At 34.5% G+C, this 72,089-nt stretch overlaps 2 protein-coding genes and 4 non-coding genes across 6 annotated transcripts; 2 read left to right on the top strand and 4 right to left on the bottom strand.

Moving 5' to 3' along the window:
- Positions 1–2,418: 2,418 nt before the first annotated feature.
- On the bottom strand, positions 2,419–8,157 carry LOC141389502 (serine protease 7-like). The gene is made up of 5 exons (XM_073961089.1): positions 7,861–8,157; positions 7,280–7,795; positions 3,386–3,494; positions 3,040–3,332; positions 2,419–2,981 (listed from the first exon to the last, which is right to left on the bottom strand). Exons 1-5 carry the CDS (start codon positions 7,943–7,945, stop codon positions 2,701–2,703), a joined length of 1,284 nt encoding a protein of 427 aa, XP_073817190.1. The 5' UTR covers positions 7,946–8,157; the 3' UTR covers positions 2,419–2,700.
- Positions 8,158–20,507: 12,350 nt separating this feature from the next.
- LOC141389500 (phenoloxidase-activating factor 1-like) lies at positions 20,508–28,517 on the bottom strand. The gene is made up of 5 exons (XM_073961087.1): positions 28,226–28,517; positions 27,679–28,164; positions 21,341–21,446; positions 20,973–21,268; positions 20,508–20,917 (listed from the first exon to the last, which is right to left on the bottom strand). Exons 1-5 carry the CDS (start codon positions 28,302–28,304, stop codon positions 20,637–20,639), a joined length of 1,248 nt encoding a protein of 415 aa, XP_073817188.1. The 5' UTR covers positions 28,305–28,517; the 3' UTR covers positions 20,508–20,636.
- Positions 28,518–45,778: 17,261 nt separating this feature from the next.
- TRNAL-UAG (transfer RNA leucine (anticodon UAG)) lies at positions 45,779–45,858 on the top strand. The gene has a single exon. It is a non-coding gene; the product is annotated as a tRNA-Leu (tRNA).
- A 2,207-nt stretch (positions 45,859–48,065) lies between these two features.
- TRNAL-UAG (transfer RNA leucine (anticodon UAG)) lies at positions 48,066–48,145 on the top strand. The gene has a single exon. It is a non-coding gene; the product is annotated as a tRNA-Leu (tRNA).
- Positions 48,146–58,205: 10,060 nt separating this feature from the next.
- Positions 58,206–58,285, bottom strand: TRNAL-UAG (transfer RNA leucine (anticodon UAG)). The gene has a single exon. It is a non-coding gene; the product is annotated as a tRNA-Leu (tRNA).
- Positions 58,286–66,196: 7,911 nt separating this feature from the next.
- On the bottom strand, positions 66,197–66,276 carry TRNAL-UAG (transfer RNA leucine (anticodon UAG)). The gene has a single exon. It is a non-coding gene; the product is annotated as a tRNA-Leu (tRNA).
- Between the last annotated feature and the right edge of the window lie 5,813 nt (positions 66,277–72,089).

Genomic DNA, 72,089 nt, shown 5'->3' with positions numbered 1-72,089 from the left:
AAAGTAGAAAATATCACTTTTCTAACGATGTAAAGGCTGTTGTAGGGGGTCAAACAACGAAGATATCACAGTCGCAAAGAAACCCCAACTTTTCGTTTTTACGATTTTAATTATAATGAGGAATATCCCAGCTTTGGTTGGGGACCTTCCAAGCAAAGTCTGACTATGAAAGTAGAAAATCCCATATTTACAATGATGCAAAGTAGGTTGGCGTAGGTGGCCAAATAACAGAAATATCGCAATAGTCGGTAATACATCCCATTTTTTATTTATTTTTTTTTTTTTAAGTAGAAGACCGTTTTCTGAAGTAAAACTACATTTGGACAAAATATTAGGAGATCCAATGTTTGGACGATTGCTCCGTTAAGCAGATATAGCACGTACTATTTTAGAGAATTTTTTTTAACTTTTGGGGGTGGGGGGAGGTACCGGAAGGTGCGCATCGACAGTGCCAATCTTCAAACATAAACTTATTTTGGGCTAAATATTGCGAAGCCCAAATTAAACACTTTCGATACATGTTTTGGTTCGATATCTTCCTGGAATGTCCATCTAAGTGGCATCTCTTCTTCAGCATAAGGCAACATCACCCCTTTTAATACGTTACTATACTTGAAATGATCCATAACTCCATTAATTTGTTAAATTGGTCCAATCCCTTGCCCCGAAAAAAATCCCAGACCATTGTGTTCTGCCTCCATGTTATACAGTGCCCTTACAATATTTAGAATTTAACCGTTGCCCATTTGATCTATGCCTTATGCCATCCGAATCCTTAAAAATCAACTTAGATTCAGAAAACAGCACAGCCCTCCATTTTTGGATACCCCAGTTCAGATGGGTCTTAGCAAATTCCAGTCATGCTCCTTCATTTTTTGTCGATATGAAAGGGTTATTTTGCTGGTCGTCGACTGAATAAGCCGTCGTCTACCGTTCTTCTGTTAATCGTTATTTTGCTAATTTTTCAATCTAAGCGATTTTGTATTTGACCAGAAGATGCTGTAGCATAATTTTTGGATGAATATGAACAATATCGGCTAATGTTTTGGTATAGCCCTCTTATAGCGGTACCTTCCGATCTTCGGTATTTTAAGTATTTAAGCCACATTTTCCTACTAAAGGAGCTGTAATTTGGTACTTAGGGTTCCTAGTGGTCACAAAATATTTCCACCAAAAATTGTGGACCTGGGCCCACGTTTGGGTATAACCATCATATAACGGTACCTCCCGATTTTCAGTTTTTCTAGAATTTAAGCTAAATTTTCCGAAAATCAATTATTTATCCTGCAATAATTGATAATTTATTATCCGCTATGCCTAAAAGATGTGCTTGTATCATCCAGAATAGAGGATACCCAACGAAATATTGATTTCAATAGTTTTTGTTGTACCTCAAATTGAGAGGTGCTTTAGTTTTGTCCGCTTATATTTGCGACCTAAAATGTTTTTTGAATTTTAACTTTTGTTTATTGAATTCTGAATTCCTTATTTTTGTATGTTTTCAACAATAAAGATATAAATAAATAAAAAGAAAAATAAAAAATAAATTTACAACATTGCTTTCTTAAAAAAAATATATTTTTAAAAAATGTACTGGCCGACACTGTATATAGTCCATATTCAAGCCCGATCGATGTCTCGTAGATATATTTCGATGTGCAAAGTATGGACCAAATCCATTACTGCCTTCAGGAGTTATCGTGGGCACAAATTTTCCGAATATTTTCGAACTTTTGTGGGACAGGTACCTAAAGAAAATGGACCGATATAGCTCACAACAAAAATCAAAACGATCCGAGAGCAGGTCCTAAACTAAACTTTTCCGAAATTGTGTGTGAGGTACCCGAAGCAAAATTGGAACCTCATGTATGCCTGGCGCACAAATTTTCCGAACATTTTCGAACGTTTGTGGGGAGGTACCTGAAGGAGTGGACCGATATTGCCCATCTTCCAACTTAAACTAAGTTTGGACAAAATATTACGAAAGCTAAATTTTGGACCAAATCGTCTCATCCGTTCGAGAGTTATCGTGCGCACCATCCAGCCAGACAAACAGGCAGACCGACGGACATTGCTAAATCGACTCCAAATTGTCTGAAACGGATTTCGTCCAAACATACTTGGGTTCTAAAACCACTATTTCGACGAGGCACATTTTGCCCGTATGAAAGTGTATATACACTCTTTAGCATAAATGCTGAGGGTATAAATATAAAAACCCTAAAGATGAGAACTTTGACCGCGATTTATTTAAAAAGCGCTTCGGCGTTTATTTTATTTTTCTCATCTATGAACATTGTAGTTTTAGAATCCGCAAAAACTTCCCAGGTGTAAGCTCCTTTCATTTAAAGTTGGTTCAAGAGCACCGTGTGTAGCATCAAACATTTTTTGGATTTTTTTTCAAAATGGAAAACTCTATTTTAGACATTTTCCCCATATATTTCTTAACAGTTTTTTTCTTGTTTTTTTTTTAGTCATGCCAGGGGTGTTTAGATGTCAGCAAAGCAGGTTGATTCTTAATTTACTTATTTTTAAACTTATATTGCGTTGCTCCATAAAGAAACATGTTTTGTTAAATAACAAATAATTCTTAATACGAAATCACATTTATATTATTATAAAAAATATTAATTCAAAGCTTAATCTTATTGTTATTACCACTACAAATACATATGTTAGAACTTACACGCTATCTAATATTTACAAATCATTGATATTATCTACAATCCAAGGTATATAATTTCTGACTCTGGTATAAACGGCTGGTTTGTCGCCTCCACATTTACGTCCGTACGAAACTATGCCTTCCATAACCCATCCGCTAGCAGTACGACGTGCCAGTGAGCCACCAGAATCACCAATACAGCTGTCCATACCTGTAACTCCACCGGCACATATTTGCGTTGGTTGTACACGAAGTGGACATTCGCTATTATCAACGTAGGGTACATCTACAATACGTTTTTCCACTGTAAAATCCTCTGAAAATAAGTAATTTCATATTATCCATTCCATTAAATAAAACTGTGTATTCCTTACCTATACCATTATCACCCCAACCGGCAACCCTTAAAATAGATCCAGTTATTGGTGGATACGAAGAATTGATAACATTGGGCAAACAAACTGGAGCCACCGAAAATGAGTATGTCATATTATGATCTGTTTTTAGCAATGCTATATCATTAAACAATCTTCCTCTTTTGGTTACATGAAATTCCTCATGAACAATAGTCTCAATAATAAAGAAACGTTCAAACTTATCAATACATCCTAAGTCATCGCAATCTTCATCGGTAACTGTGTTGTGTTCGCCAACACGTATTGATTCCCTAAAAAAAATAATTTTTACATATTCCAAATAGTGCTTCCATTTTTTACTTACAATTTACCCAATAGTTCTTCAATAGGACCCTTGACACAATGGCCTGCTGTAAGCACATATTTGTTATTGAGTATATTTCCAGCACAGCCTATTTGCAATTCACCTTCCTCTGAAAATAATACAAAATTTATAAGGTTATGTATACGTATTATAAACACGAATGTTGTCTATATGGGTCGCACAGTGGTTCCGACCCATTTTTTGTTGTCACCGTTTGTTAATTTCTATATGGGATTCGATAGCAAACATATTGAAACTAAGGAAAGCAAAAAATTAGTTCAAAATATTGGAAGGTGTGGGCGTGGCGTGCTCTTAAAAACGAAAAATGTTTCCCAATTTTGGAAAATATTTAATTTTAGCAAATTTCTGGAGAAAGGAACAGCTATTTCTCAGAAAATATAACAGATATTGTGTTCATTGTTTTTTGTTAGTTAGGTTGGATTATTGCCTTTAAGAGCCGTGATAATAAATTACAGTAGCGTTTACACGAAGTGAGCTATTTTATTTTACCACAGGTACTAAATTTTTTAGTGAAATTCCAAGTTAAGTGGATTAGAACCTTTAGGGAACAGCTTTGATCAAAGTTCCGTTTTCAAAGAATGTTTTCTACCCGTCCCGTTTAACACTTTTTATAACCTCAGCATTTATGTTAACGAGGGTATATCCACTTTCATACGGGCAAAATGTGCCTCATCGAAATAATGGTTTTAGACCCCAAGTATGTTTGGTCTAAATCCGTTTCAGACAATTTGGAGTCGATTTAGCAATGTCCGTCCGTCTATCCGTCTGTCTGTCTGTCAGGCTGGATGGTGCGCACGATAACTCTCGAACGGATAAACCGATTCGAACCAAATTTTAGGAATCGTAATATTTTGACTAAACTTAGTTAAAGTTCGAAGATGGGTTATATCGGTCCACTCCTTCCGGTAACTCCCCCACAAAAGTTCAGATATGTTCGGAAAATTTGTGGGCACGATAACTCTTGAAGGAATTAACCGATTTGGTCCATACTTTGCACATCGTAAAATTTCTACCAGACTTAGATGATGTTCCAATATAGACTCAATCGTTCCACGACTTCGGGTACCTCCCACACAAAATTTCAGAAAAGTTAAGTTTAGGACTTGCTCTCGAATCGCTTTGATTTTTGTTGCAGCGACTTGTATTCACTGCCCCCATACAACGGTATAAGTTTCATCAGGGGCAAAAAACCCTATGACACCGTGTGTAGTGGTTGGAGTGCAAGATAACTCTCGAACGGATCTGCCGATTCTGTCCAAAATCAGGCCTTCGTAATATTTTGTGCAAACTTATTTTAAGATCGAAGATAAGCCATATCGGTCCACTCCTTAAGGTACCTCCCCCACAAAAGTTAAAAAATGTTCGGAAAAATTGCGCGCACGATAACTCTTGATAGGAGTGACCGATTTAGTCCATACTTTACCCATCCTAATATATCTACCATATATACATAAATAAGGTTCGAATATGGACCATATTTGTCTACTCCTTCGGGTACCTCCCACACAAAATTTTGGATAAATTAACTTGCATTCGCTGCCTCAATTACGACAGTAAAAGTTGTTTCAGGTGCGAGTCCATACATCTTGAGAAAACAGCCCGAATGTTAAAAAAAAAACCCCTATGGCACCATATGTAGTTGCTGGAGAGCTCGAACCGAATACTACGTTCGTCCATACTTTAGATATTGTAATATTTCTTCGAATATTAGATGAAATTCTAAGGTGGTGCTTATAGGTCCACTCCTTACGGTACTTTTCCCTCAAAAGTTCGAAAATTTTTGCTAAAATGGTACGCGCGATTTGTCATAGACGTAGCAACCGATTTGGTCCAAACTTTGGATCTTTAATATTGTCGAAACTTAGTTTATGCTCAAATTTGGGACCTATCTGTCCAATCCTTGTGGTACCACACACACACAAATGTTCAAAATTTTTGTGTGGTTAAGGGTCTGTTCGAGGATCCTTTGGACATTTTTACCGAAGGTTTTCCTAGTGGCCCGGTTTACAGCGATATTATGTTTTTCGTAGGCTAGCGTGATAAAAAAGCTCTATCTATCGATATCCCCGTACATTTTTGAGCTTTAATCCTATCCATACTTTTGTCAGTTCATACGCCCAAAATTTTGAAAATCCCACTAAGTACATATTTTTTTTTGGAAAATTCTTATCCACACAGACTGAGGGTATACATATCTCTGTCGGCAAAGCCGACTGATACTTTTGTTACTTGTTTTTTTATATTTTCTCATCTATGAACCAGGGGAAGTGGTGTAGGGTATCACATGGTCGGCCCAGTCCGACTATAGCCCTCTTTTACTTTTTTGTAATATATGAGTTTTTATAAGGGTTATAAGAGTTTTATGAAAGCCCATGGAGTATTTTTTTTCAATTTTGGAAAAAATTAAATCTTTTTAAAAAGTATTTTAAAAAATTTTTTTCAAAAAAATTCTTTTAATTTTTTTGTATTTTTATGGTGTGTTTATTGTGGTTTGACCTTTTTTAAATATTTAGAGCATATGAAAAACTCAAAAACACTCATATATTGATGCAAAATATGAAAAACTCAAATTAAGAAATTAATTAAAAAAAATTAATACTAAAACTGATCTTCGCCTAAAAAGGCAAAATTTTCAAATAAATAAAATAAGCTGAGCCAGGCTGGGGTTTGAACCCACGTCCTTGAAAAACACAAGGAAAAAAGTGTTGTCAGGGCGTGTAAGCATTCAGAGCCAAACTCTTTACTTTCAAAGGCAGCGCTAAGCGTTTGTCGTGAAAGCACAACTAAATGGGAAAATCCCCATTGTTGTTGTTGTAAAAAACAAAACAAAAATGCATTTGAAAGAAGAAACGTTCGAGGACAGCGAAGTCGCTCCACATCCGATATGTCTGAAGAGCCTTTACCGAAGGCGAAACATGCATGGCACATAGTGGTGGGTGTGTGGGTTCGAATCGTCGGCTTTCCTTTTTCACTTGCATTATAGATCATAAAGCTCGATTAAAAAATTTAAAAAAAAAATAAATAATTTTCTTATTTTCTTTGCACAACTTAATTCCGAAATTATTATTCAATGTATTATTCAACAAATATTTAAATTTTTTTTTTCATTCATAATTTTGTTTTTTAGTTTTTGTTTTAAAATACATTTTTTTTTTGGCGTCTACCTTCATAGTGTTGCTTGAAGAACACATAGGTTTCCATAGTTCGATTACCGGTTACTATCGAACAAATCGATAACTTTGTTAAGCGATTTCGATCGAGTCTTATCATGCCGTTTTTTATCGTGTCGAAAACTTTTTCTCGAGCAAATTCTCGATCTATTCGAATCACATAATTACGCCCCTGGTTTCGGAATTAGTGGATTGTGGGCGACGGTTAATTCAATCTCGAACCGTGTAATAAATGAACATAGGACCTCAGTCACGTTGATGGTATCTCCATGGTAATTCTGAAACAGCTAAATGAGCGGGGAGTTGAGTATTTCACGAAACTCCTCTACCTGTCGCTAGCCATCCACATCGTTTGTGTAAAAAAATCCTGACAATCTCTGGAAAAGTCTGATGCTAGCAAAGGTGAATCGTAAAGACAAATTTCGCTTTTGTTGCCATCGTAAAGACTCTTGAGGTTTTGCTCCTCCCTGTCTTTAGAAATAACTATTCAGCAAGCACTTCAAACCGGTTTGGATAGCATTTACACAGATACAGGCGCAGAATTCATAAACAAATATAGTGCGACTTTGAATAACATTTTGTTGCCCACATGGGGTCGATAGGGTCTTTTCGGACAGTGCAAACCCTAGCTTTCCATCAAAATTCAGTTTTGTGGTAATTTTTGCTATTTCAAGATCAAATTTGACTCTTTCGTCATACTCACCATTTCTGTATTCCAAATTGACCAACCATGGGAATTCACCTAATTGTGCTTCGACGCCACCATGAATTTTATCACCAACATTCATGGGACCACATACCGGAGGGTGGGGTAGCAACTTGATTTTATCTTTGTGTTCTAACCATTTGCTGCTCCATCTATCACCAATTTCCGGAAGCTTAACTTTGGCAATATTAAAATTACCATTTTCGTCGGGAAAGAAAATACGACGATTTGACGAAGATGTTGTTGTCTCTGAAGAACGTACCATCACATTTGATGGTAACGATGATTTATTTAATGCCGCTGCTGTGACTGAAGACATAGATCGCATATCATGATCATCGTCTGGAAATATGATATTATTTCCAAAAATACAGCAAACATATGGTGGTTCTCCATGGCCATGAGCGCATTCTGAATTACTGGCATTACGATCACATCCACTATGATTATAACATTTTGTCTTTGATATACATCTACCCAAACGTCCATCAGGATTTCGGCAAATGTTTGAAACTACGTATTGAAGAATGAATTTGTTCAAAGAGTTCACTTTCAATCAATCAACGGGGAATACCCACCTCCACTTATGGTGACTTTACACCAACATATGGCGATGCACACAATCAACGACACTGTCGCCAAATAAAATCCCCGTTTTTCCATTATTTATTTACGTTTCGCGTCCACCTAATATAATGTTGTAGCGTAACGATATGCTTTCCACCATTGATTGCTCCACACTAATATGTGGATATTTGTGGCGACTTTATCATACCTAGCCGGGTACTCAAACATTAAGAGGCTCAGCCCAACGGCTGAAATCTCATTCTAAACGATTGTTTTGTTGTTTACACTTTTGTTGAGAATTTTATATTAAAGAGTTTATTTTTATTTTCTTTTGTTCTCATCTGTGTGGAGGAATGAATGGATGGGTGGATTATTGCCATTCCTTATAATTGCTTGTAGAATATAATATGTAATGACTTGTTAAACAGGTTACAAATGCATTCTATACAATACTAAACAGTGGTATGCAGCGCAAACTTTTCTGGAACAAAATCGAGTTTAATATACCATATGTAGACATATATATACACATATGTAACATTATATAGGATCATCAAACCCACAAGACTGTTAAAAATTCAAGTTGTCATTGGACAGGATCTCCTTGCGCACGCGTTGTTTATGTAAGTCTTGTATAACATTAAATTTTAATATTTTCCTATACGACGGCTTTTTCCGAAGGTGATCCTTGAAATCAACATTCATTCGATTATAATACTCAACGTCAAAACTTTTAGATAAAACCTCACCCATTGAAATGAAAACTAAATAAAAATGTACGTGAAAATCGACTGGGGGAACTTTGTATACCCTTACCCAAGAGAATTTACCCGGAGTCGGAGTCGAGCTATTTTCTCGACTCAGACTCCGTCTCCAGCACAATTGCTCGACTCCGACTCGTAGACTCCAACTCCGAAACCATGGTCGTAACTACGCCCACAACATACACAACATTTTGCCAACAATTTAAAAACGAAAGAGTGGTGCGATGTAGCCAATATTCCGACATAGTCCCAGTCTGCAAGAAATAATACGATATACAACGTTTGGACCAAATCGGTTTCGTGAGTTATCTGACGTACTACCTTGCTTAGTTGGGGCCGACAGGCTGTTTTGGAGCTTTTGGGTCATTATCTTAGAAAGTATGAACTTGCGCCGTCTTAACAGGGCCCGCCAGAGGAACTTGTTGGAAAAGGTTTCAAAACGATCCGTGGTGAGCTGTTAAACTACTTTTTTCCAAATTTTATGTGGGAGTTTTACGAAAGAGTAGACCGTTCTCAAACCTGATCTATGCCTGGAAGTAATATTACCATATGCAATTTTATTACCAATTCGGTTACTCCCTTCAAGAGTTATTGTACACATCATTTAAGCGAATTTTTTTGAACTTTTGAGAAGGAGGTACCGGAAGCAGTGGACCGAACATAAACTAAATTTGGAAAAATACTACGATACCCATAATTTGAATCAAATCGGTTGGTCCGTTCGAGAGTTATCAGACCGACAGAAGGACGGACATGGCTCCAAAAATCTCAAAAATTATTTCCTTTTGCACTAATGAATAAACTTTGGCCTACTAATATAACTAAAGCTGAGTTCCAGACCCTACAAGAATCTACTATTTTTTACTACTATAACATTTTTTCCTTTATGTTATCGGAAAAAATAGTAAAAATTAGTAGATTCTTGCAGTTCTGGAACAGACCATAAAATAACGTTTATTCCATTCAAATACCGAAAAAGGTCATGTACAAAACACTTTGAAAAACATTTTTTTTATTTTCTTTTTTTGTGTTTTGTTAAAAATTTATGTCTTTGAAAAACGTGTTTACGACATTTTTATGATTCTCAAATGTCAGTTTGGTTATCTCATGTGGCTCTAAACTTTATTTTCAATTATACATCTGCTTACGTTGGATCCAAAAAATTTACCATAATTCTGGTAAATTCAAATTTTAAAATCATATTGTGAGTAAGGTTTTTTTACCGAAGCACCTATAATTATGGCCATTTTAATGTATTTTTTACAAGAAATCTAGCAAATTTTTTTAGAACATTTTGCTTTCATCTGATAGATCACAGCTTGAGATACTATCGAATTTTGTTTTTCTTTTTTTTTTTTTTTGAAAGATATTGCACAGTATAAATGTCCGCCTACGAAACACTGTTTTTAATAAAACAGTTTGCGGTGCCCGAAAACGCTCGAAAACGAATAAACCTATCATATCTTATTCTGTTTTTGTGGGATCATTAACAACCTAATAATCTTGTACTTAAGCGAAAAGGAATTAAACAAGTAAAAAAGTATCAGTCGGCTTTGCCGACAGAGATATACCCTCAGCCTGTGTATATTGAAACAATTTTTTCCCAAAATACGTATGTATTTAGGGGGTTTTAACAATTTAGGGCGTTTGAACCGACAAAAATGTTGATACGGATTAAATATCAAAAGTTTTGCGTAGGAGATACTAAAAGGAATGGATCGACATTGACCGTTATGGAAGTGGATCTCCAGCCACAACATATGGTGCCATAGGGGGTTTTTACACTCTTCGGGCTGTTTGCTCAAGAAGTATGGACTCGCCCCTAAAAAAACTTTTACCATCGTAATTGAGGCAGCGAATGAAAGTTGCTTCAACAAAAATCAAAGTGATTCGATATTAGGTCTTAAAGTGAACTTATCCGAAATTTTGTGTGGGAGGTACCGGATGGAGTGGACAAATATAGTCCATATTTTAACCTGATCTATATCTGGTAGATATATTAGGATGTGTAAAGTATAGACCAATTCGGCCACTCCCTTCAAGAGTTACCGTACGAACAATTTTTCCGAACATTTTTGAACTTTTTGTGGGAGAGGTACCCGAAGGAGTGGATCGATATGGCTTATCTTCAAACTTAAACTATGTTTGGACAAAATATTACTAAGGCCATATTTTGGACCGAATCGGCAGATCCGTACGAGAGTTATTTTGCGCTCCAACCACCTCACACGGTGTCATAGGGTTTTTTTGCAACTTTCATGCTATTTTCTCAGAAAGTATGGACTTGCCCCTGATGAAACTTGTTCTGTCGTATGGAGGGCAGTGAATACAAGCTGCTAAAACAAAAATCAAAGCAATTCGAGAGATGGCCCTAAACTGAACTTTTCCGAAATTTTGTGTGGGAGGTACCCGAAGGAGTGGACCTATTGAGACCATATTGAAACTTCATATTACTCTGGTAGAAAGTTTACGCTATACAAAGTATGGTCCAAATCGGTCACTCCCTTCAAGAGTTAACGTGCGCACAAACTTTCCGAACATTTTCGAACTTTTGTGGGGGAGGTACCGGAAGGAGTGGACCGATATAGCTCATCTTCGAACTTAAACTAAGTTTGGGCAAAATGTTACGAAAGCCAAAATTTGAACCGAATCGGTTCATCCGTTCGCGAGTTATCGTGCGCTCCAGCCAGCAGGACAGACAGACAGACGGACGGACATGGCTAGATCGACTCCAAATTGTCTGAAACACATTTGGTCCAAACATACTTGGGGTCTAAAACCATTATTTCGATGAGGCACATTTTCATCGTATCAAAGTGTATATACCCTCCTTAGCCTAAAGGCTGAGGGTATAAAAATATACATTTTTAAAAAAAACTAGCTGACCCGGTCCGCGTTGCTGGCCCGTTGTTTGGGTTCTCCGTGTAAACTTTAGTTATTTATCCAGTATTGATACACCCATAATTAGGCATCCCTCTAGAAACTTCATAATATAAATCAATGTTTTGACATAAATTCCATGTAATGGTATCCCCCAAATTTAAGATATAAAATCTCTTTTATTATACCCTTCACCATAAATCGACAGTTTAAAGCACTTTGTGACCCACATATAATGGTCGGTGCACGTCAATTGACATTGCTATATATTGGATTGTTGGTCTCGGTTGGGGTCGTAATTATTACTGCAAAGAATTGTTGGTATAGGTCCACGTTTTGATATAGCTCCCATAGAACGGTACCGGCTGATTTTCGCTATTTTTGAGGATTTAACATCATTATCACACCGAAATGGCTGAAATCTGGTTTTAATATATTTTAAAGAGGAGAGCATAAATATTAGTATCGACCGAAAGACACGCCTTTTTATTTGCGCTCGGTATGTAACAGTAATAGGTTCACGTTTTGATATAGCTCCCATAAAACAGTACCTCCCGATTTTCGATAGTTCAGAGATATAGCCACTGTTCAGTATACGTCCTCGTTTTGATATAGCTCCCATAGAACGGTGGCGCCTGATTTTCGCTATTTTTGGTGGATTTAACCTCATTCAGGCCGATCGAACGTAACGCTTTTTTTCTTCGCGCTCTATATGCAATAGTGGTAAAATACCCCTCAGCGAAATGTATGTTCCTTCCGGATATGTATGGCAACATTTATATAATTCATAAAAAAATTACTTCTATAAATTGTAGTTGTTATTATCGAGATTTTGCTGTATTTAAAAAATGTATCTTTACCTAGCTATTCCAAGGACTGAAATCAATGCTCATGAAGTTTCACTTCCCACATTTTGAGATTTTATCCGTAATTATAATATTTTCAAAAATCTAACACGATCGCGGTATTCTGATTCCAATGATGATATTGTATTGTATACCAATAACTTTGTCTGATTTCCAATGGATCTTTCTGGAATTTCGATCTTGTGACATCTCAAGTTATCCGGATTTTACTGTTTTCCAAAATGTGGAGTTGATCGCGCTGTCCCACTTATTGTTTAGTGTTCAGCGTTTATAGCGTTTTTTAGGCATGCTTACAAAATTATGTATATTATCTGAAATAATAAATGTTTGCAAATTTTTTTGATGACCGCGATATTTCACTTTTCGCGATATTTCACTTCCGCGAAGACCATTCAGGGTCAAGACAGTAATTACAGTAGTATTGCAAACAATCTGTAAACAATACGTTCAAAAATATAATGGACTTCAGATTTAAAAAAAAAAAAATTTTTGAAGGAGAACCTCCGGTCACTACACTTAGCCGTATTAAAATAGCTCACGATCGCGCTATCCCACTTGTTCAAGCTAGTGTTTATATCATTTTTGTGTCACGCTTACTAAAATTATGTATATTAATTGAAATAATACATTTTTCAAAACTTTGTGATGACCGCGATCATTCAGGGAAAACAATCAATCAGGGAAAACAATCTGTACGTTCAAAAATATCAAAGATTTCAGATTTTCTTAAAAACATTGTATAAAAACAGCTTACGACAGTTCTAATTAATTGAAATAATACATTTTTGAAAATTTTGGGATGACCGCGATTTTCACTTCCGCGACGACCATTCAGGGTCAAGACTGTAATTACCATAGCATTGCAAACAATTTGTAAACAATATATTAAAACGTATCTTGAATTTCGCGGTTTTCTTAAAAAAATTGTGGGGATGACCACCGGTCACTACACTTAGCGGGATAAAAAAATAGATTACGACCTATTTTCAGACCTAAAAACTCCACATACAAAATTTCATAAGATTTCCCAATCGATTTTTCGGAATTTCAATATAGTGACATCTCAAGTCATCGGGATTTTACTGTATTCCAAAATATGGCGTTGACCGCGTTATCCCACATATTGAAGCCAGTGTTTTAGCGGTTTTGTAATCACGCTTACTAAAATTAGGTATATTATCTGAAATAATACATTTTTGAATAATTTGGGATGACCGCGATATTTCACTTCCGCTACGACCATTCAAAAAAATATATAGCCTATTTTCATCCCCGGTGTTCCCAGTACATTATCTGAAATTTTCAAGAAAATCTATTCAGCCGTTTTTGAGTCTATTCGGAACATACAAACATACAAACATACAAACAAACAAACATACTAACATACACACATTGCCTTTTATATATTAGATTGTGTACTGTCAAAATCCAATTTCGATTTTAACTAAAAAATATATAGTTTTTTCGCCACACACAGAAAAAAGGCCTCTCTCACATATGTCCCTAACATATTTTGCAGCAAACATATATTTGTTTGCAAGCAGTTCCAAACATAACATATGTTTGGGTCCTGCAAACAAATATATGTTTGGGTGCAAACAAATTATATGTTTGGGTGCAAACAAATACAAATATGAAAAATATATTGATGTAATTACCAATATTAAATGCGATTTCTTCCTTGTCCAATAAAATATTTCCATTCACCTTTTTGATTCAATTATAAAATGTATTGGACATTTAATTTACTGAAAATCACAATTTCTTTACGAAAAGACAAAACACTGATTTATTCACTCACATCTCACATCTCTCACATCTTTACTCAACGATGTTCTCTAGAACACTGATGAAAAAAGACCAACATAATACAATTTTTTTCTTTTCCTCTTCGCTTACTGCGTTGGTTAACATCAACAAAGCACGAAACACACGTGTTTTACCCATATACTTCACAAAACGTCTGCGTCTCCTATTACACCATGCACACAGCACTTTATTATAAACCAGCATTCCGCAGCTGCGAGAGCCCTGTTGTTACTCTCTTTGACAAAAATCCTCTCCACCCATAAAAAATATGTTCTAACATAAAAAATATGTTGGTACCCAAACATATAAAATTGAGATATGTTACAAAATGTTGCAAACATATATTTGTTAGGACACAAACAAATTATGTTTGGATCTAAACATATATTTGTTTGCAATCAGTCCCAAACAAATATTTGTTTGGATCCAAACATATTACTAACATGTATTTTTCTACGTGCATAAATCCGACAAACATTTTTTTTTTAAGTATCTCGCTTAAGTACAAGCTTTTTATATGTATAATAATGAACATCATCCGTCTCCCAGTTACAGTGGGCACCGCATTAAAAATGCATTTCGAGAAAACTGCGTTTAAAACTTCGATGTTACATACAAATTACAATGAATTTTCTCTTTCTAACGCTCATATCTCAGCTAATTTTTATCCGATCGACTCGAAATTTTTTGCAACATATTTTATTCTACCTGTACTTTAAACTGAGCCAATAAAAAAGTCTGTAAAATTTGTAAATGACCATAACCGCTTAAAATTTTATGTAATCTTATGTAGAAACTCATCACGCTATTATACAGGGATATGAAGTCGTAAAAAACCCTAGTGTACATACCCTCTTTAGCCTAAAAGCTGAGGATATAATAAACAGATTTTACGCAACATGCTCTGGTTTTCAAGAAGAGCTGACACGCGAATTGCAGATGTTTGGCACCAGCTTAAACTTTATCATTTTCTGCAGCCGAAATACAACGCCTGTCATTTAGCAGATATTCACGCTAATGTGTGCATAACAGTACTTACTAATCCGAGCAGCATCCTTATAGTAAGCCTTGTGGTTTCCTGACAGATATAGATTTGGGATTTCAATGCCCTCAGACCTTTGCTTTGTGGGACAAAATTTTTGAGCTTATAACAAAACGTATTGCAACTTAAGTAGGGTTGATTCTCCTCCCAAGGATTGTCTGCTACGTAATAGCCTCCATAGAACAGTACTTCGCCGATTTAATTTTAATTAATTTGTAATTTGCAATTTGTTTCATGAAATTTCCTAATCTCTTAATAAATTATGAGTTAAAAAGAACTAACTTTGGTGTCTTGTTTTGAGAGCCAGGTGACCCAAGTGTCCTGGTTCATAGAATACAATGTCATGATTTGGTATAGTAGAACCTTCATTGCGTATCGGAAATATTTGTTTGACACTTTGCATCACATGTTTATGGTTGGTTTGGTTATTATTGTTGTACTATGCTGGTAATTTTTGATTTATAAAAAAATTCCGTCATTTTTATTTTGTAATTTTTTAATTTGTAATTTTTCTTAAATTAATACAAAACAATTTTCTTGATTCGAAAACATTACGTTGGCAAAGTATTTGCATGTTTATGCATTCCCGCAAACAGGGTTTCTTGAACAGCAAATTTTTAATAGTTTTGGTGACAAATTTTGTTTTCATTAACTAAAATCTGAATTTAATCATTAAAAACACCAACAAAATTTAGCATGACCCTGGCCTTTTAAATCCTGAGCATCGCCAAGTCTTTTTGTGGGCTGTCGTTTCTGTACCTGGAGAGTCGCTTCTAAGAATTAAAAAAAAAAAATATGGGGATTTCTGAATGAAATCGGACACTTTTTTTCCATTGAATTCAATCGCAACCATGCGTGTTTCCTCCGCGCTCCATTTAATCCAAGCTGAACTGTTTTTGCTTCATCTGCTAAATTGGTTTGATATTGTCTTCCCATCACCAGTTAAGATTTCGACATGTACTCCAACAGCACTCCATTGGGAAATTTTCTTCTCGTGAGTTACCAGAAATATGTCCACAAATTAAATATTTGTATACCCTCCACCATATGGAGGGTATAATTAAATTTGTCATTCCGTTTGTAACACATCGAAATATTCGTCCGAGACCCTATAAAGTATATATATTATTGATCAGCTTAAAATTCTATGTCGATCTGACAATGTCCGTCCGTCTGTCCGTCTGTCTGTTGAAATCAAGATACAGCTCGCAATTTTAAAGATAGAGAGTAAAAATTTGGTACAGAAGTTTTTATTACTTGCAGGATGGTTGGTATTGAAAATGGGATATATCGGTCCACGTTTTGATATAGCCCCCATTGAACGGTACTTCCCGATTTTCGGTATTTTTAAGGTTTAGCTTCATTATCCTACCAAAATGGCTGAAATTTGGTTCCTAGTCTTCTTTAGGGGTATAAAACTTTCCCCCAGAATTTTGTCGGTATCGGTCCACACCTTCATATAGCCCCCATAAAACGGTACCTCCCGATTTTCGGTATTTTGAAGGTTTTAGCTTCATTATCACACCGAAATGGCTGGTGGTATGAAACTTTCCCCCAGAACTTTGTCGGTATCGGTCCATTTGAAGTTTTAGCCACATTCTCTTACCGAAATATAGGAAATTTGGTATTTAGTCTTCGTTGAGCCTAAAAACTTTCCGTCAGAAATTTGTCGGTATAAATCGACGTTTTGAAATAGCCCCCATAGAATGGTGCCTCACATTGTTTTACCGAAATTGCTGAAATTTAGTATTAAGTCTTCTTCATACACGAAAGGAAAATAATTATTACATTTTACTTCAATACAACTTGTGGTGGAGGGTATAACAAGTTCGGCGCGGCCGAACTTAACGCCGTTCTTACTTGTTTATTTTATATTAACAAATGTTTGGAAATGTTAACACGCTTATCTCTTTTTGGAAAATGTTTGCCGCTGCCTGTAGAGATGTACAAACTGATTTATATACTTGTAGGGATCTCTAACAACTGCTAATAAAATGTAGCGAACGGAGTGCCTTTTTCACGACTCCGTTTGGATTGCATCCGGATGCTGTTAAATTGTGAGGAATTGGAGTGCCTTTTTCACGACTCCGTTGAACTGCATCCGGATGTTGTTAAAATGTGACAAGTGGATTGCATCCAAATGCTGTTAAAATGTGAGGAATGCAGTGCCTTTTTCACGACTAAGTTTGAATTGCATCAAAATATGCCGTGAAAGAATTAGTCCACATTGCACTACTTCCAATTTATTTTTTAAATCGCGAAAATTTCATCCGAGCCCACTGAAAAATTTTTTTCTATTTTTTATTAGATATCTGATAAAACAACAAAAAAAATACAAAAAAAAATTTCTATTTGGACCAATATTAAAAAAGTTATAAGCATTTATTTGTATATAGTTTTTAAAGAATTCGACTTTTTCAAGACGCGATATCGCTGGAACCTTTAGTAAAAACAAAAAACAAAAAATAACTGAAAATATACCAAAATGTTTTGCCGATGAGCAGCATCACCACAGCAAAAAAATAAAGGATATCAAAAACCTCATCTTGAAAAAGTGTCCAATTTCACTCAGAAATCCCCATATATTTTTCGTTTGAATTACATTGCAAAGAATAATTCCAAAATTATATTTTGGAAACTGTATTGTATGAATCACTTTAATATCAGTGTATCTCATTCCAAGAAGAACATGCTAAAAATGGCTTAAAACGCTGTTTAACTTGAAATTCACCCACATTGTTTGGTATAAATAAAGTATCACACTTCCATTGACATTGTAACCACAATTATAAATAAGCTGTGTAGCGTGCTTTGGCATGACGTGATAAACTTGTTCTCATTGCATGAGTTACAATTTTTAATTCAAGTCATCTTTTGAAATGAACACGTGTGTGTAGAGAGAATTAGCGTTTTGTATGTCGTCATAAAATTCTGTCTTGGAGAAAAAGTTGATGACTGCATTTAAATCACAAGCCAACAACAACTACAGTTCTTTTAGTGATGCATAAATTTACTCGGAAACTATAACCGTATAATCAGATATTACGAAATTTTGCGAAATAAAGCATTGATCAGCAGTGCTATTCTGTATCTCAATTGGTTATAATGAAACTAATAAACAAAAGTTCGCATCATTGTTGCTTTCGGTAGAGCTACATTTATATGGCCAATAATGTGCCTTATCGAAATAATGGTTTAAGACCCCAAGTATGTTTGGACGAAATCTGTTTCAGACAATTTGGAATCGATTTAGCAATGATGTCCGGCTGTCTGTCTGGCTGGTGAGCACGATAACTCTCGAACGTTATATTTTGTCCAAACTTAGTTTAAGTTCGAAGATGGGCTGTATAGGTCAACTCCTTCCGGAAACTCCCCCAAAAAATTGTCGCTAAAATGGTGCGCATGATAACTCTCGAAGGGAGTAACATAATTGGTCATAACTTTGCAGATGGTAATATTGCTTCCAAGCATAGATCGGGTTCGAATATGGAACAAGTGAAGTATAAGACCTCCTTTCGGATGGTGTTGCAATATTTTTCAGCAGGTTGTCCTTGTCCGGCCCCTTTTACCACGGTAAAATTTTTTCGGGGGCAAGTTCATACTTCCTGATATATTGACCTAAAAACTCCAAGAAACCTTGACGGCACCAACTAAAATGTCAAATCCGCAAGATATGTAATTCAATCAAGGAGTTTCTGATTGTGTTTTTTTCATGTAATCATGTATCAGGGTGGTATATGAACTATATCGGTGCCTTCTTTCGGGAGGTACCTCCCACGCAAAATTACGAAAAAAATCAGTTTAACAGCTAATATCTGACAGTTTTGAAATTATTTCCAAAAAGTTCTTCTTGCGGGCCCTCTTACGACGGCGCAATTGTTTTCCAAGATAATGACCTACAATCTCCAAAAAAAGCCAATTAATTGGGTAGTACGTAAGATAAATCTTGAAGGGAGAATCCAATTTGGTCCAAACGTTATACATCGTATTATTTCTTACAGCCTCGAATTACGTCCGAATATCGACTACGTTGGACTCTTTCGGGTACCTCCCACACAAAGTTTTGAAAGAGCGCACTTTAAGGACTCGTCGCGATCGTATATTTTATTGTTGGAAACATGTTTTTTATGCGGCCCTAGTTAAGACGGTACAATTTTTCGGATGCAAATCCATACCCTATAGACGTCAGAAGTATTGTGTTTGATTATTTTCGTTAGGTCAGAGGCTGAGGTTATATCTCTGTCGGCGCAGATAACTGATACTTTCTTACTTGTTTTAAATCTTCTCCAGCATGATTTATCTACTTTTTCATTCGCTGAAGCCAATTGTTGAAGCACTTTTTCCAATCTGATTGAGAGACCTCCAAAACATGGTTATTGAACGCTTTTACGGCATCTTCAGGGGATTACTGGTATTTTTCGGGCTCATATGCATAGTTCCGTGATTCGTCACCTAGGATCTTCTTATAAACGTCTTTTGAAGCATCGCGATCGTATTTTTTCAAAATTTCTTGCACTGATCGACACGGTATCCAACGAAAAATCCCATTTTTGTTCATGCAATATCGAATGTTAGTTGGTGGAAGAAATGCCCAAGGGTACCTCTATCTCACGGTATATAAATTCTTGCATTTTGAACGTCCCTCACGACCTTCGTTTCTGATTGAATTCATTAAACAAGTTTTTCTCAGTGCTATAAGGTGATACTCGTCAAAGATTTAATTTGATCGATGCAGTCTTGCCGCGATATTCTACGTCGAAAGTTATGAAAAACGATCCAACAAAAATGTTCATTCTTTTGCAAAGCGATTATTTCATGTCACTGTAACCAAAACAACACATGGTCTTATGTCAAACTGTACTGACTACGTTTATGTTGAACCATGGCACAATTACCCAGGTAGTGGCATCGTAAAATGTTAAATATGTTATGTCAAAACTTTCTTTATGTTGTTGGGGATATTACAACAAAAATTATTTTATTATAAAGGGATTTGACTTTTCATATTCGATCAGCTGGTGTGATACCACTACCTGGTAGTTCTGCCATGTGCTGAACCATATTAAACTTTCCAATGGAAATGTCAAACGTCTCCTGGCAGCACGTAGTGTTGCCTAGGTTCGAAACTTTTCGATTATCCTACATGAAGTTGGGGCGCGTTCGTTAGGATATCACAGCCTTTTTAATGCTTAATTAAATTACAATTACTTTTAATAAATCTTTATGAATTTTTCGACGTTTAAAATCTTTTGACAATTGAAAACCTTAACGAGCCTCATAAGGATCATCACAGCATAACATTAAAAATGCATTTTTATTACAAATACAAAGAATTGAATAAATTATTGTAATTATCTTAATTATAAATTAAATTTTCTAAAAAAAAAATAAATAGCATTAATTTGAAATCCCAAAACGTGCGTCGGTCACGCTCCCCGAATTTGATCACTTATCCAATTAATGAAAGTTCGAACTCTTGTGTAAATAGCTGGCTTGCCATTACCACATCCCACACCATATGACACAATACCCTCCAGCAGCCAACCATCTTTGGTGCGACGTGCCAAGGATCCGCCAGAATCTCCTCGACAACTATCTTTACCCTTTTCTCCACCTACACATAGACGTGATGATTCATTACGGATTTTACATTTTTCATCATCCAAGCAGATAACATCAACAATGCGTTTCTCATCGGTGTAATTTGCTAAAATAAGGTGAAATTAATAATGGCTACAGTCACATTATGTTCATTTATTTACCCGATTCACTACCACCCCAACCGGCCACTGTTAGTCTGGTACCATTTTTCGGTGGCGGTAGCCCAGGCATTACTAGCGGCAGACATACTGGAGCTACCGAGTTCGAATAGATTATATCTTTTTGTGTTTTCACCAATGCAACATCATTGTAAATCTTTCGCCTCTTTGTAACGAAGAAATCTTCGTGTACCCAAGTTTTTTCTACAAGAATTCGTTGAAATGGATCTATGCAGTAATCATCTGCATCACAATCTTTTTCAGTTTCAAGATTATGATCACCAGCTCTTATGGATTCTCTGGAATAAAAAAAAACAATTAGACGGATTCTTCAAAATAACTTTAAACATATAGTTAAAGGTTTTACTTACAAAACACCAATGGTTTCAATTTCTCCCCTAACACAGTGTCCTGCAGTTAAAATGTATCTGTTTGTCAAAATACTACCAGCACAACCAATTGTTAAAAAGTCATCAGCTGGAAAAACAAATGGAAAATGTTATTTACCGGACATGACAGAATGGTCGGGTGATATTGAATAAGTGCAGAAAAATTTTTGGAAGACAAGAAGCAACGTATGGTTGCCCAGAAAAAAACTGACTTTTGACTTTGCAAATTTTGTGGCCTTTTCGTGACAACTTTGAACGTATCGAATAAATGTGATCAATATATTTCCTGTCCATAGGGAACTTGATATGCCAAACTAAAAATGCGCTATCCCTACGAGTACACGCTGGAAAAAAGGCCTCTCTAACATATGTCCCAAACATATTTTGCAGCAAACATATATACATATGTTTGCAACAGTCCCTAACATAAAATATGTTTGAGTCCCGCAAACAAATATATGTTTGAGAGCAAACAAATATTTGTTTGGATGCAAACAAACATACATATTTTTAGGTGCAAACAAATATATGTTTGAGTGCAAACAAATATTTGTTTGCATCCAGTCCCAAACATATGTATATTTGTTTGGATCTACACATATTTATAACATATATTTTTCTGCGTGTACGCATTCAAGGGCTGGAACAAAAGAATTTCACCAAGAACGACATGGAGACAGACTCACACCGATTGGACTTTCCTATCGAAATAATAAGTGGATAATTAAACGTGCCCGTACAACTGACATGAGGTAGTTCGGCCGGGCCGAAATTTGTATACCCTCCACCATAAAATATTCTTAACCAAAATGAAATAAGTTGTTTCCTTGCCTGTCCACAATTTCACGTGCAAAAATTGTACCTCCGTGGATATTCCAAATGCCTAAATTATGTAATCTAATTTAAAAAATTTGGTAATTTTATATGAGGGCTATATCAAAGTGTGGACCTATGTAGATAATTTTTGGTGGAAAAGTTTTGTGATTACAGGGAGCATAAAATGTCAAATTAAGGGTAGTTCCGTCAAACAATGTAGCCTCAAAATGCCGAAAATTGGGAGGTTCTGTTATATGGGGCAATACCAAAACATTAACCTATAATGACGATTTTTCATGGAAAACTTTCGTGATCCCTAAGAACCTTAAATGTAAAACTACACCTCGTTTGGATCGGTAGGTACCGTTATGTGGGGGATATACCTACCCAGCAAACCAATCGTACCGACATCGTAACGAAATCGGAACAAAATTCGGACGCTACGTCCGATGTCGGATCCGAAAGCGTAACGTTGTCTTAACGAAAGTTGTATTAATTGTTTGACTTATTTTCGGAACGAAATGTCGGAGCGAAATCGGTCAGAATTCGGAACGAAATCGGAAGAAAATCCTTGGGAAATTCGGAAAGCGAATTTTTTTTCCGAATTTTCGTACAGATTTCTCAACAATTTCGGAATAATATCGTATGAAAATCGGAGATACCTCTTCCGAATCTTCGTAAAGATTTCTGAACGATTTTGGAATAATGTCGTATGAATATCGAAGGAAAAAATTCTTCTCTGGCGCATTTTTTATTGATTATGTTTTTTTATTGGAAGACTGTAATTTCAAACGTTTCTAATCATTTTCACTATTATAATTTCCAGAAACCAAAAACCAATTTCCAGAAACCAATTCTCCAGAACCAAAAAATTACAATCGAGCAACGGCGACATGCCATGCTGTCGAAGATGTCATAATTTTCATTCCGTTTATTTCTGGTATTCTGTCGCAATTAAATATTTAAGTATTTTGGCACCAAATCCTGATCTGTTGATATTATATATTTCTTTTAAATGGAAAATACGGGTAATTGTATGTAAATTAAGATTATTATAAAAATGCAAATGTAATATTAGATGTGGTCAATAATTTGTCATGTCAGTAAGTGATGTTTTTGATGTACATAGTCTGTGGTATCGTCCATGTGTTCTTTGGAGTAGAACTTTCGGTATCGGCGCGTATTCTCGTAAATATATCTATTTGGTGAGAGGTGACGATATTTTGTGTAGAATTTTTCATCATTTGACACTTTTCACCTATAACCAAGTTTTATATTACTTCCATGTATCAACTAGAAAAAAGAAGGAAAAAATTTTCATCAAAAAAGTTGGGAAATACTTTCATGTTTTTTTCAGCAAAATTGATACTGATATTTTCATGCTATAGAATGTAAATAGACATTTAATTTCTTTGGTGACCTGTGGTGAAATTTGACGAAGAATACTTTTGTCTCTGACATCATCTCCCTAAAATTATGTTTTGTGAGACAATTTTGAATAAACTCAGATGAAGTCCAACATTAACCCTAAAACGTGTTTTTCATTTTTAGTGATTCCTGGCGATTAGACAAGAGTTACAGATTTGGTGTATTCTGAGAGCAATAGTAAAATTTTATGGCGAACACATTTTTAATGAGTTTTTGAAAGATTTTCGAAAAAAGGACAAAAAGACCCCTTTGATGAACCGCATGAGGGTTAAAATTTTTAACAGAAATATTTCCCACACCCTCCTAAGTAAAGTTGCCAAAGATACTATATACCTGATATACAAGGATTCCAAGATATCTAAACTCGAATATTTCGAAAAATTTAAAAATGGGCGGAACTTGCCCCGTCTATTTTGGTTACTTTCCGACGTAAACTTTAAAAACGCCGATACACGTGTCTCATATTTTTAGCTCTACTTTCACAATCTACTCGATTTTCCTTGTCATTTTTTGTTGTCGCACAGTGTTATTTATGAAAACACCACGAATTGTTTTCGACAATCTAGGATTGTTAGCAACCTATGCGTCTGACCATCCATACAGCAGTTGAAATGTAAGTGCAAACCGATGACATCCAAACAGAAGAAACAATATTCTACATCTACAACATATTAAAGATTTGACGATTTCAGAAACAACTAAGGGAAGAATTACAGAACCTTCCTGTTGACAGAAATGTTCCTATAGCGGAGTTAGATGAGTGTGTGGATGAACTCAGTTTTGTATGCAAAGCACCCTTAATGAAAATGTTCCGAGACAAACGGGAAGGCGAAGTCCCCTGGTGATCTAGCACCGAACATCAAGAGATTGAAAAAGTGATCCTCAAAACGGACATCAGGTATCTAAGCATCACATCACATCATTAAGGAAATACGTACAATACACGACAGGTATTGCTTTAAGTCACATCTAGGATGGTTTCTAGAATCCAAATCTCAAGCGAATCCCGAAACCTATGGGAAAGTGAAAAGACCAGTAGGCCTCTACTTGAGAAAACCTAGTGGTGGACTGTTCGGTAGCAGCGGAACTACGATCATCATCAAGAATTTAAAAACAGAAATCCTGGCAGACCATATTCATTCATCCATACCTTTCGCTAGCTCGTTGATGTGGCGGCGGAAGGAATGAAGAAAACACGTCTTTAGACGATTTCAGTAGGCTATATGCAATGGTGGCGGATTCGTTGATGCAGAAATGGTCGTATTAGCGAAAGAAAAGAAATCTTATAATATTGACTTGATCCCAGACATTGCGCTGAAAAAGGAGGCTATTTTTCTTTCGCTTGGAAAGAATCACTTGTGGTTCCAATTCCGTAGCCTGGATTTGACGCTGGCCTATGTGGAAGTTATAGGACAATTTCCCTTTTGTCGTCCTTTGGGAAATTGTTTGAATGATTTTGTACTAAATCGCATCAATCGAGTCATCGGTAGAGGAAAAATACTGAGATGATGTCATGTGCTACGACCCCGATTTGGGCATTCTGTAAGGCTAACGGCTATATACAGTGCTGCTCAAAACATTTACAACTGAGATGCCTATATCACATTCAGTCTATTTTTAGGAACATTTTGAGTTTTAAAATATGTTTGTTTTTGTTATTTGATTTTTTATTGACCATATTTTCAAGATTTAAAAAGGATTATTCAGTTATAAACACTTTTGTTTCAAAAATGTGTGAAATATCGGAGGAACACATGTTTTTGCCTGCTCAAAACATTTGCAACTCCGTGTTACGAATATCTATTATTATTTTATTTTTTTTGACAAGTCTATTATTGATTGGCATCAAATTGTTTTTAATCAGAAGAAGGGGGCAAAAAGCTTTCATGAGTAGTACATTTTATCCCACATATGTTTACTTCTGATAGACAAGCATGCCGAAAACAAGACATGTCTAATTTTTTAACAAAAACTTAAATTATGACCAGAAATTTTTATCAACGCTTTTTGAAAATTGTGGATCCAACGAGGTCCAAAAATAAACATATGAACATCACAATATCTAAAACTGATCTGGATACCGCGTAAAAAGAACTAAAATCGCCATAAGATGGGAAGAAGATGCGAGGACAACAACATCTACTGCAGGGGATGATCAAATAATTATACGAATTATTAAGCAGATCTCTCAGAGGTCATAAACAGATGTTAAAAAAAGACTTGACACCGATAAATCTATACAAACACCTCCGATACATACCAAGGATAACGGTATACCAAAATAGGCAAATTTTGGGAAAACATTAATTTCCAGGAAAAATAGAATTTTTCATAGAAATTATGCAAAAATGTGTGGTTATGTTTTTGGAGTAGTGAAACCGAGTACTTCTCTTCGATTTTAAATCTATAATTAAGTTATATGACTTGAAAAAATTTGATTGATCACCAGAACGAAGGACAATAAAATTTGTCCCCGTATACGAACAAGTTGACCCAAAATGTAGGAGGTGTTTTATATTGCCCTGGAGGTATTTTTATGGACAGAAATGGTACAGGATGCATGGGGTCGACATGTTTAACAGATCCAAGAACTAACCGGAAAGATAGCATTTCAAAATCGCACCTTGTACACTCCAGAAATGCCATATAACAGGATGTTTTGACATAATACCGCTTCTAGTAATTTTTGCAAATATGCTTAAGTTCTTATCGGACCAGATCAACTTAAGTAATCTAAATTCATATAGGAGTTCCCGGGGCTCTAATCTGGACTCTAGACTATTAAATATCGAATAAAACCTTGGCATTTAACAATTATCCTTAGAGCACAGGATTCCAAAGGATATATTAATTTATTTAGTTAACTGGTTTACTTTACGATGTCTCCAGATAATAAATAAAATGTTTAATTCACAATATATTATCAAAACAAAAATAATTTCTTCAGATTTTGAATCAAATTTTCTCAGTTGCAAATATTTTGAGCAGAACCAAAAGTGAGTTCGAGCATTGCTTTGTATATTTTTTGTAAAATAAGTGCAAGTTTTGCAAATTAATTTTTAAATCTTTAAAAATGGTCCAATAAACAATCAATCTTCAAAAATAATTGAATTTCAAATCCACAAACTACCTTAGAACTACATCAAATATTAACTAGTCATTCCAGTTGCAAATGTTTTGAGCTGCACTGTACATATCCACATGGAAACACTCCAAGAATATTTCACCAAATAGGTCTTTTAACCTCAAGGTTGGAAAATTCACGTCAGTAGTATTCAAGGAAAAACCAAACTCCACTGCAAAATCCTCATGCCAAAGCCACATCATCGGAATATATGATGATATCACATATAGTAAAGTGTGGTTTTGGCTTTATTTGAAAGTGCTTGCCATGCACTTTATTCACAAATTTTATTTCATATAAATATTCAAATGCTTGCAACGAAACAAGGCAAATATTTTTTAATGCGCTGTCGTTCTTAATTATATGACCGCCACTGTATGAATAAGTATAATGCGCGAGTTAATTTCAATCATGACCGTTAATAAGCGCTAACGTCTGACTATGCTATTGGACACGTAAACCTCTTCATGAATTCAACGAATTTTTCATATGAACTCATATTTAAATAATTCACAACATTCAAAATAGTTTTGGAATATGCTTTAAGTGCCGTACACATTATCAGTTTTGTCTGTAGATTTTTCGAAATTATCGATAACTGTCCAAACGTCCAACAACCATAAAATATTTTGTGGTTGCATGATGAATGAAAAAAAAATGATCGGCCACACTAGCAAGCAATCGAGCAAGTCCGTCATTCAAAACTGGCAATGTGTACCCAGCTGTAGATTTGGTACTCTGTTATGAAGCTTTTAAAACATCTTCAAATACAATAAAAGTTAGAATACCTATAAATTAGGATTGGGATTCATTTAAAATTTAGGTTACTGATATTTATGTTTAAAAATTATTTCACATTTTTCTAATTTGCATACAGTTCTTAGCACAATAAGCCAAGTTTTTCCCCTAGATAATTGTTTTTAATTGTTAATATAATGTGTTTTCATCTTACCAGTTCGATATTCCAAATTGACTAGCCATGGAAATTCACCCAATTCTGCTTCCCATCCACCATGAATTTTATCACCCACCGTCAGGGGTCCACATACTCCAGGCTTAGGAAACAAATCCTTCGTAGTGTCATTTACTAGCATGGTCAACATTTCGGTGGCATTTTTCTTATTTTCACTATTATCATTTTCATTTGGTGAAAAAATGTTGGCGCTGCTACGAGAAATTTTATCTTCGTTTGGTTTTTCAAAACTTCTTACGAACGAAGGAGCCACAAATGGAATTCTTCTATAACCGTCATCATCGTCATCGGGAAAAACAATGCTGTTGCCAAAAGTGCAACAAACGTAAGGTGGTAAACCCCGACCATAGCTGCAATGCCAGTTGATAATATCGTTGTCACCACCACCACTTTTCAAGCGAAGACATTTTTCCAACGATAAACATCTTCCCAGACGTCCATAAGGATTGTGACATAAATTGGAAACTTAAGGTAAATAAATTTTTTCAATTAATTTCCCTTGCAATTTGAAATTCTGTTTACCCACCTCCAGTTATGGTAATTGTATTCGCTGAAATATTACTGCATCCAGTAATTATTAACAATATTATGAAATTGTATTTCATTTTTATTGGACCACTAAACTGCTTAATATAATTCTTAGTATGATCTTCTCTAGCTGCTAAACACTTGTAAACTGACTGAATGTTGTTTTCTCAGCACAATATTTGTATATAAAGTTTTTTATTATTTTTTTTTCTATGAATCAACTTTGCTCGCAAATAATTTTTACGCTGCTGCTTAATATGCTATAGTACTGTACAGCAGTTATTCGCTATGAATAGAAAAGCTTTCTCAGTTATAGGGTAAGTGCACCAGTAGTCGGCACTTTAAGGATTCTCGTATCTTTAGCCGTATGTAATTCCGAGTCTAAATGTCCAATCAAATTGAATTTAAGTTGTTATGATTCGTTATTTTGTGTAGTTTTAGATTATATAAACAAATGTTTTGATTATTTCTGTTCAACATGCAAAAATTACAATTTTTGTGAAATACTGTTTTTTCACCAGTAGTCGGCACCATTACCCAATAGTCGGCATGATATGATCCAGTAGTCGGCATGTTATATTTAAATAAAGAAAAAATGCATACTTTATATTTTTTCTTAAATATTTGAAAGAACAATAGCTTAAGCATTAGTTATTTATACATTTCTAGTTTATTATATACATTTCTATTGATTTTACTTAAAAAAATAAGGAAATTTAAACATATTGTTTAAATAAATTAGTTCGTACCAATAGTCGGCATCTATTACCCAGTTGTCGGCACCCCACAACGCACGTACTTCAAATCATGGCTAATGTTGCTTTAAATCGCTAAGGTTCCTTTCAAATTGAAACAATTTTGTTATTAATTAGCATTTAAAGTATTTGTTTAGTATTTTTTATAATTATTAGCTAAAAGTAATCGATAAAAACCAAGGTTTATAACCCCATGCCGACTCCAGGCAAATTTTATATTTTTTTGTCCCTAAAGTCGGCATCAGCAAAAATTGCACAATTATAAATATTTTTAAAATTTTCTTTTTCTAAAGTGTTCTTTTAACTGTTCTCTACCTATATGACAAAAATGTTGTGGAAAATTTCTTCATTTTAATATAATTCCAGAGCTTATAAGGTTAACATGTCCACAATTTTTTTCTTAAGAAACATGCATTTTCGGTTGTGGTGAAAACCCTTCACTGACAAAAACTTAAATTTCGATATAAAAATTGGTCCTAGCGCAATGAAATTTTATATAAAGTTAGCTGACAATATTGTTAAAGCATTTTTAAGATTATTTTCCTATTTTGTTTTCTTAATTTTCAGTTATTTGAGTTCAAATTCAAAAGGTGCCGACTACTGGTACATTCCGACATTAGGTGCACTTACCCTAGCAGTTATAGGTTCAAAGAAAACTGACGTTGCCTATTAATAAACCCTTAAAAATAAATTGTGGTGGTGTTGTGGATTTAAACAGATTAAAATAATGACTTGTTGCATGTCAGGAGTAAGAAATTCATAAGATAATGAAATAAATGTGGCAACGAAGTATATGGTAAAAACTATGAAACGAACGATGAATGCGAACTGTTGACAACATCTTAATATGAGGCGCTCAGCGCCAAAATGGCCTAAGCCAAAAAAATGGTTCTGAGAAAAACGAAGTTAAAATAAAATACGTTTTTACAGTGTTTTATTTAATTTGCTTTGGTGTCCGTTTAGTTCAAATCTAGTAACTCATTTTTAACACAGTTGCAGTTGACCAATCGAACTGAAACTTTGCACACTTTTCAGATTTGGATGACAATACATGAATATGTATGAAACCAAAACCAATATGGGGTCAATTTTTCCTATAGCCCCTATATAGCGGTACCACCCGATTTCAGGCGTTTTGAGGATTTTGTCTTCATTTTTTTGTCCGAATTGACTGTAACTTGACATGTGGAGTTACCAAACTCCCCACCAAAAATTGTGGACATGGGTCAGATTTTGGTGTAGCCCCATATAACGGTACCACTCGATTTCAGGCAATTTAAAGTTTTTTATCGGCCTAAATTTACTGTAATTTGGTTATGGACTTCTCAGTGGTCAAAAAATTTATTTACTAAAAAGTTTAAAATAAAAAATAATTAAATAATTAACACTGTGCAACACGAAAATTATTAACCATATTCTGATACCGCAGTGTGATAGAAGACCAAAAAATAGAAGACACGTGTCTCGCCGTTTTTCCCTATCTCATCAACTTTCGCGGTTTTAGGCCTCTAAAGGTTTGAGGCTTTGATGTAAAAAGGGGTAATTTTTCAAGACTATATCTTCCAAACGGTTGAAAAATTTTAATTTATCTTAGAGGCAAAGTTGTAGATCTTGTCTTAAGGAACAAAAAATGTGAACACATATAATCCATCAAACTTCATCTGCAAGGTCAAAATCGCAAGGTTAAATTGCTTTTAAAATCTTTTACCGGCTTTTGGTCTGCAGCTATCAAACCGATCAAATTTGAAGGAAACAACCAACTACAAAAATGTACCTCAGATCCCAATAAACATCTTTGTAGAACATACGATCTCTGTATAGACGGTTCTTAAAGGTCAAAATAACAAAGCAAATGGGATTTTTATCATTTTTTCTCTGATTCTGGTCCACAGATACTAAACCGTTCAATATCACTGTGCAACATTCTTAAGGTAATGTTGGGCAAACAATTTGAGCTGCGGACTTTTTGAAAGTACAGGCCCAAACGACAAAAATCCTAGTTGGGTTTTGATGTGTCAGATACAGCTTAGATATTATGGCCCCATCTAAACTTGGTTAAATATTGACTTTTAAAGCAATTCTCGGAATCTTATGTGAATATTCATCTGACCGCTGAAGCAAATTTGTAGATAAGGGCAAGAATAAAATATTTGGAGAAATAATGAACTCGAAAAACTACATTTATTGCCTCAAATTTTATGAAATATCGAAAATTTTCATAATTTGTATACATTTCGCACTATATCTCCAAAACCGTTAATTTTTTCTTTATGTTTTCTTTATGTTTGGCAAAATATTCGCTGGAATGTAATACACAACTCTTCAGAACATGTCATTGTTGTAGAATGCCTCTATCACTTTGTTTTCAGTATATTTTAACCGTCCATTTAATAAATATCTCAATAATGTGGCGAAATCCGTAATGCAAGAATAAACTGTGGGTGTGAACTGTGTTTGAAATACGTGTTATAAAAGATATGATGCAAAATACCGCTAAAACAACAAGAAATAAGCATTGTAGAGTTTCAGAATATTCTGAAGAATTCCTGAAAACTTTATTTTGGAATATTTTTGCTAAAGGTTACTTGTTTTAACTCCCAATAGTTTAGCTGATACTGACCAGAATTACAGCAATTATGTAAAATTTTCTATATTTTCACAATTTTGATGTTCAGCAAATTTAAGGCTACAATATTGCCAAAGACAGCAAGTCCAAATTCCTAATCGTTTCTGAGATGAAGTCCCGATAAATGTTTTTGCCCGGTTTAGATATGGCTATACAATACGAACTGGATCTGACAGGACAAAACCCTAGTAGGGTTTTTGTAGTCTCAATATGTAGTTTTCAAAAATGCATACTAGAAGTTGTTTGCATTTTTAGTGTTGCATAGTGTATTCAAGAAAACAACCAACTGCAATAATGTAGCAAAGACATCAATGAATAACTTTCTGGAATATGTGAAATGTTTATGAATAATTTAATTGTTCTTGAATTTCAGCCCTGAGAATCATTCCTAGAATCCTCATATGTTCTAGAAAGTTGTTTACTGATTTTTGGGCGGTTGGGTATCTTTGGACCAGAATCGGAGAACAAAGTGTAAAAATTTAATATTTTCAAAAGTTTTTTGCTATTTTCACCTTTAAGAACCGTTCATAGACATTTCGCATATTCCAGGAAGTTGTTCATTGATGTCTTTGCTACATTATTGCAGTTGGTTGTTTTCTTGAATATTGAACGGTTTAGTATCTGTATCGGTAAATGTTTTCTTTGCTCACTATTTATGCATTTTGTTCCATATTTTTATACCCTCCACCATAGGATGGGGGTATATAAAGTTTGTCCCTACGTTTGTAACTACTCGAAACAATCATTGTAGACCCCACAAACTGTATATATTCTTGATCAGCGTGCAATTCTACATCGATATAGCCATGTCCGTCCGTCTGTCCGTCTGTGGAAATCACTCTATCGTCCAAACGGATTGACGTAGGTGGATGAAATTTTGGGAAAATCTATTATATGTACGTAGGACTTTTGTATTGAAAGCGGGCTATGTAGGTCCACGCTTTCGTGTAGCCCCCATACAAAATGACGCGTGACGCGTCGTCGTTTTAAGGAATTTTAAAGATATTTGTCCCATTTTACCACCGAATTGGTTGTAAATTGGTACCAAAGTTGGTTTATATAGGTCCACGTTTTGGTATAGCCCCCATATAACGCCCCATATAAAGTACGCGTCATTATACCCTCAGCCTTTAGGCTAAAGAGGGTATTTACACTTTGATACGACCAAAAATGTGCCTCATAGAAATAATGGTTTTAGACCCCAAGTATGTTTGTACGATATCCGTTTCAGACAATTTTGAGTAGATCTAGCAATGTCCGTCCGTCTGTCTGTCTGTCTGTCTGTCTGGCAGGCTGGTGCGCACGATAACTCTCGAACGGATCAATCGATTCGGTTCAAATTTGGGGTATCGAAATATTTTGTCCAGATTCGATTTAAGTTCGAAGATGGGCCATATAGGTCCACTCCTTCAGGTACCTCCCCCACAAATGTTCAAAAATTGTCGCAAAACTTGTGCGCACGATAACTCTTGTAGGGAATAACCGATTTGGTGCATACTTTGCACATCGTGTAATTTCTACCAAACTTAGATGAGGTTCCAATATGGACTCAATCGGTCCACTCCTTCGGGTACCTCCCACACAAAATTTCGGAAAAGTTCAGTTTAGGACCTGGTCTTGAATCGCTTTGATTTTTGTTTACGCAAGTTGTATTTGCTGTCCTCTATACGATGCTGTAAGTTTCATTAGGGGCAAGTCCATACTTCCTGAGAAAATAGCCTGAAAGTTACAAAAAACCCTATGACACCGTGTGTAGTGGTTGGAGCGCAAGATAACTCTCGAACGGACAAACCGATTCGGTTCAAATTTTGGCTTTCGTAATATTTTACCCAAACTTAGTTTAAGTTCGAAGATGGGCTATATCGGTCTACTCCTTCCGGTTCCTCCCCCACAAAAGTTCGAAAATGTTCGGAAAATTTGTGCGCACCATAACTCTTGAAAGGAGTTACCGATTTTGTCCATACTTTGCCCATCGTGAAATGTGTACCAGACTTAAATAAGGTTTCTATATGGACTCAATCGGTCCACTCCTTCGGGTACCTCCCATACAAAATTTCGGAAAAGTTCAGTTTAGGGTCATCTCTCGAATCGCTTTGGTTTTTGTTTTAGCAACTTGTATTCACTGCCCTCCATACGACGGTACAAGTTTCATCAGGGGCAAGTCCATACTTCCTGAGAAAATAGCCTGAAAGTTGCAAAACCCCCTATGACACCGTGTGAGGTGGCTGGAGCGCAAGATAACTCTCGAACGAATCTGCCGATTTGGTCCAAAATTTGGCGTTAGTAATATTTTGTCCAAAGATAGTTTAAGTTTGAAGATAAGCCAGATACCTACCCCACAAAAGTTCAAAAATGTTCGGAAAAATTGTTCGTACGGTAACTCTTGAAGGTAGTGGCCGAATTGGTCTATACTATACACATCCTAATATATCTACCAGATGTAGATCAGGTTCAAATATGGACTATATTTGTCCACTCCATCCGGTACCTCCCACACAAAATTTCGGATAAGTTCACTTTAAGACCTGATATCGAATCACTTTGATTTTTGTTTAAGCAACTTGCATTCGCTGCCTCAATTACGACGGCAAAAGTTTTTTTAGGGGCAAGTCCATACTTCTTGAGCAAACAGCCCGAAGAGTGTAAAACCCCCCTATGGCACCATATGTTGTGGCTGGAGATCCACTTCCATAACGGTCAATGTCGATCCATTCCTTTTAGTATCCCCTCCGCAAAACTTTTGATATTTAATCCTAATCAACATTTTTGTCGGTTCAAACGCCCACAATTTTTGAAACCCCTAAATACATACGTATTTTGGGAAAAAATTGTTTCAATATACAGGCTGAGGGTATATCTCTGTCGGCAAAGCCGACTGATACTTTTTTACTTGTTTTAATATATTTTGAATGTATTAGTCCCATTTGACAACAGAATCGGTTGTAACTTTGTATTTTGTGTTTCCAGAGGCTAAAAAACATTTCCACCGTAAAGTATTTATATAGGTCCACGTTTTGATATAGCCCCCATAGGACGATATCTCCCGATTTTCGGTATTTTGAAGGTTTTGTCCTCATTATCACACCGAGATGATGGAAATTTGGTATTTAGTCTTCGTTGGGGGTATAAAATTTTCCCCCAGAAATTTTTAGGTATAGGTCCACGCCATCATATAGTCCCCATAGAACGGTACCTTCCGATTTTCGGTATTTTGAAGGTTGTGGCCACATTAATTCACCGAAATGGCTGAAATTTGTGGTGGAGGGTATAAAAAGTTCGGCCCGACCGAACTTAACGCTTTTCCTACTTGTTTGTTTTCCAATCAATCACAATACTGTTTAAATACTTGTTGTAATGCATCAATTGTTACCATTTTAATTTTTGAAAACTATTTTTTTATATTTATGTGTTATTTTGCATGTATACGTAAACAAACATCAGCTAACAGTTTATATCCTCGAAATACTAAGTGTAACCAGCACAGATTAACCCACTGGATCTATTAAACCCAGTGGGTTAACCTTCAATAGTGTAATAGCTCATTTAGACTAGCCATAAATCCTCGACTGGATTTAATAAATCCAGTACAAATCTCATTGCATTTAGATATACATTTTGAAGGATTTAAATGGCAGTCAGCTGATTTTTGTTCGTAGCACAATTACCAAGGTAGATGCATCAGCCCATCTGATCGAATTTGAAACGTCAAAAGAATTTTTTGTAAATCGAATTCGTCTCAAAAAACATACGTCAAATTACAAATTTATTGTTTAATACTGAAAATGTTAGCAAATTATGCTACTAATGCTAACTAACGAGCAAATAAAAAATTCTTTTATCGCAGTTTGCCCATCTAAAATAAATAAAAAAATTATTTTTATCGTTTAGACATCGTAAATATTAGTCTTGGTTGATTAAAATGAACTTTGTACATCAAAACAAATTTAATATTTCCTCCTTGTTTACAAATTTTTACATTTTAAATTATTTTTAGTGTAGCAATTCACCGATGCATCTACCTTGTTTCTTGTGCCTTTTGTATTTTCAACTTTTTGTATTTTCTAACAACATGTTGCAAAAAACAGAGTTGTATACGAGGATTTATGCCAGATTTAAAACAAATCCACTCAATACTAGGATTTATTTATATATGGGAAATCTGGTAGATTTTGGCTGGATTTATCAAATAAAACCTGATAATGTGCTAAATCCGGCTAATGAAGTCATATCTAAATGGGCTATAACCGGGGTATAACACCTTCTTATTCCACCATGCACGTACCCAGCCGAAATGGTTGTGTACATAAGCGCGAACATTAAAAAACCACGTAGAATACACTAACATTTGTTTCGTTAATAAAGTATGAGAAAATATTAAGTTTAATTTTTTGTGGAATAAATACAAATAAAATATAATTAAATATAAATTATATCTTCAACTTATTAGGACTATAATGACATTATTTAAATGTCATAAATACATATGCAAGAATTAAGTTATGCCTAAACAAAACTCTCCTATCTAATATCTAAAATGTTGACAATTTGCAAAAGGGTTGCTATGGGTGATAGAGGTATATTTTTTGAAGATTAGGCCTTTAAGGGTACGAAGTGTGTTAAAAAAATTTCCATTTGTATTGTGAAAACAAGTGGAACCATAATTACAAAATATTCTTATACATATTGTCCGACGTTTTATATGTATCCCTATGGGTAATTAGAGTTATTTTTAATATTTATTTTAGTAACGTCATGAAGAACAGTTGGAAGTAATTGTTTTGAGTATCCACTTCATCTTACACAAATATAATATCTTGTCGTTTTTATGATTTCAGAATAAAAATAAATTCTAAATCACAATAGGAATAACTTTTTTGTGTTTTTCCAAATTATGAATTGCCATTGAGGTACTTAAGGACTGATACCTAGCGGTGAGTTCAACATCCGTTCTTTTGGGTCTGCTCTATTTTTAGAGTTTATTGTACACGTAGAATTATCCTATTTGTTGGCTTTGAAAAGTCAAAAAATCATCGAAAAGTAGTTGGAAGTATTTGTATAACTTACAATTCCCAATTCATTTTCACCAGAAATCATAAGAGAAAACCCCATCAGCAAGCAGACCACATGCAATCAAATATTTTTCCGATTATCTGCAAATTATGGATCCTACCACAGAAACTCCGAGTTTATCCAATCTACACTATTTATAAGCTGATTTTGCCAATTATGTCTTATGCCACACGGTAAAACTTGCACTATAAACTTTCCTATCTTTTAGAAGAGGGAATAGAAGAGCAAGGGGTCGGGTACGTCACTGCAAATGTTTCGAAATTATTTTGCTTTCTATTCGTAGAGCGAAGTTGGCAGTATATTGGTTTTCTCATTTATTTTGATTATCTTTTCGGCGCTGTTTGCTTGATTTGTTGTTCTTGTAAATACAATTTATTTATTTATGTTTTCTACACAACAAGACATTGATCTTATAATTAAAGTGTAGATGTATAATCAGAAAAAAAATCCTAGTTAAGTAGGGTCACAATGAATAAAAAAGGGACGAATTAAATAAATATAATTAAATTAAAAATAGATATATAATCAGAAAGAAATATCCTAGGGTCACAATGAATTGAAAAACATTTGAAAAAACATTAATATCCACGTTGACTAATAATGTGCTGAATGTGCTGAATAAGGCGTTTTTTAAATGTGAGAGCGTTGCTGATGCTTTGAATATTGTGTGGTAAATTATTCCAAAGACGTATAGTGTTGATATAAAATTGTTTTTCGGACATAGAGCTCCGACGTGTGAATGGTTTTAATATTCTTCCTCTGTCAGATTGGGCAAAAATAAGTTTTTCAAACAGATATTTAGGCTTTTGTTTCACTATAAGTTTATGTAACAAAATTAAAGATCTGATTTCAAGAAGATTGTTAAAACTATAGCCATAGAGAGAAATCGAAAGTTGTGAAATGTGCTGTGACCTGTTTAAACCATATATATATCGAATAATGCTGTTGAAAGTGACATTAAGTTTGCGAAGACTGGAGGAATCGCAGTTTGCAAAGAGCTCGCACCCATAAGTCAAACTTGGAATCAGGTACGACTTTGCAAGTAGAATCCGAATATTAATTGGTGTATAGCAATGTGTGATCCATAAAACACGCAGTTTAGCATAAGTTTGACCGGCAACAGTGCTTGCATGGTCGGACCAACTCAAAGAACTATTAAAAGTTACACCCAAATTCTTTGCGCTTCGCACTACATCAATCTTTTGATTGTTGATTAATATATCTGGTGGGCGTAAACTGATTTTTTTGTTTTTATGAATAATTAAGCATTTTGACTTTTTGGGATTCAATAATAAGCCATTTGCGGTCGCCCAATTGTAGACGCGAGTGAGATCTTCGTCCAGTTTTGCTATGCAGTCATCTACGTTATTTACCGATGCACTTAAATATAACTGCACTTCATCTGCATACATCATAATATCACAGTGGTTCAATTGACGTGGTAAGTCATTGGCATAAAGCGAAAAAAGGAGTGGGCCTATGATTGAACCCTGTGGGACACCTTTAGGTACCAATAACGGATCTGATTTAGTATTTCCCACGAAAACAGATTGTAGCCTGTTAGTGAGATATGACATGATTAAATTGGTTGCTGTTGTTGAAAAGTTGAAAAACCTCTGGAGTTTTTTGAATAAGATTTTGAAATGAAGCGTATACAAGTAAACAAATTGTATTAGAATGTTCAGTGCCTCGAATTTAATCCAAAAAAATACAAAAGTCAGTGGAAAAATGAATAAAATGGCAATTAATTGGTCACGAGATAATGTGGAGCGCCTAATTATTTGTGTTCAACAACACCCTTGCTTGTATAATGTTCGGTCGCCCGAATATGTGGACCGTATTAAAAAGGCTCACTCCTGGACACAAATAGTGAATGAGCTATTGGCTTTGGATAGCTGTCTGAACGCAGAGGAAGTTAAGCGCAAATGGCGAAATCTGCGGGAGCAGTTCATGCACGAGGAACGACTCGTTGCAATGTCTAAGAAAAGTGGTGCCAGAGCAGGAGATATTTACATCCCAAGGCTATGGTGCTATTCACAAATGTGCTTCCTCAAAAACTATACTGAAATGAGAACATAAAAGGACAACGTTACCAATACAGAGGTACATACATATGTAGTTAACAATGGTCAGTTCGGTCTGTTGAACTGCAAGAATCTACTATTTTTTTCTATTTTTTCGATATATGTAAATGAAAAATGTTTATCGTAGTAAAAACTTTTTGACGGAACAGAAATCAAGCGTATAAAGAAAACTGTACAGACTATACTTTTTCGAGCACAATGTCACAAAATGTGACGACTGACTATGAAGAGGATCTCAACAACAATCAAGAGATACACAAACAAGAACCGAAGGTAAAAATTATTCTTATGACTATTATACTATAAAAGTACGCGTACCGCATATTACACCTAGGAGCCACCAAAAACCTAAGGTAAGAAGTATTATTATTAATGTTAAATCAAATTATTAGGCTACTCGTTCTGTCCGTTCACATATCTTGTATGTACATATATCCTCTTTTTTAGAATGCAATAAATAGCTTCCGTAATGACCTGGATGGTATAAAAAAGTTCTGCGTGGGAAGAAAGAACAAAAATTCGCATGGTTGGGAAATTTAGTTGCAGCTCAGATGGAACAAATTAGTCCCGACCAGCAGAATGATACTGCCTGGCAAGTTCAGTGTCTCATGAGGAATCTGACAAAGAAGCAAATGTTCTTTTGTTAACAACGAAAAGAATCCACGTTGTTCTCTGGCCACCCTTCAAATTTTTGTCCAACATTTTCTTGTGTTGGTGGGCAGTATGTGGCTTTTTGGCACAAATCTGTCAATCCTTACAAAATTAAAATTTATGATTAGATGTAGTTTGTCAAATTATTAGATGTATTTGTGGTAATAAATTTTGCATTTCTGCGATTCCAAAACCGTCAAAGTAACGTCTACCCAGTCAAACAGATCAGTTTTTGCCTCAATTACGTTCAATTCGTATTTGATAAGAATTGGAGACACCTGCCTATCATGCAGCACACACTCCCACGACCAGAATTCCAAGATACTTAGGTAAAGTATTTTATTTATATGACACTAGTGACTGAAATTTTTACATATATAAATAAAATACTTTACCTAATATTATATCCTCATTTATGTTGTTTGCAATAGCTTCTTCAATTAAATCCACAATGCCTTTTATAATTGTGTACTTTTCATCCATATCCATCTTCATTTATATTTTTGCCGCGTCAGATTTAATTTTGATAACATTTAATAAATTATTCATCAAAGAATGACAATGTAAGGCAAAATAAAAGAAAAACAAATCGTTCGTTTCACATGATAGTTTCTGCGTGTAGATGGTTGTGAAAGTTCAAAAGAGAATTGAAGAAAAAGTTTTAGTGCAAGATCCACCGTGTGGCATAAGACTATGAAAGGCAATCAAGATTGCCACTAAATGAAAATATATTAGCAATTTGGAACTCTCATAAAACCATCATAAGCGAGATTGCTATTTTTGTACCGGGCAATACCGTCAACCCAATTAAGCGTGGAGCGTTTTTTTTATGAAATAGATTTTATCTGATGAGCGCAACCGCATGTCAGCAACGTATCTTGAACATACAGCAGCATTCGGCACACAACAACAACAACAAATTGAGCAAACACTGTTGTCAGTGCATGGTTTTTCAATTAGTGAGTGGAGAGAGAAGTTCTCTTTGTTTGCTCGCGAGTAAAGAGGTGCCGAATTCTGACATACAGTCAACCAAAAAAGTCTACATACACCCACGTGGACCTATGTCCATAACTATTGTCGGAGAAGTCTTTTCGTCACTACGAACCCTTACTTTCGAGAGTTATCGTTCACACCATTTTAGAGAATATATTGCGAAAGAAGCGAAATATACAGCTAATGACATTGGAAGCACATCCTCTTGTTGTTCGAGCATAGTAATTTCTTAACAGATCACGGTGGGCCTTAACTAACTTTAAATGAAAGGTACTTACACCTGGGAAGTTTTTGCGGATTTTGAAACTACAATGTCCATAGATGAGAAAAATAAAAAACAAACAAGTAAAAAGGTGTCAGTCGGCTTTGCTGACAGATATATACCCTCAGTCAATGTGAAGTGAAACTTTCACCTACGGACATATCGAATGTGTTTAACGTATCTTCAGAATTTTGTGACCCTTTTTGGACATTTGAACTTGCCGACAAAAATGTGGATTAGGAATTAACTGCACTAAGACACAAATGTTGAACCTTTGTGGCGGAGGTACCCTTAGGAAGGACCGATATGGACCATTTTAGAAGTGGAGATCCAAAGTTTGGACCAAATTGGTTGCCCCATTCAAGTGATATCGTCCTAGAATTTTAGTGACATTTTTAAATACTGAGGAGAAGTACCGGAAGTTGTGGATCGGTATTGCCCCATGAAACTATGTTTGGATATAATATGACGAAGACCAAATATTGGACCAAATCGGTTGAACGGTTCGAGAGTTATCGTGCTCTCCAACAACCGCATATGGTGACATAGGGATTTTTTAGACCTTTTGGGCTATTTTCCTAAGAAATATGGACTTGCCCCTAAAAAAACTTTCACCGTCGTAATGGAGGTAGCGAATGCAAATCGCTTCAACAAAAATCAAAGTGATTCGAGAGCAGGCCTTAAAGTGAACTTATCCGAAATTTTGTGTGAGAGGTACCAGAAGGAGTAGACAAATATAGTCCATATTCGAACCTGATCTATATCTGGTAGATATATTAAGATGTGCAAAGTATGGATTACATCACTACCTTCAAGAATTATCGTGTGCACAATTTTTCCGAACATTTTTGAACTTTTGTGGGGTAGGTACCTAGGCTTAAAATCACTATCATTAAATAACCGCAATATACTGCCTACATATCAATACGTTGCCAAGGTCAGCACGTACCGATAAGAGGAAATACCTAGACGAAATGTCAAAAGATGCCGAACATGCAGCAGGCGCGCACAACATGCGGAAACTATACCAAATAATTGGCCAAATATCTAGCCAATCATTCAACAGGAATAGGGGGATCAAGGATACAAACGGCGATATAATATCTAATGTTGACTTGCAAGCTGAAAGATGGAAGCAACATTTTGAAAGCATTAGCAATAGTACTGAAAACGAGAGCCATAACAACAACATGTCAGTCAATGAGGAGATAAATGAGAATCCTCCATCAATAGATGAAATTTCAAACGTGATCCTCGCACTTAAAATAAACAAATCACCAGGAGAAGATAACATACCAGCCGAATTGCTACAGATTAAACCGAGGACATCAGCGAGAATCCTACAACCAAATTTGACAGAAGTCTGGCAGCAAGAAAGACCAAACAGTTGGACGCGCGGTGAAATCATAAAACTCCCCAAAAAAGGCGACTTATCAGATTGCAACAACTGGAGGGGAATCACCCTTCTTTATTTAATTTATAAAGTACTAGCCGTAATGATTAACAACAGCGACGAACAAGCTGGATTTAGACCCCATCGCAGTTGTATCGACCAATCGAATACTCTCCGAATACTTATCGAGCAATCCATCGAATGACATTCGCCCCTATACCCAGTGTTCATTGACTTCACGAAAGCCTTCGATTCAGTGAAACGCAGCGCAATATGGAATGCTTTGCAAAATAATGGAATGTATCACTCAAAGTTCGACACAACAAAATATACAGCGATACGTTCACTACAAACATCGGAGTGAAACAGGGTTGTCCTCTATCCCCACTGCTGTTTGCGTTAGTGCTTGATACCGTTATGGTCGAAGTGTGCAAGAGAAAAAGAGGAATTATGTGGGGATTTCACCGCCATCTTGAAGACATAGACTTTGCAGACGATATATGCCTAATATCCCTAACCTAACAATCCTCTGCAAACGTATCGGCCTTGATGTCAACATTAACCACCCTCAATCTTAATATAGATAATGTAGATATTGATTTTGTGGAACAATTTTGCTATCTAGGATGTATTATTTCATCCCAAGGTGGAGTAGATGACGACGAGCCTTTGGACGACTGAACAAAATATGGAGATCTCCGCAAATATCCATCCATACCAAGCTGCGTATATTCAATGCCTGCGTCAAAACAACATTATTATACGGCAGTGAAACATGGTTGACTTCCAACTCAATACTTCGGAAACTGCAAACGCAAATCAATAAATTCCTGCGAATAATTTGGCGTATATTCTGGCCTAACACAATATCAAACAAAGAGTTCTGGAGAAAGTCGAACGAAATACCTATTGGCAAACAACTAATGAAACGAAAGTGGAGCTGGGTGGGCCATACTCTTCGTAAAACCCCCGACAGCATCGCCAGGTTTGCCTTGGAATGAAACCCACAAGGCAACAGAAGACGTGGACGTCCGAAGAATACATGGCGAAGAACGCTAACAACGGACATCGCAAAAATAAACCTGTCGTTTAATGAAATAAAAATGATTTGTCATGATAAAGTAAAATGGAATGAACTTGTAGATACCCTATATTCCCAAGTGGAATAAATAAAGAAAAAAAAGTTGTGGTGGATGATGTTAACAACATCTTAAAATTATTTAATTTTTAAAAGCAATAAGGATTATTTGTGTATAATTGCGTTTTTTGTTGTTTAAAACAAAAGAAACGATCAACTTATAACATTTCTTTGCTGAAATACGATATGCCGACTACTGGAACATGTCAGCCGACAATTGGGATATGATGCCGACTACTAGCAAAAAACACTATTTTAATAAATTCGCATTTTTCTCAACTTTTATAAGAAGTAATTCAAAATTTGTTTATTTCATCGAAAAGTAGACAAAATTTCGAAGCAAATAAGCTTTAGATCATAGCAATCACAAAAATTTATTCGAAATGGTGAATAACAAGTAAGAAAGTATCAGCCAGCTGAGCCGACAGAGATATACCCTCAGCCACGTACCCGAAGAAAAAAAGTTAACACAATACTTCTGTAGGTTTTTTAGCTGTTGGGAAAATTTTCCAGGATGGAAAGGGCCGCAAAAAACTACATGTTGCAACAAAATTCAGAATGATCCAAGACGAGTGCATTTTTTCCAAACTTTGGGTAGGGTGTAACCATAGGAGTGATACGATGTAGTACATATTCGGACCTAATACAAATCTGTAGAAAATATTTTTTTCTTTATTAGTCTATGGATATTCTTCTTACAGACTATATAATTAAATATATTGTACTTAATTTTCTGAATTTAAATATATTACAATTTTACTTTTCAATTTACAAAGTTTGAGCTAAATCGATTTCTCTCTTAAAGGGTTATTTTACACATTAGCCAGTTTAGGTGGTGCCGGTAGGATTTTCTGGACCTTTTTGGGTCATTATCTCAGGAAGTATGGACTTTCCCACGAAAAAAAATTACAACGTCGTAACAGGGGCCGCAAGTGCAACCTGCTGCGTCACAAATTAATAAGATCAGAGAGGAGTTGTTAAACTATACTTTTTCCAAATTTTGTGTGGGAGGTACTCAAATGAGTGGACCGATATAGTCCATATTAGAACTCTATCTATGCCTGAAAATAATATTACCAATAGCAAAGTTTGGCTCAATTCGGTTATTCCCTCCTAGAGTTATCATGCCCACAATCTTGTCAAAAAATTTGGAACCTTTGTGGGGGAGGTACCGCAAGGAGTGGACCGATATGGTCTATCTTCGAATTTAAACTAAGTTTGGACAAAATATTGAAAGACCCAAAATTTTAACCAAATATGTTGATCCGTTCGAGAGTTATCGTGCACTCCAACTACGACACATGGTATTATATGTGTTGTTTGCAGTTTTCGTGCTGATTTCTGAGGATATATGGACTTGCTCCTGAAAAAAATTATATCGTCGTAATGGGGGTAGTGAATACAAGTGGCTGCAACAAAAATCAAAGCGATTCGAGAGCAGGCCTTAAACTGCACTTAAGCAAAATTTTGTGTGGGAGGTACCCGAAAGAGTGAACCAATAAGGTCCATATTGGAACCTCATCTATGTCTGGTAGAAATGTCACGATGTGCAAAGTATGGACTAATTCGGATACTCCCTTCAAGAGTTATCGTGCGGACAATTTGCCGAACATTTTTGAACTTTTGTGGGGGAGGTACCTGAAGGAGTGGGCCGATATGGCCCATCTTCGAACTTAAATCAAATCTGGGCAAAATATTTCGATACCCAAAATTTTAACCGAATCGATTGATCCGTTCGAGAGTTATCGTGCGCACCAGCCAGCCAGACAGACAGACGGACGGACATTGCTAGATCGACTCAAAATTGTCTGAAACGGATATCGTACAAACATACTTGGGGTCTAAAACCATTATTTCGATGAGGCACATTTTTGGCCGTATCAAAGTGTAAATACCCTCTTTAGCCTAAAGGCTGAGGGTATAAAAACCGCTATAACTTTTGCGCGCATCGGCCGATTTTATGAACGTGAACGAATTTGAAGCCAACATTTTTCCTTAACCTCTATTCCAAAAATCGTAGTTGTACTCGCAAAAATTTTTTTCAATGTATGTATGTTGTGTGACACTTTTAATATTATGTATATGGCCTGTTCGATAACCCAAAAATTTGTACAAACTTTTACAAAATGCTGTTCTACAACAAACTTGTTCAGTAAAAGAGAAATATAATTGCAAGAACTTTTTACTTGTAAAGTTATCAAACAGACCTATGTACATACATATGTATGTATATTCTAGTCAATTTTGTGAGTTTTTAAAGACTATTAAAATGGATAAAACTATAGAAACAATATTTTCATTTACTTTGTGGGTACATTTTAAGTAATTATACGTGATATACCCATATTTGTCCCATTATTTTATTAATTCGCTGTTCTACAATGTTTACAACAATCAATTCAGATTAAAATAAAAAACCCAAATACTATTTTTGGTACCACGTACAAACGCTCACACCGCATGTTATTAGAACAGCGAATTGAAGGTTAATTAGTAATTTGATCTCATGATCACAGTAACGGTTTATTCGAAATTTCACAATTGTGTTTAAATACACAGTTTGTCAACAACTCAGCATGGGCAGCGTGGCCGAGTGGTCTAAGGCGCTGGTTTTAGGCACCAGTCCGAAAGGGCGTGGGTTCGAATCCCACCGCTGTCAGTGTTCTTTTTTATTTTTTTTTTAATTTTTTCGACATAAACTAAGAAAAAAATGGGGGTTGTTTTTGTTTGAAGCACGCAGCATAGCAACAAGAGAAACTCTTTTATTAGAACAGCTGCTGGTAATGGTAACTACTGTTGTGTATAAAAGAGAAAAATGTGGAAAAATAATGATTTGCAGGTTTGTAATGCCAATTGTGTAATTGTTGAAATTTGATATTTTTCGAATTTAAATGAGTAAAATATTAAAATTGTTGTTTTTTCTTTTCAATTATTATTAGTAAAATTACTTTTTTACAAACGTTTTTAAAAATGCAAAATATAAAGAAAATTTTTTTCTTATGGGTCAGTTAATACATCTGTGCTTTTACAGAGGGGAACATTGTTGTTTGTTTAAAAATAAATGAAAGACGTTATTTTCAAAATTCGGTAATATTTTGGGGTAAAGAAATTCTGTATGCAAGTGGTAAAATAACTTTTATGATATTAACAAAATTTTAACTTCACAAAAAATTAAAAATTTCTTTAGTAGCCATTGCTCAGATTACCGACATTGAAAATAATGGATGAAGGCGTGAACGCTTTGGTTTGCAATATTAGCCAATGTAAATTATTGGAAACGAAAAAAATGCATTTAAAGGAAAATTTTAAGATTAAAAATACACAAAAAATACATCTGTAAACCACAACGGATCTGTCCGCATTGCCCAACGGTTGACACAAATTTCCTTCCTGCTGATTACCCGCCCTTCTACATTCTTGCCTGCGGTGTAAGTGGCTATTATTCCCCTCTTCAAAAAATCGCCGTTAATTATTAGATTTTCCAATATTATATTTTGCCTCAAGTAACGTGGTTTTGGCGGCGTCGCTTTTCTTTAAGCGAAAAGGGAAATTTCTTTAATTTCCTTGATAATTTTGTTGGCTTAACAAATCAAAGCGTATCAAGACAATTAACTCCGTGGGTGGTTAGGCTAAGGTCAAAGTGAAAAAAGGTCGTTTGCGGCCTTTAAAGGAGATCAACATGTTTCCGCTTAATGGTCGCGCGTTTTCATCTTTGAACGTTGTTTGCCGTTGTAATATTACACCACACGATAAAGGGGTAAAAAGGGTTAAGGGAAGTTAAGATGTCAGTGTCAGTAACATCAACATCATCATTATTAATATTGTTGTTATGTACCATCATCCTTATCAACACGAACGGCAACAGATAGTAGATTATGTTGTGAATTCTGACATTTCCCTTAAGTGTTAATTGGATATTTTTCTGTGAAATGATAATTTGTTGCAAGCAGGGTTTCATTGGGATGGTAAGGGTTGTGGGATTACAAACAAAATTGTTAGGTGTAAGGATTGTTAAGAATTTTAAACTAGGTTACCACCATGAACCAAGTCAAATGCATTAAATAAATATAATTGATTAATTTCATTTATGCCTACTGTACATGTATTTCAGGTTGGAATCAAAACATTTTAGGTATTTGTAATTTCTAAAATTTTATTTGGAATCCGAGAATATAATTTATAACTGAAAGAATTGCAAGAGTAATTCGAAAAATTACACATGTAATTTTATTAGGAATTCAAATGTATTCCAATTTTTAGTTTGCATAATTTTTTTGAAAATTTTATTCAATTACAATAATTGTTTTTAATAGCAAATTCAAAATTGCTCTTTAAATATAAAAAACGGAACTCTAAACACAAATTTTTGAAATTTTGCAAGCGAAATAATAAAAAATTCAAATGAATTGTAAGGAATTTCGAATTGAATTGTCGGATAACAAAGTGGGTGGTACCGTGACATAACTCCAACGAACATAATTCCTAAAACGCTATTTTGAAAAAATCACGCGATTGAAAAAATCAAAGATCAATTTTCACTATTTATGAATGTTTTTGTGACAATATATTAGATTTTACATTTTTACATCCAAATTTACAAAGAAGAAAAAAGAAATGAAAATACCTAATTTTAACTTTCGAAATTTAGAAAAGAATAATTCGTTGGGGAGTTCTGTTCGTTTTTGGGAGTTCTGTTCGCCTTGCGGAAATGAAAGTCATTTCCATTAATTTCATTTATTGTTTGTCATAAACTAAAGAACATGCATGACCTTTGAACCCTTTAGCACTCATAGTTCGACCTTTTTATTCAAATGTGGATGTCTGTGTTGAACACTGTGCATATTTCACCATTGGAAAATGCCAACAGGCAGCGTGGCCGAGCGGTCTAAGGCGCTGGTTTTAGGCACCAGTCCGAAAGGGCGTGGGTTCGAATCCCACCGCTGTCACAAGGTTTTTTAATAATAATCAGCAATTATACTAAAAAAAGAAGAAAAAATTTGCGCCCGACTTGGTGTTGAAAGGACGCGGACTTAGGAAAAAAAACTCTGAACATTTATTTACACATCGAATTGTAGTTCTACAAATAGAACATGATTAACTTAAACTGATTTGTAACAATGAACTGGGGAAAAATAACTGAACTACTGGCGTTATACATTCAGAAACGTTGGTCCCTCTATTCATTTACATGAAACAACCCTGCAAACATTTACAATGAAGAAAATATTAAAAATGAGAATAAAGGAAATTTATATTTTCCATTTTTCTTTGGGTTTGGTGGTTTTTAGTTGAAACAGATTAGCTTTATTCCTTTACTTTTTTAATGGAAAAAGTAGCAAAAGAGAGAACTAAAACTTGCTGGGAACGGAAAATTAGTAGATCTGGCAGCAATGTCAAAAAACAAACAGGACTGCTTAAAAAAATAACAACAAACAAAATAAAATTCACTACTGTTTATTTCTCTGGTTTCAATTTTGTATTACTTATTTTTATTTTATTTCTTTTTATTTTGTTGTTTTCTTTTTTCTTTTGCCTTAATTGTCAAATACATGTCAAATCAGCAATTTGACAGATTTTCCGCTTTTTACACAACGAAATTTGTCTAGTAGAAAGTAGTAAAAGAGAACGCCATTTTTGCATGCTCTCTCTTAAATTTTGCTCCAAGTTTTACTACTTTTTGGGGTTAAGGAACGCAAATTCAGATAAAAATTTTGTTTTTGGTTCATTTCACCTTCTAAATTTTTCACGATCATCACCAATAACAATAACGATCTATTCTGATATGAAACCGACCTCCATACCAAATTTCGTGACGATCGGTCCATAATTGCGGCCCGGAGTTTGATTACAATTTATAATGGACAGACAGACACACGGACGGAAAGACACACATCGCTTTATCTCGTCGAGATATGACGAATATTTCGCGATGTTACATGAATTTTTAGCAAAACAAACTTATAATACACTTCCCACATTGTGGAGTAGGGTATAATTAGTAGATCTTAGAAGTGTATTTGGTTGAATATTGGAAAAAGACTTGTTTTGGGGGTCGAAAACGGGCCAGTGCGAAAATGGATTTGAACAAGAAAAAAAAGTGTCAGTCGGCTTTGCCGATAGATATACATATACCCTCAGCCAATGTGAAGTGAAACTTTCGCCTACGGACAGATCGAATGTATTTAAGGTCTCTTCAGAATTTTGTGGCCCTTTTTGGACATTTGAACTTGCCGACAAAAATGTGGATTAGGAATTTACTTCACTAAGACTCAAATGTTGAACCTTTATGGGGGAGGTACCCTTAGGGAGGAACGATATTGGCCATTTTAGAAGTTAAACTAAATTTTGAGATATTTGGAGATCCAAAGTTTGGACCAAATTTGTTGCCTCCATTCAAGTGATATCGTCCTAGCATTTTCGTGACATTTTTTAAATATTGGGGAGAAATACCGGAAGTTGTGGACCGGTATTGCCCCATGAAACTAAGTTTGGATATAATATGACGAAGGCCAAATGTTGGACCCAATCGGTTGAACAGTTCAAGAGTTATCGTGCTCTCCGACAGCCACATATAGTGACATAGGGATTTTTTACACATTTCGGCCTGTTTTCCTAAGAAATATGGTCTTGCCCCTGAATTAAACTTTTAACGTCGTAATGGGGGTAGCGAATGCAAATCGCTTCAACAAAATTCAAAGTGATTGGAGAGCAGGTCTTATAGTGAACTTATCCGAAATTTTGTGTGAGAGGTTCCAAAAAGAGTAGACAAATACAGTCTATATTCGAACCTGATCTATATCCGGTAGATATATTAGGATGTGCGATGTATGGATTACATCGGTCACTCCCTTCAAGAGTTATCGTGCGCACAATTTTTCCGAACAATTTTGAACTTTTGTGGGGGAGGTACCTGAAGGAGTGGACCGATATGGCTTATCTTCGAATTTAAACTATGTTTGGACAAAATATTACGAAGGCCAAATTTTGGCTCTATTGTTTTTGTCTTCCTCCCATCCACAGTGATGCCAGATAAGTTTGGTCGAAAATCGGCACTTTTCGGGTGCCAAAATCGGCTAAATCGGCAAATTAAAAAAACATTTATTTCAGTTCAAATTATCGCTTTATTTAATAAGCATAAGTTTAAAAAATAACATTTTAAGTACAACAAAACAATTAACAATTCATAAAACAAGGCAACAATTCAAAATATGTATGAATATACCATATACATATGAAGTATATACAGTTTGTCAAGTAATTGTTTTCGAACCAAGAAAACTAACATTTTTCTGTATTAATTAATGAAAAATTACTGATAATTGTGATTAAAATGTCGGGTTTTTTGCAAAAATTAGTTGGACGACTTATTTAAGACAAGATTGGATGTATAAATAAAAAGTTAACCCACGTGGTCCAACAAAAAATAACGAAAAGCAATAACTACATGTAATGCATGTTGTCAAATAAATGTTTTCGAAATGTAATGGAGGTTCCAATATACCCCATATTTTCGGTAAATACTTGAAAATCAGGACAATTTATGATTTTATTTTTAAGAGGGAGTAACTACTAACAAGTATCAACAATATTAGTCATCGAATATCCGTACTAGGAGGGTTACCATATGGACCAAGGGAGTACCAGGTCATATTACATGTAAACAGGGTCCTGTAGGTTTTAAACCGGGAATATTTGAAAACTAAGACGTTTTATGAGTTTCTTTAGTTCACTAGGACGGATTGTCATCAACTAAAAAAAATTACCTTCAGAATAATTAAATCAGGAGGGTTGCCAGATGTACGAAAAAGGTACCAGGTTATATAAACAGTAAATGAGACCACCTGAATCCATAACCAGGGCTTAAGATTTGTTTATTTAACTCAAATTGAATTAATGGATGAAACAATTCTCTAAAACAAATCAAAATATGACATAAAAGTACAAATATCGCTTAGAAATACATATTCAAGATATTGTCAGTCTATACTGATTTTATAATGGACATCCGATGTGAACTGTTTAGAGCCAGTTCAGAGGAATTCTCTAAGTTTTTTGGCTTCCATGGTAAAATAGAAGCATTATTTTGCCGCCAGCATTTTTTCCTTAAAAAATATGCTGAGTAGTATTGCAGAGTACACGAAATGAGTCCAATAGGTCGTAGTAGGCATTTCTGAAAATTGTCGAAATCTGTACCCCATACATTTCTAAGCAATATTAGTCTCTTACTGCGATATTTCCGATAGTTTCGTGAAATGTTATTAATATTAAGTGAAACAACAAAGTTCGGTGCCCTGTTTTGAGACACAGGTGGTCTCGTTTACTGTTTATATAAGCTGGTACCTTTTTCGTACATCTGGCAACTCTCCTGATTTAATTATTCTGAAGGTAATATTTATATTAGTTGATGACAATCCATCCTAGTGAACTAAAGAAACTCATAAAACGTCTTAGTTTTCAAATATTCCCGGTTTAAAACCTACAGGACCCTGCTTACATATAATATTACCTTGTACTCCCTTGGTCCATATGGTAACCCTCCTAGTACGGATATTCGATGACTAATATTGTTGATACTTGTTAGTAATTACTCCCTGTTAAAAATAAAATTCATAAATTGTCCTGATTTTCAAGTATTTACCGAAAATATGGGGTATATTGGAACCTCCATTACATTTCGAAAACATTTATTTGACAACTTGCATTACATGTAGTTATTGCTTTCGTTATTTAAGTCGTCCAACTAATTTTTGCAAAAAACCCGACATTTTTATCACAATTATCAGTATTTTTTTTCATTAATTAATACAGAAAAATGTTAGTTTTCTTGGTTCGAAAACAATTACTTGACAAACTGTATTTATAAGTACGTGAGATCAATATATTTTCAATTCAGTCAAGCTAAACAAAACTTATGCAAATATTATCTTAAAAGGTTAACTAATAAGGTGATAGTTTGTGTATTACAATTTTGAAATGTTGGTTTACAATTAAATTCAATTTCATTCATAAATATTTGAATTAAAGTTTCGTAACAAATCATTTTTAATGACAACATCATAACAGTTGGACTTATTTAATTTTAAGTAGTCTTTAGTAAAGAGAATACCTTCCATCGATTCCCTAGCTAATCGATTTCGACACTTGTTTTTATTTAAATTCACTTGGCTAAAAACTCTTTCCACATTTGCTGAAGAATGTGGCAAGACTAAAATATGTTTAATAAATTTGGTCAAAATAGGAAATAATGGTTCAGAATTTGCACATCTTAATTAACATACAGTTTTCCAAAACTCTAGCAACCCTACTTTTTTACCTTGAAACAAATTTTGGAAATTTAAACGTGAAAGTTCGCGTAATTCTGAGTCCAAGTCTTGCTTTTCGTTTATGTTTATAAAGCATTCGTATTCCTTTATAATGTCGAAAAATGAATCTTCTGTGCCATTTATTATAGAACTTGGATTTATGGAAGCTAGGCACTTAAATTTGTTTTCAAAATCAAACCGCTTTAAAATCTGATCACAAAGTTCAATGTAAAAGTTTGTGCAGTTTTAATTATTTCCACCAACTTACTTTTCGGCAATTTCATTTTTTGAAAAATTTCCTTGACGTATATGGCGAAAAACAAAAATCCTTTGCAATTCCATTTGAAAAAAATTAAAAAATTTTTTTGCGAGCACATCTACAATTTTTGGCATAGAGGTTAAGAAAAAAATTCTGGTTTCAAATCTGTTCGCGTTTACAAAATTGGACGATGCGCGCAAAAGTTATGGCGGTTTTTATTCTCATATAAAGAAAAAATATTTAAAAATATCTTATTTGTTGTTATGAGAAAATGTATGCATAAATCGTTAACAGCATTCCATATCTATTCGTAGATGTTTAAATAGTTATTAAATCTATTATTATTTTCGCGGAAAATCAACAAATAGTACAAAAAATTTTAAGAAAATCCAAATTATCCTGTCCCAGAGTCCGTACAAACACTTAAAAATAAATTAAAAAATATATGCGGAATCTAGACAATGCGTATAAAAATATGATAACAAATTTATAGAGATTGGGTACATAAATTGTATATTATAGCAACAACAAAAGAGAAAAACTTATTGTTGAAAAATATTGTTGCAAATATATTTTTTGGTTTGATTCGAAAAATTTAAAAAAAAAATTAAGGAGTTCTCCAACTATTTCGCTAAAATCCCATACAATAATTAATGTGTACTACTAAAACTTCATCAAGAAATATGGTTTACCATCGTGAAAGCTTATTTGCTTACTGTGATAACTTATAAGGATAGGAAATTAAGAGTAATATTGAAATTACAATCATTCAAAAAATGTGTAAATTAAAAAGCCTATTATTCGCGAATAAGCGAATCAATCTCTTTCAATATTTATGCATATTTCGATGTTTCACTCTGCGGTCAAAGTGTGCCGCCAGTTGCATCACACAATGCAAAAAACATTAAAGTGGGTAAAAATCGCGCAATTTGCATACGATTTTGATGCGCATCCGGTTTCAGTAGCACCCATCAAAAACATGTTTATCTACACATATTTCAATCAGATTCTTCAAGAACCGCGGATGTGCCTCCACTTTCTATTTTTGGAAAAAATCCTATATAACTCGCGAATCTCTGTAATTTATGGCACGCGTTTTCGCAAATATTGTAATCGCGTATAAAGGATTCCATTTACGTAAAAAAATTTAAAGAAAATCGCGGTTTGGTACGCGGATTTGTCAAAATAAATTTTTGCTGATTTTCCTATTTTCACGGATGGGCTCATTAGATCCGTCGCGTAAAAAAACTAAATTCACGCGGGGTACAAAGGAAATTGAATGACACTTGTAAATTTTAAACGCTAAAAATAGGTTTTTTAAAAAAAATCACACATCAAATATTGGACTCTAGACTCCAATTACTAGGATGCTTGAAGGAGCACACTCATGAGATAAGCCATACACGACGTAAAATCACGAGTTTTATAATCCTATTATGAGTTTGGAATATTATCTTGTTGCGCGTCCGGATTATTAAAAAAATTCAAAAAACCCCGAAATTCCGGCTTCAATATGTCAGCATCAATTTTAGGTGGATGTAGTGGATATATCGAAAAATGATACACTAGTATCATATTGCCCATGAAGTATTCTTTGAGTCTTTCTTTGGGCATATGTCTGTAAAATGTAAGGTTAAGGCAGAAATCGGAATGGAGCATAAAAAAACTTGTTGGCTTCAACCCATTTTTACCTATTTTTCTACATTGATGCCAACACAGCTTCCACGTAAATTAATTTTAATGGTCGATATTATGGGATCCCTCCTAAAACACTTCATTTTAAAGAATGTTTATCATACTATATAGAATATGCTAACATTCCGCGAATTCTGAATGGGTGAAACTCGGATTCATCGATTGTAAAACATTTTTGTTTTTCGCCATATACTGAAGTACACGTTTTGGTAATCAAGAAAATTCAAACTGTTTTTATAATATGTTAAAAAAAATTTATTATTATTAATCAAACTACTCTTGACGATTTAGTTGTCTTTGTTATTGTACCAAATTAGTTCTAGCAACCACAATTTGCATACAAAACGGAAATTTTATGTGAACAAGTTGCCTTAACTAAAAATCGGCATTTTAGGGGTAAAAATCGGCATTTCTATTTTTTTGGATTAAAAATCGGCAAATCTGGCATCACTGCCCATCCATCGTATCAAAACGCACATTGACTCCGTGTCAACAAAGTGCAACAGCATAAACAACCACCACTAACAAATCAAATCTACCACACTAACAAACACACCACGTATTGATTTCGTTTGTTGTTAGAAAACACTATAGCAATAGAATTATTTCGCATATACAATTTTTGAATTTCTTTAGTATAAATCCAACATCTAATAAATAAATCAGAGATGATAATCTCAATATGTATGTACATATGGCTCACAATGTTATGGTTATTTACAAGACAAACGTAATTTTCATTATGAAAAGTTAATCAGAGGAGAAAACGTTTAAAGGAACAATAATAACTAAGAAAATATTAAATGAAAAACAAGTGAGCAAAGGCGGCTATAAGTCGGGACGGGGCCCGACCATGTGATACCCTACACCACTACTACCCCTGTGCATAAGCTTTTCACTGGTAAACATTTCTTTTAGGGAATATAAACCGACTACCACAAAAAATAATATGCCTCTTTGTCTCTGGGACCCTCATAAGCAACCAAAATTTCGTGACCATCCGATCAAAATTACGACCTGTAGCTTGATTGCAAAAAAATTGAAGAATTGTATGCATTACCGACTATTGTGGTATCTCCCTTGTTTGACCACCTTCGCCAACCTGCTTTACACCAATGTAAAGGTAATATTTTCTTCTTCCATTGACAGGCTTTGTCGTTGGAATACCCCTACTAGAACCCAATAAAACTTTGAATTTGTCGCCACATGAGTTTTTCCCCATTCCGACCCCTAAATATTATCCGGCTATCACCAAAATCAATAGGCTTCTTCCTATGTGGGACCCGCATCAACTCCCAAAAAATTCGTGACGATCCGATTAAAATTGCGACCTGTAGCGTGATTACAAACAAATCGGAAAATGGGATGCATTACCGACTATTGCGATATCTCTGTTGTTTGAGCAGCTACGACAACCTACTTTACATCGTTGTAAAGGTGATATTTTCTACTTTCCTTGCCAGGTTTTGCTTTTGATATACCTCTTAAAGAAACAGAGATATTAGCTTTGAAATAAAATGTTGACTTTTCTCCAAATAAGTGTTTGCCCATTCCGACCCCTAAATATTATCCGACCATCACCAAAATCAATATGCTTCTTCATCTGTGAGACCCCCATTAACCCTGAAATTTTAGTGACGATCCGATCAATATTGCGACCTGTAGCGTGATTTCCAAAAAAGTAGAAAAATGGGATGTATTACCGACTATTGCGATATCTCCGTTATTTGGTTACCTACGCTGACCTCGTTTGCATCATTGTAAAGACGGGATCTTCTACTTTCATAGTCAGGCTTTGCCTTTGGAATATTTTCAACCAAAGCTGTGATATTTGTCAATATAATTAAAATCGCAAACATGAAAATTGGGGTTTTATTTGCTACTATTGCGATATCTTCGTTGTTTGATCACCTACGAGCACCTACTTTACATCATTAGAAAGCTGATATTTTCTGCTTTCATTTTTAGGTTTTGCTTTTGGTATACCCCATATAGAAGCTGAGATATTGGCTTTGCAAAAAAAAGTTGTCTTTTTATCCACCTAAGTTTTTTGCCTTTTCCGACCCCTAAATATTATCCGACCATCACCAAAATCAATAGGCTTCTTCCCCTCCGGGACCCCCATCAACATCCAAAATTTCGTGACGATCCGATCAAAATTGCGGCCTGTAGCGTGATTACAAGGTTTAGATGGACAGACGGACAGACGGACGGACGGACACACATAGCCAGATCGACTCAGCTCGTCGAGACATTAATTTTGATATATATAAGTATGGGTCTACGACCATTATTTCGATGCGTTACAAACTTTTTGGCCAAAACCAACTTATAATACCCTCCCCACATAGTGGTGTAGGGTATAACAAAAAAAAAAAAAAAAAAAAATAACTAAAAAAACTAATTTCTCAAAATAAGATAAAAAACAAAATGTTTATAAAAAAATGAATGAATTTGTAAACAGAGTTTTCACTTTAAAGAAGATTATTTTGAAATGAATGAATTGGTTCATATTTTGCAAAGAATATACATATATCCCATGTTTATTTATGTTTCATTCAAAGAAGAAACCAGTATTTATTGCTTTATGAATTAGGTTCATACAATGTAAAAATCTAAACATTGGAAACAATTTTTGAACACTATTCATAAATTGAATGAATTTGTTTTTTCTGTTTGTGAACACATAAAATCCATTCAACCTCGTTTTCAAGGTAAAAATCGTCAAGCTCAAATTTCCATTATAATTTCTGCTCTTATTTTACTCAGCAGATATCAAACCGATTAAAATTGAATCAAACAATCAACTTTAAAAATGTTCCTTAGATCTTAATAAAAAACTTTGTAGATCATACGAACTCTGTAGAAAGGGTTCTTAATGGTCAAAATAGCAAGACAAATGCGATTTTTTACTCCTTTCTCGGTTTCCGTACCATAGATACTAAACCGTTCAAAATTCAAGAAAACAATCATACACAATAATGTAGCAAATGTATCAACAAACAACTTTCTGGAACATACGAAATGTCTATGAATGGTTCTTAAATGCGAAAATAGCCAAAAACTTTAGAAAATATTAGATTTTTATACTTTTTCCTATTCTAGTCCACAGATACCAAGCGCTCAAAACTTAAGGATACAGTCAACTACAAAAATGTACCTAAGATTTCAATAAACAACTTTCTAGAACATATAAAGACTCTAGGAACGGTTCATCAAGCTCAAAAGTCGATTATTTTAAATAATTTTTTCCTGTTCAGATCCGTAAGTAACAAACCTTTCAAATTTCCTTGAGTTTTGAACTTGCACACATAAATTCCCCATATGTGCGCTTTTTAAATATATTTTCCATTTCAAATTTTAAACGTTTTAAAATCAAAAGAAACAACTTGATGTTGAAATATAGGCACTTCAAATTCACATGCTTTTTATTGTACAATAATAATGACCAAACATTATCATTTAAATATAAAAATAATCAGTGAATGTGAAGTAAATAGGTTTTAAAGAAACTCCACACACCTTCATATTTACTTTCAATACACACTTTTTAAATAATACTCATATCTCCAGTTGTTTTTTCTCCAATAAAATCAATATTTATTGTTTTATGCCTTTAACTTGGACACATTTTTAATATTTTAGCTTCACAATATGGTTTAATCCATGAAACGTTCTTCCTTTTATAAAATAATACAAATAAAAATAAGTGACCTTTGTACTAAAGGAAAAAAACAAAAAGAAAAACTGTGACAGCGGTGGGATTCGAACCCACGCCCTTTCGGACTGGTGCCTAAAACCAGCGCCTTAGACCGCTCGGCCACGCTGCCTGTTGTGCACGTCTTGTCAAATGTTTCATTTGTATCCAATGCCCCAGAACATTTATTAAATTACATAGAATTTTATATAAAATCCCAATTCTGCAAATAATTTTATTGCTAAATCTTATATTACATTGATATTTTTATTCATATTATTTAAATTATACACATTTTATTGTGACTCGTTTTTATACATGAGTCATTGTTTTGCAAAAGTTAAGAACATTTGTCATGTAAAGATTTAACAGTGAACGAACAGAAATGTTAGCTATCTCACACAAAAAGCTAACATATAAAACGAAAGCTTTAGCTTTTGTAAATAAAATGTTCTTAGTAACACAGCATGCTTTTAGGGGTTGAATAAAAATGTGTGACTACGAGGAAACCACGTGGAAATGTAAACGTTTTGTTGCGTCACATTTTTTTGTTTTTAGTAAATTGATATGAAGTTATGTATGTAAATATGTTATTTGCGTATACACTGTATACTATACAGAACATATGGTACCTACATATTTCATTACAGTCTTAGGCAAAATTATATTGACGAAATAACCTCAGCAGAAAACAATTAGGTCAATGAATGTTTATAAAGGGAACCAAAAACAGCATGGTATAAGTATTTTGACAAACGATTTCTGTTGATTTTTCGACCGTGAAACCTAAATGGCGAGGTTCAATTTAAGGGTCGACATCTTTAGGACATTCTAATTAATATTCAAGGGATATTAAACAAAACAACACACAAGCAGGCAATGCCACATGTCTTATTTTTTATGAGACTTGGAAAATTCAATACGTACAATCATGGTAGAACAAATATAAGGTAAAGTTAATACTACAACAAATACAACTCGAACAACAACCACAAAGGAATTTGTTTTTGTTTGTAACGTTACTGCCAGTTGTATTTGTAAACAAAACAAGGAAATGTCTATAAATTATTGGAATTTAAAAAACTAATAATTTTTCAAATTTGGTTCAATATTTTGGAAAACATGAATGAAAATTCGTTACATTTTCAATTTTTATGTTTCCACATCATTCCACTAAATGCATAAATTGTCGCAGAAAGTAGAATTCTTGCAGAAAAGTTTGGGGTCGCTGGAAATTCATAGAAAAAAGAGAAGCTGTTTCAATGTTTTGTTTTAGAAATCAAAGAAGCACATGTTTATTAGGGCTTTATTTTTTTAAATTTTAACAAAATACCTCACAAATTAACAAACGTTGTTTCGCCTCTACAAGCGGGGATTTACTGCGCGGCATATCGTTCGAACTTGGAGGAGGTTACATATCATTGATTTGAATAAGTCTATCTGGGAAATGTTTTATTTTTCGAATGATTCTCAAAAAATATATGTCCATAATGTACATCGAAATAGAAATAAATGTATAAAATGTCATATGAAATTTGACACTAACGTTACAACCCAGTTCAGTCAGCTGTGTATTGCTGCTACCTTTTCTTATTCTACCATGTCGTACAATCTTATTGGTATGCACTATCAGGACATTTTTGGTCAAAACTATTTTTTTTGAAGTATTAAAATCATCAAGACCCCAAGCCTTTGGGCCCATAACCTCGAAAGAGATAGGGAACAAGTAAGAAAGTATCAGCCGCGGACAAAAAAACCAAACAGAATAATTATGCCGTATATAAAATATATCGATTTTGAATCAAGAATTTGCTCTAAAATCTGTAGGTACCGTTATGTGGTACTACACCAAATCACTGACATATACATTAGGGTTAGTCATTTTTTTTAGATTCAAAATCTGTGGAAATAGCATATAGGGCAGGCAAAAACAAGCAGAATTGCGTTTTTACTGTTTCGAAATTGTGAAAAAACGTTCCGCACAAAATGCAATTACTTTAGCTCAAAACCAACTTTTTTATTTGAATTTTTTTTGTGATTTTTAAAATTTGATAATATTTTTTTTTAAGATTTCTCAAGCACTAATCCTCTATATCTTTCAATTATATTGATTTCTTTCGGAAATTCGTATAAATGGTATAGCGGCAAAACAGCTATTTTTATTTCATTCGGTCTTTTTGCTTTAAAATTTTTGACCCAGTTATCACTGTTTTTTGGACATTTTTGCAACTTTTTTTAAACGACATGGCGATGTGAACACAAACTATGAAAAAATAATTTAAAACTCAAAACGATATAAATTATATATTATGACATTACTTCTGTATTGTCAAACTTTTATTAGAGCAACTCGTTTAAAATATTTAAAACTGGGAAATGAAACCGAGTTGCAAATTTTAAAATCGATGTAGCTTAAAAACTAAATGACAGATTTTTGATCAAATTGCATATTTGAAATCGATGCACTAAAACCAACTAAAAAAAAATATTTCCAAGAACAACTATTGCAGAAAAAATTTCTCAAATTTAAAAATTAAAAAAAAAGTAAACTAAAAAAGTTGGTTTTGAGCTAAAGTAATTGCATTTTGTGCGGAAGGTTTTTTTACAATTTCGAAAAAGTAAAAACGCAATTCTTATTATTTTTGCCTGCCCTACATGCTATTTCCACAGATTTTTGATATTCGAAAAAAAATGAAAAAATGACTAACCCTAATATACATAGCAAACATTTTTAGTAACCAAACTTCTTAATAAAGCACTCGAAATATTTAATCAGTTTTAGAGTTATCTTGTACAATAGCCATTTTAGCATGTGCCGGCAGGGTTTTGGAGCTTTTGGGCATTATCTCAGGAAGTGTGACTACGGGAAGTATTGACTACTATCTCAGGAAGTATTGACTACTCCAGAAAAAAATTTACCGTTGTAAATGAAATGATGTCTCTAGAACAACCTAATGAAAAAAGAATCAGAACGATGCGAAAGGAGCTCTTAAACTTCACTTTTTCCGAATGTTGTGTAGGAGATACTCGAAGGAGTGGACCGATATAGTCCTTATTCCAACCTCACACATGACTGGACGAAATTATACGGTGTGCAAAGTCTACACCAATCAGAAACTCCCTGCGAGAATTATCTTGCGGTTTTGCCATTTTGGTTGGTGCCGTCTGGGTTTCTTGGAGCTTTTAGGCCAATATATATTGGAAACGGTCCGAGGAGAGCTCTTAAAATTCACTTTATACGAATTTTGTGTGGGATGTACATTTGAACCCTATATATGTATATCTGGAAGGAATAATACGATGTGCGAAGTTTGGACCAAATCAATTACTCCCTTCGAGAGCTATCGTTCACACCATTTTACAAAAAAATTTTGAACTTTTGTGGGGGAAGTACCGTAAGGAGTGGACCGATATGGCCCATCTTCGAACTTAAACTAATTTAAGGTCATTTTCATTAAATGAAACAATTTGTTACCGTTTCTTCAAATTAATTTCAAATAAATAAATTTTTGTGAATTTTTATTTTATTGTTAATAATTTAGTAAAAACAATTATATTTGGGACAAATAACACTGTGACACAAATGGAACTCAAAGTCTGGGGGGTGGAAAATTTATTTCGGAGATGAAAGCCCTTGATGAGTATACTAATAACCCAAAAGGAAATTTTCGCCGTAGGTCAAGTTTCTGAGATATCGCGCGATGAAGTTTTTGATTTTTTTCCCTATAATACTTGGGAAAATAGCTCCATATCTCTGTTTTGGCGTTGTTGTTGCATCGTTTTGAGGTGACATGTCTTCAGTCAAATCGATTGGCGAATATTTTTGTAGAACATTTCATTCTCCTAACTCGATGCCTTTCATGTCTTTTTCATCCTTTATTTCTTGAACCGTAGTGAAAGTACCACAAGATGAGATTTTTCAGCATCCAAATATTCTACAAAAATTTTGCTCAGAACATTTTAGGTACGGTTCTCTTTGACAACTAATCGAATTTGTCCCGTTTTCATTGTCATTTTTGACATTTATTCGGACTTGGTTCAGAATTAAATTATGTTTTGTTTTTCTGTATATTCGTTATTGTTTATGCATAGGTATGTAGACATTACCAATGGGTATTGCTTATGTAGACATCTGGTGTGCTTCTGAAATATTTTCCACAAATAGCTCTTGTATTGATGAACATGTTAATAACAATTTTTCTTGGAGGATAGATTATCTCAGTTTTTGAACCGAATATTCCGACATTAAAACCGATTTTTGAACCGGTTTTAAGTAACCGATTAAACTTATATGTATACCATTAAAAGGCTTATAGAGTTGTCAATCAAATTAAATTAATTCGCTTACGAAAACTTTGCTAGTTGCAGTTCTAGAACGAAAAAACCGTTTTCTTAAACTGTTTTTAAGGAAAAATATCAGAACGCGCATAATGGAGATCAAAGGATGGGGGGTGAAAAATTCTTTTTGGCGATGAATCTCGATGAAGATAATATGATGAACTCGGAAGGACAGTTTTGCAATAGGTCAAACTTCCCCAAACTGAAATGAAATAAGTCGCCAAAATTTTATACACAAAGCAACAACAACTATAATTTCATTTTTGGGGATTTGTTTCATTTTTACAGTGTTTTATTTAAATTGCTTTGTCCCGGTCCACACTAGCGTGAATTTCATTAAAAAATTTAATGAAATTATGCGTCTCTAGATCGTATAAAATTGCTGCAGTGAGGAATTCGATTTAAGAACGCCTCATTTCATGAAATTTTTTAATGAAATTCACGCTAGTGTGGGCCGGGACTTTGGTGTCCGTTTAGTTCAAATTTAGTAACTAATTTTTAACACAGTTTCGGTTGACCAATCGAACTAAAACTTTGCACACTTTTTAGATTTGGATGACAAAACATGAATATGAAACCACAACCTATATGGGTCCATTAGCCCCATATAGCGATGCCACCCAATTTAGCCGGAATAGGCTGTAACTTGGCATTTGTAGTTCGCAATGCTACAGAAACAAAGTTGTGGACATGAGTCCAGGTTTTGCTATAGTACCCATATAACGGTAACACCCAATTTCAGGCATTTTAAAGTTTTTATCTACATTTTCAGCCTAAAATGGCAGTAACTTGTACATATATACTAACAAATATGCAATAAAAACTAGAAAATTAGTTTGCGGGATACTTTGTATATCGAAGAATGAAAATAAAAAGAGTCATACGATTTTTTAAATAATTTATTAAAATTTCTATACCAGTATTGCGATTCTCGAACTAATTTTTACCGTTACCGGCAAAATTCGGAAAATTTTTTCAGTTAGCGACCAAAAAGCATTCGTTACGTTCTGTCCAAGGCACATTTATAGAAGGTAGAAGTGACAATTAGCGAAAAAATAGAACTTTCCAAAAAATCATATCTTCTTGGTATTTTTCAAATTAAAATTCAGAAAGCAGATTTTGTTATGTTCTTTCAGATGAAGAAAATCAAAAAAAAAAAGTTTCGTAGTTTCCTTGGATAAAATTCATGAAAAATGTTTTTTTAAAGCTCTTCATTATAAAACATTTTCATGAATTGCTTTTAATTTTTACCGCATGCAGTTTTTATGATTTGTATTGCCCCTTCATTTTCACATACATATTTTGAAAGCTTAAAGATTTTATCACGGGGAAGAGTTGCTTCCAAAATTTACTCATGCGAAGAAAAAACGCAAAAATTGATAAAAAAAAACCTTTCTAAATTGTATTTTGTTGCCCTTTTTGAATGTAATACCCCGGTTACACGTATCCGGATTAACCCAGTGGGTTTGAGTTTCAAATGTCAATTCCATAGCGCAAACGTCAAATGAGTCCTCATAAAGTGGGTTAACCCGGCAAAAAACTCTAATGTAACTGTACTATAGATATGAATGTTACTTCATATTTGTGTTCCGTAGTTGAGTACTAATACCCTTTCTAAAGAATACATTAGGAAAAGCCAACAAATTACCCTGTATGGGCCAAATATTGGAAAAAGTTAAAAATTTGTGCAACTTTTATTAATTTTAGTGGTATAGGAATTTACCCTCGGAGTCGGAGTCGTGAAAAAACCCGGTCTGGGGTAGGAGTCGAGCCAAAAATACCTCGACTCCGAAACTCTGATTTTTACAGTGTCATACATTTGAAATTTCTTATGCATTGTTCAGACTGGCGGTAATTCGCTCTCTATTCGTTGTTCGACCCCAAATTACGATACAATTACCTCATTTCCCATACAAAATTTTGAGAAGAAACAACGATTTGTGTACATTGTTCAATTTAAATTACTCTCAGAACGACGATAAAATATGTCCCATCTCTAACAAATGAGAGAATTTATCGAAATAAATTAATTATGACAGAAAAAATATAAAATTTAAAATTCATAAAAAACCCAAACATTTTTAGAAAAACTGCAAAACATGAATAAAAAGTAAACGGTTTAACGACTAGTATACATTTAAATCATAGCAAATTTTCTCTTTTCTTTTATTGCAGTTGCATTTCTTGTCCATCGATTCAAGTTCGCTTACAAATGTAGAAACAAAAATCTAATTCCTGCCAGAAAGTCAGTATACCAAAAAGTTATTTTGGCAGGTCTCTCTCTCGTTAATTTTGAAAATAGAAAAATTAAAAAATGTGCTGAAAACACTAAAATTGTGAGAAAAAATAGAAATTATGAATGAAAATAATATAATTAAATATTAAATAGATATCTGAAAGAATAACAAATAGTTTTTCAGTTCATATCAATTAATTTTACTCGTTTTTTGGACGAAACTTTCTTTAAAATCAGTAAATAAAAAAATATGAATCATGTTGCTATGAATTATGTACCATGTCGTATGAACGGGTTTATTCGTGTACATAATTATGAGAGCGAACAACGTGATTCAAATGCTGGTATGAACATGGCATTACACTTTTGGTCTGTTCCTTTACTTTTAAAAATGGTAACAGTGGCAAAAAATGGTAAAAGTGGTGAACTGCTCCCATATAAATTGCTGCTTTTTAAAGTAAAGGAACTCTTTGCAGGTTAAAAATGGTAAGAAATGGTAACCTCAGGTACGTAAAGGAACAGAGCATTTGTTATAAACAAAATAAATGGAAAAAGCCGAGCCGACATTTTTATACCCTCCACTATGAACGTATATGGAATATGTAATTAATTTTCTTTCTGTTAGGTAAGTGCCAATGCCCACAATTTTAGGTGCAAAAGTTTTTTTGACCACTGGTAATCTCAAATACCTAATTTTAGCTAATTCGGTCAGCTAAAAACTGAAAAATACATGAAACCGGTCGGTACCGGTATATGGGAGCTATACCACAACGGATAAGTTTTAACCGTACGCCAAAGGACATCCAATCTTGTCCGAAAAATTAGAAAAAAAAAAATTAAAAAAAAACTGAAATCTGTGGTACTTTTATATGGGGTCTATACCTATGTTGACAATTTTAATTAGGGAAGTTTTGTGACAAAATTACAGGTAGTTCCGCAAAAAAAAATTTAGCCAATATCTTCAAAATAAGTAAAATCGTTATTTTTTGGGGGCTACACCAAAACGTGGACCTACATACATACATATGTACATATGTTGACAATTTTAAGCGGAGAATTTTTGTGACAACTCACTTGGAACCTCAAATGTCAAATTACAGGTAGTTCGGTTACAAACAACAATAGCACAGCGAATGACATCCTATAGAGTGTTGCCATATGGCAACGTTATTACAGAGTTACCACATCAGTCTCGCCGCCCGCTAATTTGGGAATACAATTCACGAACGTAAACAGACAGATTAGGTTCAAGGGAGTTGTACCTCCAAACTTATTCAAACTTGGGAATGTGACCAACTTACTTCATTAAGGGCAGACACAAAGGAATGTCACTTCTGACTGACTTCAAGTATTAACGTAATAAAAGTTAATTCAAATATATCTAATATTAATCGGGGTTGTGAAGCGCACCGGGTTCAGTTAGTTCTAGTATTAAAATCAAAATACAGTAGTAAAGCATTAAAAACTTTGTGACAGCGGTGGGATTCGAACCCACGCCCTTTCGGACTGGTGCCTAAAACCAGCGCCTTAGACCGCTCGGCCACGCTGCCTTGTGCGTTCTTGTGTCAAATGTTTATTTTATTTCTGTGCACCATTAGATACGATGCTTCGTTTCTATAATAGTTTATTTTCTATTCATAGTTCACTTTTTTACAATAACAATATTTGTTTGTTCTATTATACAAGTTTTGCATGACAGCAGCAATGTGCTTTGTTCAATAAACTAATGGAATTACAACAAAAAAACAATAGATAGAAATTTTTTTTTTGAGATAAACAAAAGCATTTCTATTTAAAAAAAAGCTGCTAGCTTTTTTCATTTGTAGCTACTTATTTTTTCACATAGAAATCGGTGCCTATTTTAGGGAGTGTGTTTTTTTACAAAATGAAATTATTAAACTTAATAGGTATTAATCAAATGCTTAAATAATTAATTTTATTTACTTTTGGGTACATCCAACATGTTTTTTCATCATTTCAAATGCCACAATGCGAGTAATTAATTAATTACATACTCGTAAATTTCTGTTTTTTAGTTGTTTTTTTTTTGCTGAATTGTTAAAATTGTACTTATTTCAATATGTTAAATCATTCAATTTACTAAAATGTTACCAAAAAGTTCAGAAATATAGAACTACAAATCCACCTCAGAGTCTTACACGGGAATTGCAGTGTATGATTTCAATAACTCTTCCTTATTATATAATAACCCATTCTTATTTTTGTTCCTTTATTGAATAATGACATGTATGTATGTATTTGTAGATAAGGGATTGAATGATACCAAACAAAGGCCCTGACCGGCTTTAACATGATAAAGCCCAGGACTTATCTTGGTCACCCGTTTAGAACGTTCAACCATAAGATAGTTTAAAAAAGAAAAAATCAACATACCTACTATGAAAAAACAAAGAAAAACAAAATCCTATAAAGTTGACGACTCGCTCAAACCTTTTTAGAACCATGATCTCCGAATCTGAACCTGGATTGTTCGTTCTCTTTATAACAGGGACGAGCTTCCCTGTGGGGACGAAAATTCCAATTGTCGCAATTTAAGTAGTCCAGAACTAGTTCTAATCAGTACTAGTACAAATATTGGCCCCTAAGTAATGCGAAGGGAACCAATTGTCACCTTTTTATCCCCAAGTAAACGAGGAGGCGTCAGTTGCGACTTAATTAACTTAACTTAAACGACGAGTTGTATAAATAATTCACATTTACATTTTCTTCATAACTTTAATATAAATTCTTTGCAATGAAGTATAGTAGGGGCGCCCACTGAGTTGCTTTTGCATTTGCTTCTCTCTCTCACTTACAGTGTGCGTGAATAAAAACATCATGTGGTCCCAGATAGCATTTAGAAGACTGTTTTTTCAAAAATCACATTGAGGAGTCTTTTTAGAGTCCTTTTGGTGATCAAAAATTGATTAAGTCGCTTGTGTGATCAGAAAGGGACTCGAAAGTGACTCCCTGTAATGATTAAAAAGAGTTCAATTTAAAATACAACAACAAATGTGTAGCAATCACAAATAAATCATTGAGGTGTTTAAAATGTGAGAAAAGACTATAAAACAAAGGAAAGAAACAAAGAAGAATAAAAAGAAAATTTTTTTAATTTATTTCGTCTAACAAAAAGACTCATAAATGACTCCCTAAAGACTCATAAATTATTATAAACATGACTCTAAAAAGACTCGAAAAAGGGTCCGAAATTAATCAACAAAACACCAATAAATGATTGAAATACGACTCGAAAAAGACTCATTTGTGATTTGTTTAGAAGAGTCGCCTGAGGTTATGTTTTCCTACCGACAAAGGAGTCATTTATGATCAGAAAATGAGCTCATATTCTAGCTTTTTAATCGTGCAGTCGGATCAAAAAAGACTCGAATTTGATTAAAATTTTCAAAAAATGCTGACTGGGGTTGTTGGTTTTTTCACCCATACGTACACATATACTAAAACATTGATGGTAAATCTTGGGCGACACTGCTTTATAAAGAACTAGCAAGTGGCGGGCAACTTCGTTAGCGAAAAGTTCGCATTAATAGAAAAGAAGTTGCAAACAGATTTTTTATTTAACCCGTTCATATTTTGAGCATTGAAAATTTATAAAGTAAAATATGAAAAATTCGTTCAAATTACAAAATTTCTGCCTAATACTAATGGTACGAAATTATTACGTTTCTTACACTTATTGCAGGTTTCTGTAAGACTCGAATTCAAATTCGTTCGTATTAATACGTAGGGGATGAAAGATACCAAGGAACGGTCCTGACCGGCTTTAACATGGCAAAGTCCAGGATTTATCTTGGACCTTTTTTATTTCAAGTGGACACTGACCTCCCCGTGGTATCACCTGGGGTAGCTGCCTCTAACACCCGTTAAATGTAGTGAACGTTAAAAACTTGGGTTTGGTCGTCGGGTTAGTAACCCTCCCCCAGAAAAAAGCAACCTACTATGAAAAAACGAAAGAAAAGAAAAACAAATACCTCTAAAGTTGACGAACCCCGCAAACATTTTAAGGACCATGATCTGCGAATCTGCACCTAGAATGTTCGCACTTTTTATAGAGAAGGTGCAGTTTACGCATTGGCAGATGTACTTGAAAAGTACAAGCCCGACATTACTGCCATACAGGAAGTTCGATGGATTGGAAAAGCCTTCACAACAGCACCTAAAGGTGACGCACTGTATTATAGCTGCCATGACACAAAGCATGAGTTTCGTTGCGGATTGGTAGTTGGTCGGAGGTTAAAACATCTGGTCTCCAGCTTCACCCCAGTGAATGAAAGACTAGCTGCAATTCGATTAAAAGCAAAATTCTTGGAAATAATAATATCTTTGGCCCAACAGTCGGGAAATTCAGTCTCCACAGCGAAACATCTGACAATGGAATGAGACTGATAGACTTTGCAGCTGCAAAATACATGGTTGCTTAATCAAAGCACTCCTCGTCCCGATAACATATCAGGACAATGGCAAAACATTGCCCATTCCATGCAAACAGCGGCAAAATGAGTACTTGGATACCAGAGACCTCCACCAAGGAATCCATGGTATGACCAGGAGTGTCGTGCTGCTATCGAAGAGAAAAATGTGGCATACAGAATACAGAAATAAATGGAAAGGCGGGAGTGTGAACAAATCGAGATATACAGGAGCCAGAATTAAGTCCGAAAATTCTACCAAAGAGTGAAACAAAACCGGAGGTTACACGCTGATAATGTGGTTGCATTAGCTAGTTACCACCAGGGTTTTGGAGTCGAGGTATTTTTGGCTCGACTCCGACTCCAGACTAATTTTTTCACGACTCCGACTCCGGGTCGACTCCAAGGGTAAATTCCTATACCGCTAAAATTAATAAAATGTGCACAAATTTTTAACTTTTCATATATTTGGGCCCATATAGTCTAACCTGTTGATTTTTCCTAACATAGTATTTAGAAAGGGCATCCGTTCGAATACAATACTCAACTACAGAACATAAATATGAAGTAAAATTCATATCTAAATTGTTTTTGCTGAATCTTACATTGGAAAATAGCAATAGAATACATGTTAAAAAGTATTTGTCGGTTTTGCCAGTTTTTCGCATGACAATATTCTGGAAGGAACTTTTATGCGTCAGGAAATATGTGAAAATGAAGGAGCAATACAAATCATAAGGACTACAGGCAGTAAAAATTATAAGCAATTCATGGTCAGGTTTTAAAATGGATATAAGCCAACAGTTAAGAGTTCTTCGAGAGCCTCAAGAGGTGACACCCAGGCAAAAAAAAAAAAAAAAAAAAACCAATAACAACCCTTTTTCATGATTTTTTTCGAAGACACCCAGGCCAAAAAAAGCCAAATAAAAACCCATTTTCATGACTTTTTTCGAAGAAAGCCACGAAAAATAACTTTTGTCCTTCATCTGAAAGACTTACTAACTTAATCTGCTTTCTGAATTTTTTGTTTTGTGGAAAATTTCTGTTGGAGATGAAAGCCCTTGATGGGTATACTAAGAACCCAAAAGGAAATTTTCGCCATAGGTCAAGTTTCTGAGATATCGCGCGATGAAGTTTTTGATTTTTTCCCTATAATGCTTGGGAAAATAGCTCCATATATCTGTTTTGCGTTGTTGTAGCTTCATTTTGAGGTGACATGTCTGCAGTCAAATCGATTGGCGAATCTTTTTGTAGAACATTTCATTCTTCTAACTCAATGCCTTTCATGTCCTTTTCGTCCTTTATTTCTTGAACCGTATTGAAAGTACCACAAGATGAGATTTTTCAGCATCAAAATATTCTACAAAAATGTTGCTCAGAAGATTTTAGGTACGGTTCTCTTTGACAGCTAATCGATTTTGTCCCTTTTTTATTGTCCTTTTTGACATTTAATCGGTTTTGTTTCAGAAATAAACTATGTTTTGTTTTTCTGTATATTCGTCATTGGTTATTTATTAGTATGTAGTCATAACAATTGGTTATTGCTTATGTAGACATCTGGGGTGCTTCTGAAATATTTACCACAAATAGCTCTTGTAATGGTGAACACGTTAATAACAAATTTTCTTGGAGGATAGATCCGGTTATCTCAATTTTTGATCCGGATATTCCGACATAAAAACCGATTTTTGAACCGGTTTTAAGTAACCGATTATACTTATATGTATACCGTTAAAAAGCATATAGAGTTGTCAATCAAATTAAATTAATTCGCTTCTGAAAACTTTGTTAGTTGCAGTTCTAGAACAAAAAAACCGATTTCTTAAACCGTTTTTAAGGGAAAATATCAGTACGCGCAAATATGGAGATGAAAGGCTGGGGGGTGAAAAATTCTTTTTGGCGATGAATGTCGATGAAGAAAGTGTGATGAACCCAGAAGGACATTTCTGCCGTAGGTCAAACTTCTGAGTTATGGCGAAATGAATTCTTTCTTGACAAACTATACATACCTACAAGACAAAAAACCTAACGAAATTTGATCACGACATAACTCAGAAGTTTGACCTACGGCAGAAATGTCCTTCTGGGTTCATCACACTTTCTTCATCGACATTCATCGCCAAAAAGAATTTTTCACCCCCCAGCCTTTCATCTCCATATGTGCGCGTACTGATATTTTTCCTTAAAAAAGGTTTAACAAATCCGTTTTAATGTCGGAATATCCGGATCAACAATTGAGATAACAGGATCTATCCTCCAAGAAAATTTGTTATTAACGTGTTCACCATTGCAAGAGAAATTTTTGGTAAATATTTCAGAAGCACCCCAGATGTCTACATAAGCAATAACCAATTGTTATGTCTACATACCAATAAATAACCAATGACGAATATACAGAAAAACAAAACATAGTTTATTTCTGAACCAAAACCGATTAAATGTCAAAAAGGACAATGAAAACGGGACAAAATCGATTAGCCGTCAAAGAGAACCGTACCTAAAATCTTCTGAGCAACATTTTTGTAGAATATTTGGATTCTGAAAAATCTCATCTTGTGGTACTTTCAATACGGTTCAAGAAATAAAGGACGAAAAGGACATGAAAGGCATTGAGTTAGAAGAATGAAATGTTCTACAAAAAGATTCGCCAATCGATTTGACTGCAGACATGTCACCTCAAAATGAAGCTACAACAACGCCAAATAGAGATATGGAGCCATTTTACCAAGTATTATAGGGAAAAAATCAAAAACTTCATCGCGCGATATCTGAGAAACTTGACCTATGGCGAAAATTTCCTTTTGGGTTCTTAGTATACCCATCAAGGGCTTTCATATTCAAAATAAATTTTCCACCCCCCAGACTTTGAGTTCCATTTTGTGTCACAGTGTAATAAAATGAATGAGTAAGAAACACTACCAAATTTGAGTGTG

The sequence above is a fragment of the Musca autumnalis genome, unplaced genomic scaffold (genome assembly GCF_047663935.1).
Source record: "Musca autumnalis isolate F117 unplaced genomic scaffold, ASM4766393v1 scaffold_1, whole genome shotgun sequence".
In the NCBI taxonomy this organism is placed as follows: Eukaryota; Metazoa; Arthropoda; class Insecta; order Diptera; family Muscidae; genus Musca; species Musca autumnalis.
This window is presented reverse-complemented; position numbering and strand designations above follow the sequence as displayed.

Excerpts from the sequence above, each read along its gene's own strand:
- LOC141389502 (XM_073961089.1), bottom strand. The coding sequence starts at position 7,945 with ATGGAAAAACGGGGATTTTATTTGGCGACAGTGTCGTTGATTGTGTGC. Across the intron at positions 7,796-7,860 it reads TAAAGTCACCATAAGTGGAG|TTTCAAACATTTGCCGAAAT; the intron begins GTGGGTATTCCC and ends TTCAATACGTAG. Across the intron at positions 2,982-3,039 it reads TTGGGGTGATAATGGTATAG|AGGATTTTACAGTGGAAAAA; the intron begins GTAAGGAATACA and ends ACTTATTTTCAG.
- LOC141389500 (XM_073961087.1), bottom strand. The coding sequence starts at position 28,304 with ATGAAATACAATTTCATAATATTGTTAATAATTACTGGATGCAGTAAT. Across the intron at positions 28,165-28,225 it reads TACAATTACCATAACTGGAG|TTTCCAATTTATGTCACAAT; the intron begins GTGGGTAAACAG and ends ATTTACCTTAAG. Across the intron at positions 20,918-20,972 it reads TTGGGGTGGTAGTGAATCGG|CAAATTACACCGATGAGAAA; the intron begins GTAAATAAATGA and ends ACCTTATTTTAG.